The sequence below is a fragment of the Coregonus lavaretus genome (genome assembly GCF_964263955.1).
Source record: "Coregonus lavaretus genome assembly, chromosome: 17".
NCBI classification, from domain to species: Eukaryota; Metazoa; Chordata; class Actinopteri; order Salmoniformes; family Salmonidae; genus Coregonus; species Coregonus lavaretus.
Window position 1 is genome coordinate 42,375,467 of NC_140004.1, and position 72,089 is coordinate 42,447,555.

At 44.3% G+C, this 72,089-nt stretch overlaps 2 protein-coding genes across 2 annotated transcripts; one reads left to right on the forward strand and one right to left on the reverse strand.

Moving 5' to 3' along the window:
- Nucleotides 1-4,996: 4,996 nt before the first annotated feature.
- susd2 (sushi domain containing 2) lies at nt 4,997-52,743 on the reverse strand. Its single transcript, XM_084180611.1, is given in 16 exon segments — nt 4,997-5,234; nt 5,236-5,248; nt 7,381-7,477; nt 25,414-25,590; nt 26,194-26,310; nt 26,743-26,901; nt 30,154-30,408; nt 30,693-30,851; nt 36,482-36,625; nt 37,403-37,671; nt 37,861-37,946; nt 38,078-38,279; nt 39,455-39,824; nt 40,319-40,467; nt 49,701-49,905; nt 51,882-52,743. Coding segments are annotated over 16 exon segments (2,679 nt in total). The 5' UTR covers nt 52,024-52,743; the 3' UTR covers nt 4,997-5,099.
- Nucleotides 52,744-64,955: 12,212 nt separating this feature from the next.
- Nucleotides 64,956-66,389, forward strand: LOC311144403 (E3 ubiquitin-protein ligase TRIM35-like; the record flags this gene model as incomplete). The annotated part of the gene is made up of 1 exon (XM_084180412.1): nt 64,956-66,389. The coding sequence occupies one exon, from the start codon at nt 64,956-64,958 to the stop codon at nt 66,357-66,359; it is 1,404 nt and encodes a 467-aa protein (XP_084036538.1). The 3' UTR covers nt 66,360-66,389.
- Nucleotides 66,390-72,089: the final 5,700 nt, after the last annotated feature.

Sequence of the window (72,089 nt, forward strand, 5' to 3'; positions counted from 1 at the left end):
GATGCGGCATATATCTGGGCAAGGGTATAAAACAATTTCTAGAGTGTTGATAGTTTCCAAGAGCACAGTGGTCTCCATCACTGGGAAATTTGAAAAATATGGAACTACCCAGACTCTGCCTAGAGCTGGCCGTCTGACCAAACTGAGCAACCAGGCAAGAAGGACCTTGGTCAGGGAGGTGACCAAGAACCAAATGACCACTCTGACAGAACTAGAGTTCCTTTGCTGAGATGGGAGAACCTGTCAGAAGGACAACAGTCTCTAGAGCACTTCACCAATCTGGGCTTTATGGGAGAGTGGCCAGATGGAAGCCACTCCTGAGAAAAAGGCACGTGAAAGACTGATGAGACCAATTGAATTATTTGGCCTGAATGCAAAGCGCTATGTCTGGTGGTGGCAGCATCATGCTACGGGGATGATATTCAGAGGCAGGGACTGGGAGACTGGTAAGGATAGAGGGAACAATGAATGGAGCCAAATACAGGCAAATAAGAACCTGCTTCAGAATGCAAACGACATTAGACTGAGGCGAAGATTTACGTTCCAACAGGACAATGACCCCAAGCATACAGCTAAATCAATGCTGGCATGGCTTCAGAACAAGAATGTGAAAGTCCTTGAGTGGCCCAGCCAAATCCCAGACTTAAATCCCATTGAAAATCTGTGGAAAGACTTGAAGATTGTTGTTCACCGTCACTCCACATCTAACTTAAAAGAGCTTGAGAAAATCTGCAAGGAAGAATGGGAGAAGATCCCCAAATCCAGATGTGCAAAGCTGATAGAGACATACCCAAGACAATTCAAAGCTGTAATCGCTGTCAAAGGTGCTTCTACAAAGTATTGACTCAGGGGTGTGAATACTTATGTAAATGAGATATTTCTCTATTTCATTTTCAATACATTTGCAAAAACTACTAAAAACATGTTTTCACTTTGTCATTATTGGGTATTGTGTGTAGATGGGTGAGAAAAAAAAGTATATTTAATTTTGAATTGAGGTGGTAACACAACAAAATGTGGAATAAGTCAAGGGGTATGAATACCTTCTGAAGGTACTGTATCTTAGTGAGAGATGAGTGGTGTGGGACGACTGGGGTCCCTCCGTTTCCTCTTACCTTCCGGGTCTTGTTTTGGAGAAGGAAAAGTTAATCGGGTTCAAAGTCATAAAGGGGACACAGTTGGGTGGGGTTGTTGTTTTGGACAGCACAGTGACAGACACACACTAACCTGGAGCACAGTGACATAGACACACATAACCTGTAACACAGTGACATAGACACAAACTAACCTGTAGCACAGTGACATAGACACAAACTAACCTGTAGCACAGTGACATAGACACACACTAACCTGTAACACAGTGACATAGACACAAACTAACCTGTAGCACAGTGACATAAACACACATAACCTGTAGCACAGTGACATAGACACAAACTAACCTGTAGCACAGTGACATAGAGACACACTAACCTGTAGCACAGTGACATAGAGACACACTAACCTGGAGCACAGTGACATAGACACACACTAACCTGTAGCACAGTGACATAGAGACACACTAACCTGTAGCACAGTATCATAGACACACTAACCTATAGCACAGTGACATAGAGACACACTAACCTGTAGCACAGTATCATAGACACACTAACCTGTAGCACAGTGACATAGAGACACACTAACCTGTAGCACAGTGACATAGAGACACACTAACCTGTAGCACAGTGACATAGAGACACACTAACCTGTAGCACAGTTACATAGAGACACACTAACCTGTAGCACAGTGACATAGAGACACACTAACCTGGAGCACAGTGACATAGAGACACACTAACCTGGAGCACAGTGACATAGACACACACTAACCTGTAGCACAGTGACATAGATACACACTAACCTGTAGCACAGTGACATAGACACACACTAACCTGTAGCACAGTGACATAGAGACACACTAACCTGTAGCACAGTGACATAGACACACACTAACCTGTAGCACAGTGACATAGACACACTAACCTGTAGCACAGTGACATAGAGACACACTAACCTGTAGCACAGTGTCATAGACACACACTAACCTGTAGCACAGTGACATAGACACACACTAACCTGTAGCACAGTGACATAGAGACACACTAACCTGTAGCACAGTGACATAGAGACACACTAACCTGGAGCACAGTGACATAGAGACACACTAACCTGGAGCACAGTGACATAGAGACACACTAACCTGGAGCACAGTGACATAGATACACACTAACCTGTAGCACAGTGACATAGACACACTAACCTGTAGCACAGTGACAGAGACACACTAACCTGTAGCACAGTGACATAGACACACACTAACCTGTAGCACAGTGTCATAGACACACACTAACCTGTAGCACAGTGTCATAGACACACACTAACCTGTAGCACAGTGACATAGAGACACACTAACCTGTAGCAGTGTCATAGACACACACTAACCTGTAGCACAGTATCATAGACACAAACTAACCTGTAGCACAGTGACATAGAGACACACTAACCTGTAGCACAGTGACATAGAGACACACTAACCTGTAGCACAGTGACATAGAGACACACTAACCTGTAACACAGTGACATAGACACACTAACCTGTAGCACAGTGACATAGAGACACACTAACCTGTAGCACAGTGACATAGATACACACTAACCTGTAGCACAGTATCATAGACACACTAACCTGTAGCACAGTGACATAGAGACACACTAACCTGTAGCACAGTATCATAGACACACTAACCTGGAGCACAGTGACATAGAGACACACTAACCTGGAGCACAGTGACAGAGACACACATTAACCTGTAGCACAGTGACATAGATACACACTAACCTGTAGCACAGTGACATAGACACACACTAACCTGTAGCACAGTGACATAGACACACACTAAATTGTAGCACAGTGACATAGACACACTAACCTGTAGCACAGTGACATAGAGACACACTAACCTGTAGCACAGTGACATAGAGACACACTAACCTGTAGCACAGTGACATAGAGACACACTAACCTGGAGCACAGTGACATAGACACAAACTAACCTGTAGCACAGTGACATAGACACAAACTAACCTGTAGCACAGTGACATAGAGACACACTAACCTGTAGCACAGTGACATAGAGACACACTAACCTGGAGCACAGTGACATAGAGACACACTAACCTGGAGCACAGTGACATAGACACACACTAACCTGTAGCACAGTGACATAGACACACACTAACCTGTAGCACAGTGACATAGACACACACTAACCTGTAGCACAGTGACATAGACACACACTAACCTGTAGCACAGTGACAGACACACTAACCTGTAGCACAGTGTCATAGACACACACTAACCTGTAGCACAGTGACATAGAGACACACTAACCTGTAGCACAGTGACATAGAGACACACTAACCTGTAGCACAGTGACATAGACACACACTAACCTGGAGCACAGTGACATAGAGACACACTAACCTGTAGCACAGTGACATAGACACACACTAACCTGTAGCACAGTGACATAGACACACACTAACCTGTAGCACAGTGACATAGACACACTAACCTGTAGCACAGTGACATAGACACACATAACCTGTAGCACAGTGACATAGACACACACTAACCTGTAGCACAGTGACATAGAGACACACTAACCTGTAGCACAGTGACATAGAGACACACTAACCTGGAGCACAGTGACATAGAGACACACTAACCTGGAGCACAGTGACATAGAGACACACTAACCTGGAGCACAGTGACATAGAGACACACTAACCTGGAGCACAGTGACATAGAGACAAACTAACCTGGAGCACAGTGACATAGACACACACTAACCTGTAGCACAGTGACATAGACACACACTAACCTGTAGCACAGTGACATAGACACACTAACCTGGAGCACAGTGACATAGACACACACTAACCTGTAGCACAGTGACATAGAGACACACTAACCTGTAGCACAGTGACATAGACACACTAACCTGTAGCACAGTGACATAGAGACACACTAACCTGGAGCACAGTGACATAGAGACACACTAACCTGGAGCACAGTGACCATTAGCTGGACGCAACAGAACACAAAAACACCCATTATTTTGCAGTAATGCATTGCCACAGCCATAGACAACATTTTCAAAATAACAGAGGAAAAACAATTGACAGCCATTCTTTCACAATTGTATTTATTTTTCTTCATTGAATTACGATCAAAAAATTATTCCACCACAGTATCTATTCTTTATTCAATACTGGTACTTCATTTGAAGATAGAAAAAGCATAAGCTTTGCTTCAGTGCAATTGGCAGCCATTTGGTAGCCATTTGGTGACATGTTATTTCGAATGATTTTTGCTCAACCATTGAATGGAATGAACAAAAGGCAGTGAGCCCACACATGAGCTACATAACTTGTCAAAGTCATTCAACCTTAAAACGATCACGAGATTGACACACCTACGAGAGTATACGTCTGGGACCATTCTAAGTTAATAGGAAAATGGAGTGTTAACATACAGTAGATGGGATCTCAAAGTATTCACATAATATTGTTTCCGGCAAAGGAAATATAACATTTAGTCCTAGAAAATGTAGAGACCGTGAACAAACCAAGCAGGTCTGCTCTGTAAGCCTTAATTTACAGACCGTTATTTAAAGTAATCTGCAGTGCAATGTACACATGTATTACACAATGAGGACAACGCATCATCCCTGATCCACAAAAATTCAACATTGTGTAAAAAACATAATTTGCTACTACATTAGCGCACATCGAGGCCAGCTTAAGGGTGATGCAGTAGTAGGTTCATTTAAAATCACCTGGACAGGGAGAGTTACACTAGAGGACATCAACTATGTTCATATATCACCTTTCCATCCAGTTTCTCTTGTCTTTCTCTGAAATAAAGCAGAAAAAAAAAAATCTGAATCACCTTTACTCTCCACAAGGTAATGCCAGCAATACACAATATATAAAGAGAAGAGATAAATTGGTCAATATAAAGGTAGGAAGCAATACTGGAAGGTTCCGTCCAGTCAGTAGCCTGTTATACACAGACAGAGACACACATAACCCCACCGACCCATCTCCGACCCCCTGGGTGGTTTCTGACAGAGGGCCCTTGTCCTTCTTTGATGTGTCCTGCCGTGGCGGAGGGTGGGGAGGACTAGGGGCCTGTTGGGGCCTGCAGGGTAACCCTAGATGTGTCTGGAGCAAGGGGCTGAGGGCTGGGGCTGCTTCCGTCTCCACACAGCATCAGAGGAAGTAGCAGAGTATCGCGCAGACCAGACCAGACCAGGCACGTGTGTGTCCAAACATCAATGACAAGTGTGTGTTGACCCCAGGGAGGTGTCATGGTGTGTTTAATGGTATGAGTTTACAGGAATGCCTTTGGTGAGCTTTCCCATGTGTCCTTATACCTCAGCACGTAACAACATGTATGTAGACGTGTGTCCTGCTAAAGTGAGTGAGTGAGATCCCCCAGCCACACAGGTGCAGACCTTTGACACTTCTCGTCTCTTCTTACCTTCCCTCGCTCTACAGATGAAAGCAAGGTGATCATCAACCCTCATCAACCCTCTAAAAAACAGGGCAGGTGTGCTCCCTCTCCCCCTTCCCCCTCACGGGTGTAAACCATAGTCGTTCATTTCTCTACCTGCAGAACACAGGCTGAAACGTTTCCAAGTGCAGCTGGGAGCAGGGGCCATGACACACCATCCCTTTTCTCATCCATAGGAGAGTTATGGCGGGGGAAGCCCTCTTGAAGTCTATGAGGCCCATAAAAATAGGCCTGTCATTTGGTTAGCTAGCAAGCCCAGGAGCTACGGTAGCTGGCTTCTGTTCCAGTATAGCGTACTGAGGGATAGGTTTATCCACAGGGTGGATGGGGTTGTGTCCTAAACGGCACCTTATTCCTAGTCAAAAATAGTGCACTACATAGGGAAGAGGGTGCCATTTGGGACATACCTTGGGTCTATCCGCATATGAAGAGATACTGTATCGTTTGATCAGATCAGAAGGGTTTTATGAGCATGTGTGCGTCTGTGGTTTATGAGGTGGGGCTCAGAGACTGGCAGGTGGGATCAATGGTAATCATGAATCATCTTTTTCTTTGTTAATTTGGAATGAAGACAGGGAGATATCTTATCAATTTTATTCCCTATGTCTGTCTATAACATCTGTATCATATACACTGAGTGGACAAAACATTATGAACACCAGCTCTTTCCATGACAGACTGACCAGGTGAAAGCTATGATCCCTTATTGAGGTCACTGGTTAAATCCACTTCAATCAGTGTAGATGAAGGGGAGGAGACAGGTTAAAGAAGGATTTTTAAGCCTTGAGTCTACTGAAACATGGATTGTGTATGTGTGCCAAAAGATTGAAGTGCCTTTGTACAGGGTTTGGCAGTAGGTGCCAGGCGTACTGGTTTGAGTGTGTCAAGAACTGCAACTCTGCTGGGTTTTTCACGCTCAACAGTTTCCCGTGTGTATCAAGAATGGTCCACCACCCAAAGGACATCCAGCCAACTTGACACAACTGCGGGAAGCATTGGAGTCAACATGGGCCAGCATCCCTTTCGACACCTTGTAGAGTCCATGCCCGACGAATTGAGGCTGTTCTCAGGGCAAAAGGGGGTGCAACTCAATATTAGCAGGGTGTTCCTAATGTTTTGTACACGCAGTGTATATTGTCTATATAATACCCTTTGTGGGTTGAAATGAAGACCATTGAAATCCTATCATTTAATTAAATGAAGAAGACATTCAAAGGGATGAACTCTCAGCTAAGAGGGACAGGAAGAGCCTGGTATCATATCAATATCTTATCTATTTTATTCTGTCTGTCTGTCGATAACATCTATATTGTATAACACACGTTCCTATATGACATCCTGCTGAACATGAGATTCAGTATCCGTTATTGAACCGTTCAAGTTCAAAGCTGTGTCACTGTGATTAATGTCTGTTACCATCTGAAGAGACTAACTGCATATATAGTGCAGGTGGTTTGAAGAACGACGTCTGATTGAGTAGCATCGTCTTGAGACCTGAACATTTCTACTGTTTTTGGTAACAACCATCTAGGGATACCATGATGTTGAGAGGCACAGACGGCCCAGGTTTGAGACCCAATATGTTACATAATATGTTACTGTAGATCACTGCTTTGGTTTTTTAGCTAGAACGTGTGTCCATGCTGTGTGTGTGTTTGTGCGAGTGTGTCCGTGCGTGCGTGTGTGTCCGTGCGTGTGTGCGAGTGTGTGTGTGTGTGTGTGCGAGTGTGTGTGTGAGAGAGAAAGAGTGAACCCACCTTTTCTGTTTCCTGAAGTGTAGATTGATCATCACCCCCATGGTTATCAGAGTAGCTATGGAAAACACAGAACCCAGCACCACTCCTAGGACATTATCTGGCAAAGATACACAAACAACACAAACTATAATAATACATAGTGCTTTTCTCAAACTCAAAGACATGTTACACACAACAAACACATGTATCTCTTTGTGTAGAACAACTGTTCATCAATACAGTACAGGCAGAAGGAAACCAACGAACTACACAATATGAAGAGGTCTATAAACACACACACACACACAGAGGCACGCACACACACACACACACACACACACACACACACAGGCACGCACACAGAGGCACGCACACACACACACACACACAGAGGCACGCACACACACACACACAGAGGCACGCACAAACACACACACACACACAGAGGCATGCAAAACACACACACACACACACAGAGGCACGCACAAACACACACACACACACAGAGGCACGCACACACAAAGACAGACAAGCACACACAAAGAAAAATATAAAAATATATGGCAAACAGAAATCCAATATGGATGGTGTTAAGAGATAGATGGGATGTGTTGAATGGAGCTAAAGGATGGGACTAATAACAACTAACAACAACTAATAACAACAAGATAACAAATGTAAAGCATACTGTGTCCACAATAATTAAATAGATTATAGGTTGAGAGCTTTTGTGAAAGAAGACAGTTAGAAGGCATATAGAAGCAAACCGGATGGACATCATGAAAATGATCGGAGAGGTTGAGGGTAGAGGAAGTTGAGGAGTAAAAACATACAAAGTAGAATTATTGTAAAATTGACTGTGTCCATAAAATTTATATAGTATGTATAAGCTGGAAGTAGAGGCCTAAGCATTGTTGTTCACTAGTTTACTCCAATTAGGGGAGGGGTGGTGGGGTTGGAAAGTAATACTTTTTTATATGTATATACAGTGGGGGAAAAAAGTATTTAGTCAGCCACCAATTGTGCAAGTTCTCCCACTTAAAAAGATGAGAGAGGCCTGTAATTTTCATCATAGGTACACGTCAACTATGACAGACAAATTGAGAGAAAAAAATCCAGAATATCACATTGTAGGATTTTTTATGAATTTATTTGCAAATTATGGTGGAAAATAAGTATTTGGTCACCTACAAACAAGCAAGATTTCTGGCTCTCACAGACCTGTAACTTCTTCTTTAAGAGGCTCCTCTGTCCTCCACTCGTTACCTGTATTAATGGCACCTGTTTGAACTTGTTATCAGTATAAAAGACACCTGTCCACAACCTCAAACAGTCACACTCCAAACTCCACTATGGCCAAGACCAAAGAGCTGTCAAAGGACACCAGAAACAAAATTGTAGACCTGCACCAGGCTGGGAAGACTGAATCTGCAATAGGTAAGCAGCTTGGTTTGAAGAAATCAACTGTGGGAGCAATTATTAGGAAATGGAAGACATACAAGACCACTGATAATCTCCCTCGATCTGGGGCTCCATGCAAGATCTCACCCTGTGGGGTTTAAAATTATCACAAGAACAGTGAGCAAAAATCCCAGAACCACACGGGGGGACCTAGTGAATGACCTGCAGAGAGCTGGGACCAAAGTAACAAAGCCTACCATCAGTAACACACTACGCCGCCAGGGACTCAAATCCTGCAGTGCCAGACGTGTCCCCCTGCTTAAGCCAGTACATGTCCAGGCCCGTCTGAAGTTTGCTAGAGTGCATTTGGATGATCCAGAAGAGGATTGGGAGAATGTCATATGGTCAGATGAAACCAAAATAGAACTTTTTGGTAAAAACTCAACTCGTCGTGTTTGGAGGACAAAGAATGCTGAGTTGCATCCAAAGAACACCATACCTACTGTGAAGCATGGGGGTGGAAACATCATGCTTTGGGGCTGTTTTTCTGCAAAGGGACCAGGACGACTGATCTGTGTAAAGGAAAGAATGAATGGGGCCATGTCGTGAGATTTTGAATGAAAACCTCCTTCCATCAGCAAGGGCATTGAAGATGAAACGTGGCTGGGTCTTTCAGCATGACAATGATCCCAAACACACCGCCTGGGCAACGAAGGAGTGGCTTCGTAAGAAGCATTTCGAGGTCCTGGAGTGGCCTAGCCAGTCTCCAGATCTCAACCCCATAGAAAATCTTTGGAGGGAGTTGAAAGTCTGTGTTGCCCAGCGACAGCCCCAAAACATCACTGCTCTAGAGGAGATCTGCATGGAGGAATGGGCCAAAATACCAGCAACAGTGTGTGAAAACCTTGTGAAGACTTACAGAAAACGTTTGACCTGTGTCATTGCCAACAAAGGGTCTATAACAAAGTATTGAGAAACTTTTGTTATTGACCAAATACTTATTTTCCACCATAATTTGCAAATAAATTCATAAAAAATCCTACAATGTGATTTTCTGGATTTTTATTTCTCATTTTGTCTGTCATAGTTGACGTGTACCTATGATGAAAAGTACAGGCCTCTCTCATCTTTTTAAGTGGGAGAACTTGCACAATTGGTGGCTGACTAAATACTTTTTTCCCCCACTGTATATACACTGCTAAAAAAAATAAAGGGAACACTTAAACAACACAATGTAACTCCAAGTCATTCACACTTCTGTGAAATCAAACTGTCCACTTAGGAAGCAACACTGATTGACAATAAATGTCACATGCTGTTGTGCAAATGGAATAGACAACAGGTGGAAATTATAGGCAATTAGCAAGACACCCCCAATAAAGAAATGGTTCTGCAGGTGGTGACCACAGACCACTTCTCAGTTCCTATGCTTCCTGGCTGATGTTTTGGTCACTTTTGAATGATGGCGGTGCTTTCACTCTAGTGTTAGCATGAGACGGAGTCTACAACCCACACAAGTGGCTCAGGTAGTGCAGCTCATCCAGGATGGCACATCAATGCGAGCTGTGGAAAGAAGGTTTGCTGTGTCTGTCAGCGTAGTGTCCAGAGCATGGAGGTGCTACCAGGAGACAGGCCAGTACATCAGGAGACGTGGAGGAGGCCGTAGGAGGGCAACAACCCAGCAGCAGGACCGCTACCTCCGCCTTTGTGCAAAGAGGAGCAGGAGGAGCACTGCTAGAGCCCTGCAAAATGACCTACAACAGGCCACAAATGTGCATGTGTCTGCTCAAACGGTCAGAAACAGACTCCATGAGGGTGGTATGAGGGCCCGACGTCCACAGGTGGGGGTTGTGCTTACAGCCCAACACCGTGCAGGACGTTTGGCATTTGCCAGAGAACACCAAGATTGGCAAATTCGCCACTGGCGCCCTGTGCTCTTCACAGATGAAAGCAGGTTCACACTGAGCACATGTGACAGACGTGACAGAGTCTGGAGACGCCGTGGAGAACGTTCTGCTGCCTGCAACATCCTCCAGCAAGACTGGTTTGGCGGTGGGTCAATCATGGTGTGGGGTGGCATTTCTTTGGGGGGCCGCACAGCCCTCCATGTGCTCGCCAGAGGTAGCCTGACTGCCATTAGGTACCGAGATGAGATCCTCAGACCCCTTGTGAGACCATATGCTGGTGCGGTTGGCCCTGGGTTCCTCCTAATGCAAGACAATGCTAGACCTCATGTGGCTGGAGTGTGTCAGCAGTTCCTGCAAGAGGAAGGCATTGATGCTATGGACTGGCCTGCCCATTCCCCAGACCTGAATCCAATTGAGCACATCTGGGACATCATGTCTCGCTCCATCCACCAACGCCACGTTGCACCACAGACTGTCCAGGAGTTGGCGGATGCTTTAGTCCAGGTCTGGGAGGAGATCCCTCAAGAGACCATCCGCCACCTCATCAGGAGCATGCCCAGGCGTTGTAGGGAGGTCATACAGGCACGTGGAGGCCACACACACTACTGAGCCTAATTTTGACTTGTTTTAAGGACATTACATCAAAGTTGGATCAGCCTGTAGTGTGGTTTTCCACTTAAATTTTGAGGGTGACTCCAAATCCAGACCTCCATGGGTTGATAAATTTGATTTCCATTGACAATTTTTGTGTGATTTTGTTGTCAGCACATTCAACTATGTAAAGAAAAAAGTATTTAATAAGATTATTTAATTCATTCAGATCTAGGATGTGTTGTTTAAGTGTTCCCTTAATTTTTTTGAGCAGTATATATATATATATATATATATATATATATATATATATATTTGCGAGAGAAAAAAACATATGGGGGATTGGAATTGATGCAGACAATTACATTGATGGAAGTTACAATCTATCTGCAATATTAAAGCTGATCTAAACCCTAAAGAAAAGGCAGAAAACAAAAAACAAAAAAAACACACACACAAACACACACACATGCATGAAGACAGACAGGCAGACAGACACAAACACACAGCCATAGCATGCTCCCTGAAGTTTTCCAATTAATCTCTCCATATGGTGTTGAGCTCCACAAACGGAGTACTGGCCCTCAGATGCTGGAGCAGAGGCATCCTGAGTCCCACTGCCAGGCCAGGCCCAAAGCCTGGGGCACAGGTAGACAGGCGGTCCAGATAAAATACCTGCCTGTGGGCCTGGAGGCTAGGGGCCCAGGGAGACTGGTCTAACATTCCTCTGATCCTGGCTCAGTGCCTCAGGCAGATATCATATCACCCATCCTCTATTAGATATCATATCACCCATCCTCTATTAGAGATCATATCACCCATCCTCTATTAGAGATCATATCACCCATCCTCTATTAGAGATCATATCACCCATCCTCTATTAGAGATCATATCACCCATCCTCTATTAGATATCATATCACCCATCCTCTATTAGATATCATATCACCCATCCTCTATTTGATATCATATCACCCATCCTCTATTAGATATCATATCACCCATCCTCTATTAGATATCATATCACCCATCCTCTATTAGAGATCATATCACCCATCCTCTATTAGAGATCATATCACCCATCCTCTATTAGAGATCATATCACCCATCCTCTATTAGAGATCATATCACCCATCCTCTATTAGATATCATATCACCCATCCTCTATTTGATATCATATCACCCATCCTCTATTTGATATCATATCACCCATCCTCTATTAGAGATCATATCACCCATCCTCTATTAGATATCATATCACCCATCCTCTATTAGATATCATATCACCCATCCTCTATTAGATATCATATCACCCATCCTCTATTTGATATCATATCACCCATCCTCTATTAGAGATCATATCACCCATCCTCTATTAGAGATCATATCACCCATCCTCTATTAGAGATCATATCACCCATCCTCTATTTGAGATCATATCACCCATCCTCTATTTGAGATCATATCACCCATCCTCTATTTGAGATCATATCACCCATCCTCTATTAGATATCATATCACCCATACTCTATTAGATATCATATCACCCATACTCTATTAGATATCATATCACCCATCCTCTATTTGAGATCATATCACCCATCCTCTATTTGAAATCATATCACCCATCCTCTATTTGAGATCATATCACCCATCCTCTATTTGAGATCATATCACCCATCCTCTATTAGATATCATATCACCCATCCTCTATTAGATATCATATCACCCATCCTCTATTAGATATCATATCACCCATCTATTTGATATCATATCACCCATCCTCTATTAGAGATCATATCACCCATCCTCTATTAGATATCATATCACCCATCCTCTATTAGAGATCATATCACCCATCCTCTATTAGATATCATATCACCCATCCTCTATTAGATATCATATCACCCATCCTCTATTTGATATCATATCACCCATCCTCTATTAGATATCATATCACCCATCCTCTATTAGAGATCATATCACCCATCCTCTATTAGAGATCATATCACCCATCCTCTATTTGAGATCATATCACCCATCCTCTATTTGAGATCATATCACCCATCCTCTATTAGATATCATATCACCCATCCTCTATTAGATATCATATCACCCATCCTCTATTTGAGATCATATCACCCATCCTCTATTTGAGATCATATCACCCATCCTCTATTAGATATCATATCACCCATCCTCTATTAGAGATCATATCACCCATCCTCTATTAGATATCATATCACCCATCCTCTATTAGAGATCATATCACCCATCCTCTATTAGAGATCATATCACCCATCCTCTATTAGATATCATATCACCCATCCTCTATTTGATATCATATCACCCATCCTCTATTAGATATCATATCACCCATCCTCTATTAGAGATCATATCACCCATCCTCTATTTGAGATCATATCACCCATCCTCTATTTGAGATCATATCACCCATCCTCTATTTGAGATCATATCACCCATCCTCTATTTGAGATCATATCACCCATCCTCTATTAGATATCATATCACCCATCCTCTATTAGATATCATATCACCCATCCTCTATTTGAGATCATATCACCCATCCTCTATTTGAGATCATATCACCCATCCTCTATTTGAGATCATATCACCCATCCTCTATTAGATATCATATCACCCATCCTCTATTAGATATCATATCACCCAACCTCTATTAGAGATCATATCACCCATCCTCTATTTGAGATCATATCACCCATCCTCTATTAGATATCATATCACCCATCCTCTATTAGATATCATATCACCCATCCTCTATTAGAGATCATACCACCCATCCTCTATTTGATTACTTTTACAATTGTGACTTTTGTACTTTACACTTTCTCTTACTTGCTGTCTTTCAAACACATGCGTGTGTTTGGGGTACAGGACATTCAACACACACACACACACACACACACACACACACACACACACAGACACACACAGAAAGTGATAGTGCTATTAAGCCATTGTTTACAGCTAGCTAGTCTGTATGAGGGCTCTTAGAAGGCCAGTACTTGCTGATAAAGGTGGAAGCCTGAGAGGCTGAGAGTTAAACCCACATAACATTACAGTCAACTGAATCAGTGGAACAGAGATCAAAGGAACCTTGTCACAGACAATCTGTGTACATCCCAAATGGCACCCTATTCCCTATATAGTGCACTACGCTTGACCAGAGCCCTATTGGCCCCTCCTTAAAAGTAGTGCACTAAATAGGGAATAGGGTGCCTTTTGGGACGCAACCACAGCCATTCTATTTTTCCATTACGCTGCTTTAAAGTCAAGGAGAGTGACCTTCAAGTGTGCAGCGTCTTTCTACACGCTCCGTTTCCCCACACAGTTTGTGTCAATAAGGAGAAAGGAAAACATAATCACATGGAGGTCAGGGGATTTCAGAAGGTGTTTCTTTAGGATGCTGCAGTACCTCTAGAACTCTTCCTTTACCACCACTGTCCCACCCACACATTCTCTCTCTCTCTCTCTCCTTCTGTCTCTCTCCCTCCTCCACCCTTCTTAGGACACTCTCCCCCTATTCCACACTGTCCCTCTCTCCCTCCCAAGGAGATAAGGAGCACTGTGATTCTATCTTTCACACATTCCCCTGATGGACACATGACCTATGGCAGTGTTTTGCAGAGGTTACCTGTCGAGAATGATAAAGAGGTTACGTGTCGAGGATGATGAACAGAGGTTACGTGTCGAGGATGATGAACAGAGATTACGTGTAGAGGATGATGAACAGAGGTTACGTGTAGAGCAGGGGTGTCAAACTCATTTTAGCTCAGGGGCCACATGGAGGAAAATCTATTCCCAAGTGGGCCGGACCGGTAAAATCATGGTATATATAACTTAAAAACAACAACTTCAGATTGTTTTCTTTGTTTTAATACTATCAACATAAAACATAAAGCTGGAGCCTGAGGACAGTGTGTCCAAAATAGTACAAGCACAACATCTCTATTAATCATAAAACACCTCAAGTTTATTTGAAAATTCTAAAGAAAAAACACAAACACACAATGCCTCAGTGATTCACATAACTGTTTCACAGATCACAGAACTATATCAGGGTGTAATTTCTCAGGCAGAAATGTAGATACAAATAATGAAATCCTGTTCCCCAAACAAGTGCAAGAACCACAGAGTCAAGAATAGGTTAAATATACAAATAAAATAAAATCAATTAAAAACAATAGCACATCAACATAAAAACATATAAACATAAAGCTGGAGCCTGAGGACAGTGTGTCCAAAAGCACAACATCACTATTAATCATAAAACACCTCAAGTTATTTGAAATTCTGAGGACAAACAACACACAATGCCTCATTGATTCACAGAAGTATATCACAGATCACAGAACTATATCAGGGTGTCTCATGCAGCACTTTAAGTGGGGTTGCATAGTTTATTTGACTCCTGATACCTGGCATCTTTTAGCTTTCACCAGCGCATCAATATCAGGCGTCACATCCTGAGTGGCAGCCAACTTCAGGATGTGATTCAAGTGCTTGTGCGTGAGCCTTGAGCGCAGCTTTGTTTTATTTATGCTCATTACAGAGAACTTGCTCACAAAGATATGTGGTTCCAAACATGCACAACCGTTTTGCAGCGAGGGCTGTCAAGTTAGGGTAACCTGGCAAGAGATTCTGATAAAATGTGTCCAAGCCAGCTGCGGCAAATTTGCCCTTCAAATCCGAATCACACTGCAAGTCTATTATTTCAAGTTGGATGCTGACGGGCAGATCAGAGGGATTCACGGTGAATGGCGAACAAAAAACGTTGAAGTCTTTCTCCAGTTCACCAAAAATCTGAAAGCGTTGCTCAAACTCCCTTAACAGTCCCGTTATTTTATCTTTGAACCGCTTCATGTCTGCCACATGTTGGGTCGCGCACACATTTTTCAGACAGGGGAAGTGAGCTGCATCACCACCGGCGAGTTGCGTCTCCCACAATGACAGCTTCAACTTGAAAGAACGTATTTTACATTTACATTTTAGTCATTTAGCAGACGCTCTTATCCAGAGCGACTTACAGTTAGTGAATACATATATATTTTTTTTATACTGGCCCCCCGTGGGAATCAAACCCACAACCCTGGCGTTGCAAACGCCATGCTCTACCAACTGAGCTACATCCCTGCCGGCCATTCCCTCCCCTACCCTGGACGACGCTGGACCAATTGTGCGCCGCCCATGAGTCTCCCGGTCGCGGCCGGCTGCGACAGAGCCTGGATTCGAACCAGGATCTCTAGTGGCACAGTTAGCACTGCGATGCAGTGCCTTAGACCACTGCACCACTCAGGAGTATGCTGTCATAATGCTGTCATAATACTATCATAATACTGCGTGGCAACTTTGTTGCGCCCTTGCAGCTGTTTGTTCAAGTTATTCAGGTGCTCTGTAACATCCACCATAAATGCAAGGTCCTGCATCCATTCTGCGGAATTAAATTCTAACACTGGTTTGCCCTTTTCTTCCATGAACTGTTCAATTTCTTCTCGTAAACGCCTCAGCACAGCACCTCGGCTTAACCATCTTACCTCAGTGTGGTATGGCAGGCCATAGATGTGGTCTTTCTCTCGGAGAAGGCTGTCAAACTGACGGTGATTCAGGCTTCTGGATCGGATGAAATCAACAGTTTGGATGACCACCTTCATGACGTTATCCATCTTTAATGACTTGCAACACAAAGCCTCCTGGTGCAAAATACAGTGAAAAGTCCAAAAATCACGTCCTCCATTTGCAGATTGCACTTTCTCTCTGAACTTTGTCACAACGCCTGCTTTTTTCCCGATAATTGAGGGCGCACCATCTGTAGCCAGGCTGACAGCGCGGGACCAGTCCACTCCGACCTTGTCCAGCGCGCCGACGAGTGCAGTGAAAATATCAGCTGCTGTCGTTGTATCTGTCATCGGCACCAACTCCACGAACTCCTCGGTGATGGTCAATGTGTCATCAACTCCGCGGATGAAAATGGCCAGTTGTGCAACATCTGTAATGTCCGTGCTTTCATCAATTGCAACCGAAAACGCAATTTACTTTTTGCTTCAACTTGCTGTCCAAATCCACTGAAAGATCGGAAATCCTGTCTGCAACTGTGTTTCTTGTCAGGCTGATATTTGCAAAAGCCTGGTGCTTTTCAGGGCACACAGTCTCTGCTGCCTTCATCATGCATGTTTTTACAAATTCACCCTCACTAAATGGTTTTGAAGCCACTGCGATTTCATTAGCAATGAGGTAGCTAGCTTTCACTGCAGCGTCACTGATGTCTCGGCTGTGAGTAAACACAGACTGCTGTTTCTTCAGACCCACCAACAGTTCATTCACCTTCTCTCTTCTCCGCTGTCCTTGAAAGTTGTCATATTTGTCGGCATGAAGACTCACATAGTGGCGACGAAGGTTATATTCTTTCAGCACTGCAACATGCTGTGAACACACCAAACATACAGCTTTCCCATTCAATTCCGTGAATAAATAGAAGGATGACAATTTTTCTTGGAACACTCTGCACTCTGCGTCCACTTTTCTCTTTTTTGACAGAGAAATATTGGGGCAATGAGGGTGCCAACGCACATAATGTTAAAAGTAGAAGCCGTAATAAATATCGCGGGCAAAACAAAGTAGCTCATCCGGACTGGCTGCACTTGCTTGACCTATTTGCTCTGCCCCGGTATAAACAGTTTGCTTGCTTAACACAATTGCTATTGCACCATCCAGTGGACACAATTGGAACAGCAGTTTATTTTATTGAAAAATTGCAGCTCATTTTTATACTTTACAAAATCATCTCGCGGGCCGGATTAAACCTGTTTGCGGGCCTGATCCGGCCCGCGGGCCGGACGTTTGACACCCCTGGTGTAGAGGATGATGAACAGAGGTTACGTGTCGAGGATGATGAACAGAGGTTACGTGTCGAGGATGATGAACTGCCATTTTAGCTAAAGCTCAGGGAATGTCCTTTGGGTCACCGTGTGCCTGACAAATATCTAATGTGAAAAGCACAGTACGCAGTTTGTGTTGTTTACAAGCTATCACAAGCACACCACGTCTTCACTGTTTCATACTGTATATATAGAAGGGATTGCTCTTGTATCTAAACTGCATCTCTAAATAGGAGATTGTTTCTGTAGCTGTGACTGAGTTCATGAGCTTCCTCCATTGTGGGATTATTATGAGTTCAGAGCACTTTAGATATGGGAGGAGGACTTGACTGTCAAAATCTGAGGAGGAATACTGGAAATAAATATGACTAAGTATAAATAATACCTCCCCCTGTAATATGGAAATGGTGTGTGTGTGTGTGTGTGTGTGTGTGTGTGTGTGTGTGTGTGTGTACACACAGGCTGATTTCTCGTCTCTGCTCTGATCCAGCACACAAGCTTCCTCCCTCAGGTCTGTGTGACCGAGAGAGAATGAGAGATGCAGTTGAGAAATAATATGAAAAAAAATAGAAAATAAGTGAAGATAGAGAGCCTGTTTTTAATCACGATAGATTGTTTACTCTGAAGTCCCAGATAGGGACCTTGTTCATTCAGGAAGGCTCCCTCACAGAGACAGTGGTGCACAGGGATATGACAGGTTTAAATGTCTCGGACAGGATGGCATTTCAAGTTCTCCCCCTCTATACAACCTGCTTCTTCAATTCTCTCTCTCTCTCCTACTCTCCCTCCCCATTTTAGTCATTTAGCAGACGTTCTTATCCAGAGAGAGTTACAGGAGCAGTTAAGGTGCCTTGCTCATTTGTAACCGGCTCTGGGATTCGAAGCAGCGACCTTTCGGTTACTGGCCCAGCGCTCTTAACCACTAAGCTACCTGCCGCCTGTCTCGCACTTTGTGCACTGTGCCCTTTTCCCAAAGGGAAATAAACAGAGCGACACTTTAATTCATTGTTTTATCTCCTCTGCCACCTTCTCTCTCTCTCTCTCTTTTCCTCTGCTGCTGTCATTTCGCCTTTAATCATTTTCTCCTCCTTTCCTCCTCTGAGCGTGACTCGACCCAGCCCAATTCTACAACTTGAACTTCATTCTTTCTCCCGAGTCATTTTGAAGTTAAGAAAATCAAAACACATCCAAGGACTTTCTCTTTCTTTCTTTTCAAAACTTTCTCCACCCTTCCACTGCGTGACTCTCGTCTCCCACGCCGAAGAACATTAAAATGGATTATCATAATACATTAGGCCCTGATAAAGGTACATTCTCATACACTGAACCGGGTTCAAATACTATTTCCAATCATATCAAATACTTTATCTGTGGTTTATTGAGTTTGCCTGTGGCTATGAAACTAATAGAATTCCCAAAACGGCAAACCCCGCCCATCTGGCACTCCAGGCAGGCTAGAGCAAACGCTCAAAATAAACTAACGGTCAAAAGTTTTAGAACACCTACTCATTCAAGGGTTTTTCTTTATTTTTACTATTTTCTACATTGTAGAATAATAGTGAAGACATCAAAACTATGAAATAACACATATGGAATCATGTAGTAACCAAAAAAGTGTTAAACAAATCAAAATATATGTTATATTTGAGATTCTTCAAATAGCCACCCTTTACCTTGATGACAGCTTTGCACACTCTTGGCATTCTCTCAACCAGCTTTATGAGGTAGTCACCTGGAATTCATTTCAATTAACAGGTGTGCCTTGTTAAAACTTAATTTGTGGAATTTCTTTCCTTCTTAATGCGTTTGAGCCAATCAGTTGTGTTGTGACAAGGTTGGGGGGGGGGGGGGGTATACAGAAGATAGCCCTATTTGGCAAAAGACCAAGTCCATATTATGGTAAGAACAGCTCAAATAAGCAAAGAGAAATGACCATCATTACTTTAAGACATGAAGGTCAGTCAATACGGAACGTTTTAAGAACTTTGAAAGTTTCTTCAAGTGCAGTCGCAAAAGCCATCAAGCGCTATGATGAAACGGGTTCTCATGAGGACCGCCACAGGAATGGAAGACCCAGAGTTACCTCTGCCGCAGAGGATACGTTCATTAGAGTTACCAGCCTCAGAAATTGCAGCCCAAATAAATGCTTCACAGAGTTCAAGTAACAGACACATCTCAACATCAACTGTTCAGAGGAGACTGTGTGAATCAGGCCTTCATGGTTGAATTGCTGCAAAGAAACCACTACTAAAGGACACCAATAATAATAAGAGACTTGCTTGGGCCAAGAAACATGAGCAATGGACATTAGACTGGTGGAAATTTGTCCTTTGGTCTGGAGTCCAAATTGGAGATTTTTGGTTCCAACCGCTATGTTTTTGTGAAACGCGGTGTGGGTGAACGGATGATCTCTGCATGTGTATTTCCCACCGTAAAGCATGGAGGAGGAGGAGGTGTTATGGTGTGGGGGTGCTTTGCTGGTGACACTGTCTGTGATATATTTAGAATTCAAGGCACACTTAACCTGCATGGCTACCACAGCATTCTGCAGCGATACGCCATCAAATCAGGTTTGGGCTTAGTCGGACTATCATTTGTTTTTCAACAGGACAATGACCCAACACACCTCCAGGCTGTGTAAGGGCTATTTTACCAAGAAGGAGCGTGATGGAGTGCTGCATCAGATGACCTGGCCTCCACAATCCCCCGACCTCAACTAAATTGAGATGGTTTGGGATGAATCGGACCGCAGAGTGAAGGAAAAGCAGCCAACAAGTGCTCAGCATATGTGGGAACTCCTTCAAGACTGTTGGAAAATCATTTCAGGTGAAGCTGGTTGAGAGAATGCCAAGAGTGTGCAAAGGGTGGCTATTTGAAGATTCTCAAATATAAAATATATTTTGATTTGTTTAACACTTTTTTGGTTACTACAAGATGTGTTATTTCATAGTTTTGAAGTCTTCACTATTATTCTACGATGTAGAAAATAGTAAAAAATAAACCGGTAGTGTATATGAAAGATTGTGCATATTTTTTTAAATGTTATTTTCTGTTTTCTTTTCTCCCCAATTTCGTGATCATGATCTTGTCTCATCGCTGCAACTCCCCAACGGGCTCGGGAAACACCCACTCGCTTAACCCGGAAGCCAGCTGCACCAATGTGTCGGAGGAAACACCATTCAACTGACGACCGAAGTCAGCCTGCAGGCCCGCCACAAGGAGTCACCAGATGAGCCAAACCCTCCCCTAACCCTGATGACGCTGGGCCAATTGTGCGTCACCCTATGGGACTCCTGGTCAACGGAGCCCCAGGCTGTAGTGACGCCGCAACACTGTGATGCAGTGCCTTAGACCGCTGTGCCACTCGGGAGGCCATATATATATGAAAGATATCAAACAGTATCTGCTCCAGTGGAGGCTGGTGGGAGGAGCTGTAGGAGGATGGGCTCATTGTAATGGCTGGAATAGAATACATGGAACGGTATCAAACACATCAAACATATGGAAACCACACGTTTGACTACGTTCCATTTATTCCATCTCAACCATTACAATGAGCCCGTCCTCCTATAGCTCCTCCCACCAGCCTCCACTGATCTGCTCATACAGCATGTGTACATGACGAGGTTCATGTACACATAGGGACAGGCAGAGCTCCAGTTCTGGTGACAAGAAATGTTAATCTATAATCTCCTTTGACAGAGAGAACTGTGTGTCACCTCTCCTGTCACATCAAATCAAAATGTTTATTGTCACGTGCTTCGTAAACAACAGGTGCTTGAACTGCTTCTCCTCGAGTGCATCGCACCTGTGCTTTGGCTGAGAGTTTCCTTTTGCGAGGGTGGAGACTTAAGTTTTTGCCGGAACTCTCAATGTCTAACACGTATGAACCCAGACGTTAAATCACGCAGCTGACCAAATTACGCAAGATTTTACCCTGGGTTAACAGAGATGAGTGTTTATTGTACACGGATAGGGGTCCTATAGGATGGGACATGAATAAATGATTGTGTCCCAAATGGCACCCTACCTATTCCCTAAATAAGTGGAAGACATTTCAGTAGGCTGTTTGGAGTGTGTGTGTGTTAGTGATGCACGGGTCAGCTGTTTGTTCACCCGCACCCAGCCAAAATTGCTTAGAACCCATCGGAAACCGCCCGACTATCTGTGACAAAGTGAAAATCTGAGGCCCTCACCCGACCCTTACCTGCAAATATAAGAAATGTGCTGTACAGTCAGAGACAGCGTACGATTTTTTGACAGGCCTTTTAGATAGGCCTATGTTTCTGCTTATAATTTCCAACATTTTGGTAGGATATTTGTTAGTCCACTTGTCTATAATTAGATACATGCAGCTTCTCTTCTGTCATTATGTTGCCCTAGAAGACTAAATAAACCCTCGCTCAACAGAATAATAACATACATCGATAGAATGAATGCTTCAATATAGTTGACATTGGTAAAGTCTGTTTTCATTCCTCTTTCATATCTACTTCTCTCGCAGAAAATATGTTAAGGGACCGGAGAGAAAATGCAATAACTCTTAATGACATCAGTTTGACCGGTTTTAAGGAAATTAAAAGCTGTTAAAACGACCCAACATGTTTCTGATAGGATTTCAGTTTGGCTTGGATGCATATTTTATGTGGTTGAAATACTATCCGCTTTTATGATGCTGATAAAGATAGCACCTTTACAGATGCTGAAATAAAGAAATCGTATTTCTCCACTCCTTTTCCCGAGTCAAAATGTACATTTGGTGTATCATTCTACTGCAAGAAATGCTAAAATTTTGCCTCAGTGGATCGACATTAACTTTTTCTGCCAAAGTTCCCAAAAGCATTTGGCAATTGGCGTGTATTTGGCACCCTACAGGGACTGCGGATTATGAATCAACCCACGCATCACTAGTGTGTGTGTGTGTGTGTGTGTGTGTGTGTGTGTGTGTGTGTGTGTGTGTGTGTTAGAGCATGTAAGTGTTAAAGTTATAATGGTCCTCTCTCACCACCAGCCAGCGTATTGGGACCCAGTGTGTTTCAGTGTCACTGTCAGCAACAAGTGCGAATGATAAGACTACTGACTGATTACCAAGAGTTCTCTGCCATTTATTGTGTACTGGTAGACCACAGCGAAGTTTATCTTGACTTATGGTTATGTACTAAGGCCTGGAGTTTTTCCCTGACTATGTAGCATGACCAGGAAAAACTCAAGGCCCCAGTTACTGCAACTCAGGAAAAACTACTGGCCCTAGTAAAAACATCACCAACGTATACTGTTACTGTATACTTCACTAGTTGATGACAACACCGGTTGTTGTATTATGTTTGTGTAATATAATAATACATCTAAATGAAGACAGAGAAATGTCATTGTAAGACTAATAGGACCACATTGACCAGGGGAGGAGGTGAAGTCAGTTTCTGTTCTATTCTATCCAGCTGTGACGCAGTGAGCCAAAGTAGTGAACTACAGAGGGAATAGGGTGCCAAAGTAGTGAACTACAGAGGAAATAGGGTGCCAAAGTAGTGCACTACAGAGGGAATAGGGTGCCAAAGTAGTCAACTACAGAGGGAATAGGGTGCCAAAGTAGTGAACTACAGAGGGAATAGGGTGCCAAAGTAGTGAACTACAGAGGAAATAGGGTGCCAAAGTAGTGCACTACAGAGGAAATAGGGTGCCAAAGTAGTGCACTACAGAGGGAATAGGGTGCCAAAGTAGTGAACTACAGAGGGAATAGGGCACCAAAGTAGTGAACTACAGTGGGAATAGAGTGCCAAAGTAGTGAACTACAGAGGGAATAGGGCGCCAAAGTAGTGCACTACAGAGGGAATAGGGTGCCAAAGTAGTGCACTACAGAGGGAATAGGGTGCCAAAGTAGTGCACTACAGAGGAAATAGGGTGCCAAAGTAGTGCACTACAGAGGGAATAGGGTGCCAAAGTAGTGAACTACAGAGGGAATAGGGCACCAAAGTAGTGAACTACAGTGGGAATAGAGTGCCAAAGTAGTGAACTACAGAGGGAATAGGGCGCCAAAGTAGTGCACTACAGAGGGAATAGGGTGCCAAAGTAGTGCACTACAGAGGGAATAGGGTGCCAAAGTAGTGCACTACAGAGGGAATAGGGTGCCAAAGTAGTGAACTACAGAGGGAATAGGGTGCCAAAGTAGTGAACTACAGAGGGAATAGGGTGCCAAAGTAGTGAACTACAGAGGGAATAGGGTGCCAAAGTAGTGCACTACATAGGAAATAGGGTGCCATTTCGGACGCACACACTACAGCCACAAGAACAGGGAAGGGGTTGAAGTCAGGTTGGTTTCTATTCTATCCAGCTGTGACCCAGTCAGGGAGTCAGTTTTTCCTCGTCCAGATCTGATATGAAATCCGTCAACATCCAGCATGATCAGATAGCTATCAGAAGGAAGTCTCTGCTAGCGGACTAATGAAAAGAGGATGAGAGGACTTAGGCTGAGTAGGGAGCAGATGGAGGGACTGGGCTTTGTGTGACCTTCGGTGGGTGAGACTGAGACAAGTGGACAACTTGCTTCTCCACCAGACAGAGAATGGGATTCCTCCAGGAAGACACTGCCATCTGCCAGCAACGATAGAGCACTACAACAAAACTCTCAGTCAGTGGAACTGCTCTCAGCCAAGGCACTCTTTCTGTTACTGGCTGCAACAAGCCATTCTGTAAACACAGGTGGTTCCCATTCACAAACAGAGAGAGAGGGGGACGAGGGGAGAGAGGCCAAGCCAAAGCCTCTATTGCTCCAGCTCTAATGGACTAATGGTATAATGTTTTTATTTTATTTTTATAATGTCTGGGCAACTTGCTCAGAGCACAAACCACGGTTGCTGGAATCTCTGCTTCTAATGAGTCACGCTAAATGGGATTTTCAAAGTCGCTCTGTTTCTCATTTGAGGACAATCACTGCACAAAACCAAGTTAGGCCAGATAACTAAGATAGGCCATTGAGAGGTAGGTTAAAATTAATGTTACCCTCCTTTGGGGTGGCTGTAGGGCATATTTAGTAGCTGGCAGATAGGTTAGGCTTGGTAGTTAGAACATGTGTATGGTTAGAAAGCATTAGACTTCTATCCTGCTGTCTAGTATGGCCAGACAGTGATATAACCTATGACTATGGACCTACGAGTACCACATATTAGAAGTGTGCCAAATTTCATGCTTCTAAATGAAAAATGAAACATTTTCAAACTTATCTACTGGACTATAGGGACCTACCAGAGACACAGGAGGTTTCCTCTCCAGTCCACTCTCCGCTGGGTAGACAGGTGCGTTCTCGGGATCCATACAGGACGTGGCCACTGTTACAGGTGAAGCTCACTGTCGCCCCCTCTAGGTAGCGTGTACCTATCTTCGCACCGTACCTCGGCGTGGCCAGCCACCCACAGGACACCACTAAGAAACAAAAGGATGTTATCTACTAATAAAAGTATTGATTACCGTTGACAAATCAATCATTTGTATGTGTCAAACCATTCAAAACAACTTCCTAATATGTAAAGGGTCATTATCTAGAACATTGTTTCCCAGCTCCGATCCAACAGTACACATTTTTTGTTGTAGCCTGGGACAAAAACACCTGATTCAACTTGTCAAGGGCTCAATGATTGGTTGCCAACTCAAGGACCGGAGTCGGGAAACACTGATCTGGAATATAAACCCATGTAGAAAGTAATGAAACAGAACCATACTATCCACTGTGGTTAAGTACAGAAAGGGCTGTAGCAGCACAGTATACATCGTGAGGAGCTACTGTATCTTACTCTGCACTTCTTTTATGCTTTGGGGAAAATGTGTTGTAACTTGCATTAGTCAACACACACATATAAAGTTCCGGTTACACATGGCATTCAAGAAGTAGGTTAACAATTAAGAACATATGGTTATGTTCACTTCACTGTGGTCTAAGGTGTTGGGGTTAATGAGTAGACAAACCAACTCCATAAACGTCCATTTCACAGTTCATTTCAACGACAGAGGCGACTACTGTATACATACCAGACTCCAGGTCTTGCATGAGTGTCTCGTGACTTCTGAAGGACAGGAGGGTGGCGTTACCCACAACCAGACTACGGGTGCTCATGGTGTCGTACTTGCAGAACTGGGCCCCCTCACCTATATAAATGATTGCGTAAATAATGTACAATTGTATTTAATTGTGTTATTGTATGTTATTGCTGGATTGAATGTTGTCGAATGTCATATCATTAAAACTTTGGTTGCATCCCACATGTCACCATATAGATGGAACCCAAAAGGGTTTTACTTGGAACCAAAAGGGTTCTACCTGGAACCAAAAGGGTTCTACCTGGAACCAAAAGGGTTCTTCAAAGGGTTCTCCTATGCGGACAGCCGAATAACCATTTTAGGTTCTAGATAGCACCTTTTTTTCTAAGAGTGCAGAGTCGGTATGGGTTCGAATCCGACCCATGCCCTTCTGACTGGCAATTTCTCCTACCGTTCCGGTCTCCTCTTCACTGTCCTATCTCAATAAAATACATAAACACTCCTAACATATATATTTAGAGAAATAGAGAACCCCCTCACCGAAGCACATCTTCAGCATGTCCTCCACCAGAGGGTCAGCTGGGTCACTGGACACAGAAAAGGCTGGGATGAAGGTTGGGTCGTGTTTCACGTAGTAGTACGTGTCCAACAGGTACTTAGTGTCGTAGGTGAACAGAGACGTCTCGTTGGAGGTTTTCCCTGTGGACAAGACAACACAACATCACCTGTGCCCATATTCACAAAGAGAGCTGATCCAGGATCAGTTTTAACTTTAAGATTATACTGATTAAGACAAGGGGGACGTGGGTCCATATTTATCAAGTGTCTCAGAGTAGGAGTACTGATCTAGGATCAGGTCCCTCCTGTCCATGTCATCGTATTTATTATGATCTAAAAGTCCAAACGGCTCCTAGATGAGCACTCCTACTCTAAGACTCTTTGTGAATACAGGCCCAGAACATGTTTTTTATTTGACCAGGTTATTTGATTAAGAACACATTCTCATTTACAGCAACGACCTGGGGAATAGTTACAGGGGAAGAAGGAAGGAAATGAATGAGCCAATTGGAAGATGATTAGGTGGCCATGATGGTATGCGGGTCAGTTTGGAAATTCACCTGGTGTTTACTTGGTTTTAACTACAAAGGAGTCTTGTTTTGAACAACATAGTACACAGGTGCAGGGTCATTCACTCTTATTCAATCACAGACGTACTGTAGTTCACCAACAGTTTTACTAACATACTTTCACTAACATAGTTTCACTAACATTATTTTACTAACTGAAATCTTATCAGAAACATGTTGGGTCGTTTTTACAGCTTTTTATTTCCTTACAAACTGATACCATTGGAAATTTTGCACAGATTTGTTTATTTTTTTTTCTCTCCCCGGTAACCTAAATGTATTTGCTCCACGAAAGAAGCATAGATGACAGAGAAAACTTTACCACCAATGTCAACTATATTGAAACATTCATTCTATTGATGTATGTTATTATTCTGGTGAGCAAGGGTTTATTTAGTCTTCTAGGACAACATAATGACAGAAGAGAAGCTGCATGTATCTAATTATAGACAAGTGGACTAACAAATATCCTACCAAAATGTTGGAAACATATGTAAATAAGTTTAAAAAATCCCAAAAAACTTTCAGCCGTCTCTGACTGTAGCCTACAGCGCATTTTCTATATTAACGGTTTGGGTCGGTTGCGGGCCTCAGATTTTCACTTCATCACATATAGTCAGACAGTTGCGGATGGGTTATATGCAGTTGCAGGTGGGTGTGGGTGAACAAACAGCTGACCCGCGCACCACTATCACAGGAGTAAAATTAAAGCCATCAATCCAGCAAGATTTAAGTGACAACAAGTGGATGTTGCACACCTCGAACACAGGAAATAGATGGCTGAAAATGACAGATCCTCAGGTGGGCAGGGCAAGCCAAATGCACAGTAATGCTATATTATACTATATATTAGATATCAATATATTATTATAACACAGATGGCTCATTGAGTGTGTTATCAGGGACACTGAAACAAGAGATTCTGATCCAAGGGCAAGTGCATGAGAAGTGCATCTGAGCAGCTGAGAGTTGGAGGAAAACTCAGTTCATTTCTCCTTATCTCTGTTGGTTGTGTGTAATGTTATCATGGTGCGTGCCTGTGGGTCAGGCTGGCCAGGCCAGGACACCACTGGTCTCCTGCCATGAGGTCTGCTCTCTGGTCTCACACCATGTTGTCATGGCTCGGCCAAGATCTCTCTCCGTTTTCGTCCCAAATGGCACCCTATTCCCCTACATAGTGCACTACTTTTACCAAGAACCCCGTAAGGCTCTAGTCAAAAGTAGTACACTATATAGGGAATAGAGTGCCATTTGAGACACACACCTGTCATCTATTAAAGCCCTTTAGAAGCCCTTTAACTCTAAACAGCTGGTTGGCTGGCTGGGTTGCGGGAGGGAGGGGGGGGGGGGGTAGTACACAACACAACACACACTATTCTCTTCCTTGTGAATGTCTCATTCAAAGAGAGTGAAAAGTGAAATTGAGGAATTGTTGTTTAGAATTCCAGATGTACCAAAAGGTTAAGTGCACCGGTTGTAGTTTTTTTTCAGTATGAAACACACAAAAACAAAAGCCAAAACGTGTTATATCCCTTTTCCTAACACTGCATATGTTTCATTATTTAGGGAGGAATTAACATTTGTAAATCTGTTCAGTAAATCTGGCCCCTCAACCCCTGCTGTCAATACAGAAGACCAGGTATTTCATGGACTTACAGCTCCTAAGGTGAAGGACAGAAAGAACATTGTTTACTTGTTTTTTCCAGATGTACCAAAGGTTAAGGGGCACATGTTTTTCAGTCAATTTACATGTTACCTTCATGTTACCTTCATGTTACCTTCATGGTACCTTCATGGTACCTTCATGGTACCTTCATGGTACCTTCATGTTACCTTCATGTTACCTTCATGTTACCTTTTTGTTCCTGTCTGTCCAATGAAGGAGAGGAAGCGAGGAGAGGACAGATTTTTAAGACAATTTTAAAAAGCCTTAGATTATTGAGAAGTAATAGGATCCAAAATTTCGATAAGTTTATAGTGCTGAGCGATTAGTGCTTTTTGAAGTCGGTTCGGTTTAGGTTTGATTCTGAAAAAAATTATCCTGGTTTTTGATTTTGGCTTCGATCATACCATTTTTAAATTAAATACACTATGCATTATGTGGGTTGAATGCTGTAACAACACAGAATAAAACAATTAACAAAAGTCCCATGATGGCAGTGACTGCCCATTACTGCTTATCACTTATTAACTATCATTTATTCACATTACTTTAATAAAATATTTCAGTTGTTGTGTATATTAAGTTGATTTAATTTGATTACTTTATTATTTCATTCCAAGTCATCATCTCATCTCTATAGAGCTGCTGCCTATGCTGTCTGACTAAATCACTATTTTAGTAGTTCTTCAAAGTAAATAAGGCATACTTTTATGACTTTGAATATCAACTATCAATCACTTAGATCATGTATTTTCATGTAGATACCTCGCGAAGCAACTGCTCTCTATCTTTCTCGATCGCGCGTCTTCTATCGCTTCTCTACTTCTCCGTGTCTGCCAGTGGTCATTGTAGATAATGACCTCATTTTCTGTGCTAAGCTAATGTCGAATATTGGCCTGTTGGAAACTACAACTCCCTATCACGTCGCACAGTTTGGGCTTGATCTGATTTATCTCTGGAAACTGCGCATTGAGCTCACAGAACAAATCGGAAAGAAATGGAATTTAAATAATTGAACCGACGTCGGTCAATTACTTATTTAAAAAACAACCGACATTTCGGTTAATCACTCAACACTATAAGTTTATAAAAATTTACCAGCATTTTGGAACCCTAAGATGAACTTTATGTATCAATGCAGACAGAGGCCCAGGGACTCACAGCCAGCTCCGAAGGTGAAGATTTCCTCAGGGCTGGGGTTGTCAGGGAAGACGACATCTCCCAGGCTGGTCAGGAGGTCATCTAAGGGGTCAGAGTTCATCTGTCCCAGCAAGCCCTGGGTGAGGTTGGTGTAGTCTGAGGGGAGCAGCACGGTAAGGGCCATGGTACCCCCCTCTCGCCCCCGTACCTCCACCCCCACCCCAGAGGAGAACATGACGGTCACGTTCTGGGGTGTTGGGGAGTACAGGAACACACCTGAAGGGAGGAGAAACGCAGAACGCATCTTCAGAGGGAGAGATACATGCACATAACATCACTCAATGGTGGGAGATTTGTGTAGAAGTTTTAGGCAATGTGCTCATTCCTCAAGTAAGGATTTGTCTCCAAATTAACTTGATATCTGTTTGTTGAGATGTAATCTTGGCACCCACTGGCCAGTAACAAGAGACTAGTTGAGATTAACTTTAATTCATATTTTAAACAATATAAGCACGGCACACAAACCAGATTATATTGAGGCCTGATATTCTATCTCTTACCATGTAGGTCCATCCATCTCTGCTCTGTGAAGGAGAGGACCTGCTGGTTCCTCAACACCTCCAGCTGGTCCTGCTGCTCTGCCTGGCGCACCTCTATGACATCAGAGCTCCTCTCCTTCATAGCCACCGCCGATAGTCTGGTAGCTTTGGATAATGTACCTGAGGGATTATACAAATAACATACTCTCAGGTAAAACCTATATAGGTTAAGGTACCTAAGAGATTAACATGTGTAACAGATTCTCAGAAAATTATTGGCTAAGCAGGGCTATTCATCTGGCGGCCCACGGGCCTCGTTTATAAATTTAGACTGGCCCTTTGATCAATTCTGAACATGAATAAAAGATCAGCAAAAAAAATCTACGGCAAAATCCGACGTTCAGTGCCAAAATGACAAGCGTTGTTTCTAGCGCCTATGTAGCGTTTGAATGGTTTAAGCTACAAAATATTATGACCCCATTCCTGAAAGCTACGACTCTCAGGAACACCTACTTGACTTCTGTTTCCCTCTCTGGCAAGGACTCGTTAGAAGAGAGTGTGACAACAAAAAAAATCCTAATTCCTTCAGACAGGAATTTGGCATTACCTGATTTGACATATCTTTGTCTTATTTATTGAGAAGCTTAGTTTTCAGATGATTTCGAAATGCTTTTCACGAGCTTTAAATAGTTGAAATGGTGAGTGAGCATTGTGTCTTTTCCTTTTTGGTTGCACCTCAACTCACATTGGTTTTAGCAACATTTCATTTTAAGAAAAGTGCTTTATTGGTTTGTGTGCGTTGCTTTTTTTTTTATACAGTTCTTCCGAAGAATAATCATGTGGAAAATGTATTATTTTTTTGATCTGGCCCCCGTAAGAATATAGTTGAATAACCCTGGGCTAAGGTTTCAGTGCCAACTTGACACTTGTTTGAATGCTTAATTACTGTAGGCCTAAAGTGCGGACACACTTTAACATAAGCTGTAATTAATGTAGAGGATTCGACTTCATACGCATAGCATAACCTCAAATATACATAAGATACACTGAGTGTACAAAACATTAGGAATGCTCTTTCCATGACATAGACTGCAGAGGTGAATCCAGATGAAAACTATGATCCCTTATTGATGTCACTTCTTAAAATCCACTTCAATCAGTGTAGATGAAGGGGAGGAGACAGGTTAAAGAAGGATTTTTAAGCCTTGAGACAATGGATTGTGTATGTGTTCCATTCAGAGGGTCGAATGGGCAAGACAAAAGATTTAAGTGACTGAACGGGTTATGGTAGTAGGTGCCAGGTGCACCGGTTTGAGTGTGTCAAGAACTGCAACGCTGCTGGGTTTTTCACGCTCAACAGTTTCCCGTGTGTATCAAGAATGGTCCACCACCCAAAGGACATCCAGCCAACTTGACACAACTGTGGAAAGCATTGGAGTCAACATGGGCCAGCATCCCTGTGGAACGCTTTCAACACCTTGTAGAGTCCATGCCCCGACAAATTGAGGCTGTTCTGAGGGCAAAAGGTGGTGCAACTCAATATTAGGAAGGTGTTCCTAATGTTTTGTACACTCAGTGTATAATATAATCTTAAATTGAAAGCTCTTGGCAACATCAGCCCGTATCCAGACGTTCTATTGATCCGTCAGAAATGATGAGCTGAATACCACTGACATCTGAAAAGATAAACAACGTGGTCGACTCCATCTTTTAGAAAACTTAAAAATCGGGTGCTGGATCCTGGTAAATAATCCAATGACCAGAAATAGGGCAGCACTCCGGTAAATACATTTACATTGACATATTTGTATTGCCTCACACACGTTTTGGGTATGAGCCCTACCACTGACATTTGGCCATCTTCACTGATTTGGCTTCAGATCTGCTTTATGTAAAGTAATGGGTTTGGAGGAGCTCCTAACCACTGTTCTCTTCATAACAGCTGTTCTAGAGTCAGATTGACCCAGAGAGATTGGGAGAGAACAAGAGGAAACAAGTTGTTGAAATAAGATGTCTTTTTACAGCTCCAAAATGTTTTCACTCCCACAAGTATCTCAAGACCAGACCGCTTCGCTCTGCAAACCGCCTAACTATTACAGAATCGAGACGAGCCTGAATCCCTGAGCAGCCAAACAAATAGAAGCTGACACAGAGGCAGAGAGGTAGAGAGAGAGAGGCAGAGACCGAGGCATAGAGTTAGAGGCAGAGAGGTAGAGACAGAGAGACAGAGAGGTAGAGAGGTAGAGACAGAGAGACAGAGAGGTAGAGACAGAGAGACAGAGACCGAGGCATAGAGGCAGAGAGGTAGAGGCAGAGACAGAGAAACAGAGACAGGGGCAGAGAGGTAGAGCCAGAGACCGAGAGGCAGAGACTGAGGCATAGAGTTAGAGGCAGAGAGGTAGAGCCAGAGAGGCAGAGACCGAGGCATAGAGTTAGAGGCAGAGAGGTAGAGCCAGAGAGGCAGAGACCGAGAGGCATAGAGTTAGAGGCAGAGAGGTAGAGACAGAGGCAGAAACAGAGAGGCAGAGACAGAGAGGTAGAGACTGAGGCAGAGAGGTAGAGACAGAGACAGAGGTAGAGACAGAGACAGAGAGGCAGAGACAGAGAGACAGAGACCGAGGCATAGAGGTAGAGACAGAGTGGCAGAGAGGTAGAGACAGAGAGGTAGAGACAGAGGGACAGAGACCGAGGCATAGAGGTAGAGGCAGAGACAGAGAAACAGAGACAGGGGCAGAGAGGTAGCGCCAGAGAGGCAGAGACCGAGGCATAGAGTTAGAGGCAGAGAGGTAGACCCAGAGAGGCAGAGACAGAGGCATAGAGTTAGAGGCAGAGAGGTAGAGACAGAGAGAGAGGCATAGAGATAGAGGCAGAGAGGTAGAGACAGAGAGGCAGAGAGGTAGAGGCAGAGCGGCAGAGAGGCAGAGAGGCAGAGGCAGAGAGGTAGAGGCAGAGAGGCAGAGAGGTAGAGGCAGAGGTCTCTGCCTCACTAAGCTAAGGATCCTGGGACTAAACACCTCCCTCTGCAACTGGATCCTGGACTTCCTGACGGGCCGCCCCCAGGTGGTAAGGGTAGGTAACAACACATCTGCCACACTGATCCTCAACACGGGGGCCCCTCAGGGGTGCGTGCTCAGTCCCCTCCTGTACTCTCTGTTCACCCATGACTGCATGGCCAAGCACGACTCCAACACCATCATTAAGTTTGCCGACGACACAACAGTGGTAGGCCTGATCACCGACAACGATGAGACAGCCTATAGGGAGGAGGTCAGAGATCTGGCCGTGTGGTGCCAGGACAACAACCTCTCCCTCAACGTGACCAAGACAAAGGAGATGATTGTGGACTACAGGAAAAAAAAGAGGACTGAGCACGCCCCCATTCTCATCGACGGGGCTGTAGTGGAACAGGTTGAGAGCTTCAAGTTCCTTGGTGTCCACATCACCAACGAACTATCATGGTCCAAACACACCAAGACAGTCGTGAAGAGGGCACGACAAAGCCTATTCCCCCTCAGGAGACTAAAAAGATTTGGCATGGGTCCTCCTCCATCGAGAGCATCCTGACTGGTTGCATCACCGCCTGGTATGGCAACTGCTTGGCCTCTGACCGCAAGGCACTACAGAGGGTAGTGCGTACGGCCCAGTACATCACTGGGGCAAAGCTCCCTGCCATCCAGGACCTCTATACCAGGCGGTGTCAGAGGAAGGCCCTCAAAATTGTCAAAGACTCCAGCCACCCGAGTCATAGACTGTTCTCTCTGCTACCGCACGGCAAGCGGTACCGGAGTGCCAAGTCTAGGTCCAAAAGAATTCTCAACAGCTTCTACCCCCAAGCCATAAGACTCCTGAACAGCTAATCATGGCTACCCGGACTATTTGCACTGCCCCCCCACCCCATCCTTTTTACGCTGCTGCTACTCTGTTAAGTATTTATGCATAGTCACTTTAACTCTACCCACATGTACATATTACCTCAACTACATCAACTAGCCGGTGCCCCCGCACATTGACTCTGCAACGGTACCCCCCTGTATATATAGCCTCCCTACTGTCACTTTATTTTACTTCTGCTCTTTTTTTCTCAACACTTTTTTTGTTGTTGTTTTATTCTTACTTTTTTTGTTTAAAATAAATGCACTGTTGGTTAAGGGCTGTAAGTAAGCATTTCACTGTAATGTCTGCACCTGTTGTATTCGGCGCATGTGACCAATAACATTTGATTTGATTTGATTTGATTTGATTTGACAGAGAGGTAGAGGCAGAGAGGGAGAGGCAGAGAGGTAGAGGCAGAGAGGTAGAGGCAGAGAGGCAGAGGCAGAGAGGCAGAGAGGTAGAGGCAGAGAGGCAGAGAGGTAGAGGCAGAGAGGTAGAGGCAGAGAGGTAGAGGCAGAGAGGTAGAGACAGAGAGGTAGAGACAGAGAGGTAGAGGCAGAGAGGTAGAGGCAGAGAGGTAGAGGCAGAGAGGCAGAGAGGTAGAGGCAGAGAGGTAGAGGCAGAGAGGTAGAGGCAGAGAGGTAGAGGCAGAGAGGCAGAGAGGTAGAGGCAGAGAGGTAGAGGCAGAGAGGCAGAGAGGCAGAGAGGCAGAGAGGTAGAGGCAGACAGACAGATGCAGAGAAGGAGGTAGAGACAGAGAGAGGTAGAGACAGAGAGAGGTAGAGACAGAGAGGTAGAGAGAGAGAGGTATAGAGAGAGAGGTTGAGACAGAGGCAGAGACAGAGAGAGGTAGAGACAGAGAGGTAGAGACAGAGGCAGAGACAGAGGCAGAGACAGAGAGGTAGAGAGACAGAGACAGAGAGAGAGAGAGAGAGAGAGACAGAGACAGAGAGGTAGAGACTGAGAGACAGAGACAGAGAGGTAGAGACAGAGAGGTAGAGACAGAGAGACAGAGAGGTAGAGACAGAGAGGTAGAGACAGAGACAGAGAGGTAGAGACAGAGAGACAGAGAGGTAGAGAGGTAGAGACAGAGAGGTAGAGACAGAGAGGTAGAGACAGAGAGGTAGAGACAGAGAGGTAGAGACAGAGGCAGAGAGGTAGAGACAGAGAGGCAGAGACAGAGAGGTAGAGACAGAGAGGTAGAGAGAGAGGCAGAGAGGTAGAGACAGAGAGGCAGAGAGGTAGAGACAGAGAGACAGAGAGGTAGAGGCAGAGAGGTAGAGACAGAGACAGAGAGGTAGAGACAGAGAGACAGAGAGACAGAGAGGTAGAGACAGAGAGGTAGAGAGAGAGGCAGAGAGGTAGAGACAGAGAGGCAGAGGTAGAGACAGAGAGGCAGAGAGGTAGAGAGAGAGGCAGAGAGGTAGAGACAGAGAGGCAGAGAGGTAGAGACAGAGAGGCAGAGAGGTAGAGACAGAGAGGCAGAGAGGTAGAGAGGCAGAGAGGTAGAGGCAGAGAGGTAGAGACAGAGAGGTAGAGACAGAGAGGCAGAGAGGTAGAGACAGAGAGGCAGAGAGGTAGAGACAGAGAGGCAGAGAGGTAGAGAGGCAGAGAGGTAGAGGCAGAGAGGTAGAGACAGAGAGGTAGAGACAGAGAGGTAGAGACAGAGAGGTAGATACCGAGGGGCAGAGACAGAGAGGTAGAGACAGAGAGGTAGATACCGAGGGGCAGAGACAGAGAGGTAGAGACAGAGAGGTAGAGACAGAGAGGTAGAGACAGAGAGGTAGAGACCGAGACAGAAGGGTAGAGATAGAGAGACAGAGAGGCAGAGACAGAGGTAGAAACAGCCTAGAGAGAGGAGGCCAGGGTGGTAGGCCTCTCTGTCTCTGTACACTACAAAACAGACAGGCCCTTTTCCCAGTGGAGAACAAACTCACCATTCTCTAGTTTAACCTGCTCTGTCCGGCCCTGAACACTGAGCCCTCTGTCTGGCGAGAGAACCAGGTAGTACTCTCCTTTCCCATTGAAGGTGTAGCTCACACCGTCAAACGTTATAAAATGAGGGTCCCCTAGGACTGCACCTAGGAGGTGGAGAAAGAGAAAAAATAGGAGAAGAATCTTTACAGGGAGAAATAGCAGTTTGGCACTTGTTTGTGTTGTAGAGACAACACAGCATTACAAGAGAAGAGGCTCAGGGAGAGACCAAACTATGATAAGTACCGTATTTTCCGCACTATAAGGCGCACCGGAGTATAAGCCGCAGCAGCTAAATTGAATGATATTGAATAATGTGTACATATATAAGCCGCACTGGACTATAATCCGCAGGTGTTTTAATGTTTAATTACCATATGTAAGGGTTCGTGCACAGAGGGGATTGTCGGGAAAGAGACAAACTGTCTCGCTCTCGTAATGTCTGTCTGTCTTGCTCTCGTTCTGTCTCTCGTTCTGTCTCTCGTACCACTCTCGGTTCCACTTTTACGCGCTACCTGTCTCACTCTTTTCCCGGCCTCCAGCTTTTCCTGCTGGAGCCCGCCGCTTAAAGGTGGAGGGCGCGGACCGGTCATAGAGCCCATAGAGTTAAAGTTGGTGGACTGTAACCTGTAAAATCCATAGATTTAGGAGGTCTTCTAGTGGCCGTTAGCTGTAAAAATCCATAGATTAGCCGCACCGTTATATAAGCCGCAGGGTCGAAAAATGGGAAAAAAGGCGCGGCTTGTAGTCCGAAAATTACGGTACTCAAAACTTTCCCCCAAGTCTTACCACTTTTTAGCACAACTACATTATATATACAGTAGATGGCTCTGTAACAGCCCAACAGCATTCTATTCTACTGTAAACACCCATGAGTTCCTCACCAGCTCTAGGTGGTGTGTATTGTCTACATCCGCTGGAGGGTCTGTGTGTAAAGTAGATCCGGCAGTGGTCAGACCACAGACAGCAGTAGTAGAATGTCAGGACGTCGTACATCCAGTGGGAGAGGCTGGGGATCCGAGGGGGGTCTCTGTAGGGAGGGGAGCCCCAGTCGTGGGCCCGATCTGGGGTGCTGCCTCCAATCGAGTCCCCTGTCAGAACCTGGGCCCCCGTGCTGTCATAGCAACACTGCTGTCCTGCTCTGTACATAGGGCTGGGGATGGGAGAATCGGCTGTTATTGATACAGCTGGTGTTTGTTACTGTTTGTTTGGTATACCAATTGTTGACTTAGGAAAGTTATATATTTTTATGATAAAATATAACTTCTTGTCAGTAGGTGTCAAATAAATACTTCTTCTGAATCCTCCCACACTTAAGAGATACGGTGGCCGTGTCGCCTACCTTGCCTGTATAGCTCGGACACAGTGTACAGAGCCAGGGTGGTACGTACACACACTCCCCTTCTCCATGTCACAGCCGTAGTCAGTCTGAAACATCAGACAAAGTCACTTTTAAAGGGGAGTGCTACAAGGATACACTATCAGATCATCTAAAACCTAGCTTGAAGGTGCTCTTTGGTTGAGGGGTTATTGGTCCTCAAAGAACAAGGAGTTCTTACATGGAACCTGCCGGTGTCTGCGCGGGCCTGGGCCAGGGTACAGGGACAGTCCATCACCTCCTCCAGGAAGTTAGGGAGGCTCTTCTCCAGGACATCCCAGGTCAGACACCTGTCCAGGGCCCAGGCTGCGGAGTCCTGCCTGAAGGCTTCCTCCAGGTGCCAGGCCAAGGCATGGGCCCCACTCCACACAGCTCTGACGTTCCTGGACACAGTTACAAGGTTTATACACAGGGACGGTATATCTATGCACAATTACAGGTATATAGTTAGTGAGAGAGGACTCTGAAGTCTGGGTCCTGATTGAGTAAGGTATCAGGCCAGGGCATGGACCCCACAACACACAGCCCTAATGTTTCTGGACAGGTCGAGAGGCATACTTTGCATTTTTAAAGGGATAGTTCACTAAAGCAGGGGTATTCAACCATTGAAAGAAGATATTCTCCTCTTTTCTAATGATGTCAACTTTATTTATAAACTCTTAATATTGAGCAAATTGCACTCATTTGAGATTATTACACTCACTGGAGTATCTGACATAGGCTTTGAAAAAGCACCCGCAAATTGGATATCAGTGCGGCAAGTGCCACTGGCTGCTGGTTAGCTGACTAAACTCAACTCCATGGTGAAGGACATTTCTGATGAACTCCACCAACGGAGTTGAGCAGAGACCAGGCTTTGTGTAATGCAGCTTCGACTACATCGATTCGCCCAAGGTCAATACTTCAAAACATTTACATTATGAAACGCTTACCTTGTCCCTATGTTTGTCCTCTCTAGTTGCGTGCCAGGACTGCACATTTTTGCTCTAGCCCAGTTTTAACTCATCAAGGACTTTTGGGATAATTAGTTAATTAGTTGAATCAGGTGCAAGTACTCTGCCATGTACAGTACATGCACATATTCCATACCCGTCTCTCCATGTACAGTACAGTACATGCACATATTCCATACCTGTCTCTCCATGTACAGTACATATTCCATACCTGTCTCTCCATGTACAGTACAGTACATGCACATATTCCATACCTGTCTCTCCATGTACAGTACATGCACATATTCCATACCTGTCTCTCCATGTACAGTACATGCACATATTCCATACCTGTCTCTCCATGTACAGTACATGCACATATTCCATACCTGTCTCCATGTACAGTACAGTACATGCACATATTCCATACCTGTCTCTCCATGTACAGTACAGTACATGCACATATTCCATACCTGTCTCCATGTACAGTACAGTACATGCACATATTCCATACCTGTCTCTCCATGTACAGTACATATTCCATACCTGTCTCTCCATGTACAGTACATGCACATATTCCATACCTGTCTCTCCATGTACAGTACAGTACAGTACATATTCCATACCTGGCTCCATCGGAGTAGATACTGGAGCTCACTCTGACACTCCCCATCTCCCAGTCAGAGTAGGGCTTCTCGGAAGACTTGGGGGTGAAGCTGAAACTGCCGCTGTTGGCCAGGCCTCTACCGAGAGAGTACAGGTAGGTCCATTCTGCCCTCAGGGGGGACAACTCTTCCTCCCGTGTAGTATTAGCAGTAGTGGTATTGACCTCTCTGTAGCCCCATAGTTCTATGTTGACGCTGTCCTTGTCTCCAATCAGAGAAGGGTTCCATGTCATCCTCAGTGTTCCAGATGTGTTGGGGGTGCCATAGTATTGCCACTGTGTTGAATTCACCAGTGTCACTTTAAATGCAGCGTCCATTTTACTTGGGTGGACTGATAGAGAGAGCAGAATAGAGAATGTGTGAGAAAATGATTCAATTGCAACTGTGTGAGGAAATCATATTATGTTGCAACAGTATGAAAAATGTATGCACTCACTAACTGTAAGTCGCTCTGGATAAGAGCGTCTGCTAAATGACGTAAATGTAACTCTGTAGCTACAAGAGAAATATGCATCTTTGGAAATGTAGGAAACACAACACAACTTGCACATGGGAGTAGCAGATAATGTGAAATAACATCGTTTCAAAGCTCTCTGGAGTTATTTACATCTTATCTTAATATCTTATCCTATCTTTAATCTTATCTTGATAAAGCTTCAGGCAAGTGCAATGAACTTTGGTTTACGGTGTACATCTCATCCTCAACAGTGAGGCCATCTTTTTAGACAGCATTTACTAAACATTAACGAGAGTTATAAAAAATAAATAAAAAACTGTGTATACACATATACTGTAACTGTAGTGTTCTCAAACTGGAACTCTCACCTGACAGGTATTCTCCAGAACTGTTGAAGTTCCGGCCATCTGTAGAGACGTCAAAGGGAACCCATCCACTCTGGAGCAGTAAGGGGGAGACACAGTAAGCCCTGCCTTCTCCGTCAGTGTAACCCACTACCTCTATCTCACCCCTGAACCTGCAACACAACAACATGGTTACCGTTAGCATTCAACAACATAACAACACATATAGAGATACAGTAAGGAAGGGATGAAGTTTCCCCTGGAAGAAACTGATTTACAGTAAGGAAGGTGAGGTTGCCCCTGGTAGAAACTGATTTACAGTAAGGAAGGATGAGGTTGTGATAGATTAATTATTAATGACTAATTATTACACCCTGAAACTGTGTATAATGTGTGAGTGTAGGACCAGTAAAGGCTATGGCATTGAGCCATTATTTAGCAATGTGAGTAAGAGTCAGGCCAGACAACAAAGACAACTGAGAAACTAAGATAAAGAGGCCTCCCAATTTAGGGAGGGGAGAAACTTATGAAAACATGGTGCAGAATATTGTGAGAACGGCAATAACTGAGTAAAGCAGGGAGTAGGATATGTGTGTGTGTGTGTGTGTATGTATGTGTGTATGCATGTGTGTATATGTGTGTGTGTGTGAACTGAAGGTCAGTAGAGCAGTTTTAGAGTGGAAAACTACAGCCCGCCTACAGAGGGAAGGGATTTCTTTTTGTATGACGTATGAGTATAAAAGATGGACTCTGAAATTGTGATGGCAGAATTCTCAATGAATAAATATCTCTGACCATGCAGACCGGGACTCTGGGCGTTACTTAAATCCCAAAAGACTTACAACCTTTTGGGAGACGCACAGAGACACTAAAATAGTTTGTTAAATAATTCACTTAACAGCTTGGTCCTTCTGAGCCGGACTCCAATACCCTGTTTCTGTCATTCCAGGTAACTCTGAAAACCGTCGACGGGCGAATGATACATTCGTAAATAGAAAGTCCTGCCCTTTGACATTAAGGGTTAAAACAGGCCAGAGGACACCTGATTAATGACAGAGACGGTGACGGAATCCAAACCTACATTGAATCTCGGCTGCAAGGATAAGGTCAGTAGTCTTTATTCATTACTTGGTGAAATTGATTTGAGAACTTGCTAAAATATTGAAAAGTAGCAAATTGATCAATGCGTAGCCATTTTAAGTGGGGTTGACTGTCAGGAATTATCAAGATTACACATTGTGAGGATAGACTCCTCCGTAAAGTATGAGATAATTCTGGGGGACTAGTCAACCTGGTGGTGGGTCCGTAATGATTCACGGTAATAGGCCATTACCAAAAGAAACTACCCGGTGTTGAAATAGAAGGAACTATTAAAAGTACACCTATGGGATGTAACCTGTAAGAGATTATTGCGCAGTCAACAAATAATCCGGGTTAAACAAATACAAAAAGTACACCAGAAGGAATTAAAATAGCATGTGTGAGAAATAGAATATTAGTTAAGTCAAAAGTCACAAACAACTGTAGATTTTGCTGTAACTCTATCCGTTCTGGAGCCTTATAAACTCCAGGTTACCGATACAACACCAATAATCATGTAAGGTTGTATACGTGTGAGACCTAATGTTTGCTCAAAAGTCACATGAATAATTCCAGGTGGTTGTATAGAGGAGGGAGAACCCATTCCTGTTGTATGAGACTGTCAGGAATTATCAAGATTACATTGTGGGGATCAATCCCTCTGTAAAAGTATGAGATAATTCTGGGGGACTAGTCAAGACTACATATACAGGGAGAGGTGGTTGTATAGAGGAGGGAGAACCCATTCCTGTTGTATGAGACTGTCAGGAATTATCAAGATTACATTGTGGGGATCAATCCCTCTGTAAAAGTATGAGATAATTCTGGGGGACTAGTCAAGATTACATATACAGGAAGGGGTGATTCAAGGTGTTGTTGTGTGAAGCTATTTTGAATTACTTGTTAAATTGACTTGTTATATAGAAGAGGTGGCTAAGGGATTTTTAACAGTACCAACCATGGGGGGGGGGCAAATCCTCACAAGAGGTCCCAGAATTTACTGGGGACGAGAAATACTTGATGTAATTAAAATGGAATCCAGGGATAGAAGAAATGTCCATTATGTAACCAGGTGGAGGGAGAGGTATGGTTTTGAGGGACGTCTAGACGCAGATAAACTCGAATCCATGCTTAAACAGATACATAAGGTGTGTAAAGGAGAAATAAGCAGTGAGAGAGAGAGAGAGTAGGAGGGGGGCCAGTACCCACTGATAGCCTTACCTAATCTATTGGCGGGGAATGAAAGGGGCCCCAGCAACCTTAGATGTATACAGTAATAATAATAATATGCCATTTAGCAGACAGGCCATGAACACAGAGGACGTGGCCAGAGCGGTAGAAGGAATGACCCACCCCGAAACAGGAATAGTAAGGTTTGGGCTGCCGTTAGAGGGCAGTGGGTTTCAGGGGATGCCCAGAGGACACTTTTGCCATGGGCCGATTACGGAGAGTATGTTGGGAAAATAACTGAATTGTGTAATAGCCTCAGAGAGACATGCAATCCATCATGAGCAGAATAACAGACAGGACAGAGCCAAGAAAGAAGAGGAAGATGCAGAGTAACTAATTGCCACTCTGGGAGAGATGGCGGGTAGAACTAGAAACTTAGGAGAGAGAGGAGATAAGGCAGGAAGAAAAGAGAAGTGAAGGTTGAGGTCTCCGTGCCTCCCCCAGAGCAGAGGGCAGAAAGGTTATATCCAAACTTGGCAGACCAGGCATGGAGAGAAAATCCAGATGATGAATACGTAGGGAGGAGAAGGAGAGTGCAGGGGAATAATGTTGCCCCCAACCGGCCCCACCTCCCTATGAGGAAGAAGGGGCTGGAGGAGGAAGGGAAGATGAAGGTGAGGAAGAGCCAGAGATAGAGGAAGTACAGGACAAGGGCAGAGAAAGTCAGACAGGAGAGAAAAGGAGAAGCAGGAGAGAGAACTGGAGGTGTTTGATCTGTCTCTTGTAGATTTGGCATTACAACAGGAACAGAAACCATACCTAACATTGACAGTAATGGGTAAAAAGATAACATTTCTCTGTGATACTGGGGCAGACCGAACCTGTATTTGTAAAGATAATGCACCAGAGGGAATTGACATTAATGGAGAAAAAATTATAGTGCGATCAGCCTCTGGTCATAAAGGTATTGAACAGCTGTCTGCACCAGTAACACTGAAACATGTAAAGACAGGGAGTGAAGCTACTCTGCCTGTACTGATTTCAGTACAATGTCCTGTTAATCTATTGGGAAGAGATGAGATGACGCAGTTAAACATAGAAGTAAGACCGACAGTGAGGGGAATGCAGGCTCATGTGATAAAGGATAATATGGTTGTAAGTGGTGAAGGGGAACCATGTTATTGGTATAGCCAGGACCTGTTGAGGGGAGGTAACTCAGACATACCAAAGACCTTAGTAGACTTGACTAAAACCCTAGTACCTGACTCACCTAAAATGACTGAGGATGACTTACATTGTACTCTGTGGTATAATACACACTCTGTCCCTAGTAAAGAATATGAGGAAGCTCTGTTTAAAACCACAGAAAGGACTATAGCCTTGAAATGGTTTTACTATGACAACACCCACGCAGTAGTGGAGGTGGAAATAGGGCCCCAAAGTCAGAGACTGTTCAGGGAAATATGGAGCCCACATGTGTCCCTAGCAAAGGAGCCAGCAGAGGACTGGAAAGACATGGGCCAGTGGGTATCCAAGGGCAAGAGGATCACTGATTGGGTCAATATTGTGAGTGGCGATCAACACAGCCCATCCACAGATAGTACATTTAGATGAGAATAGCAGATGCTGAGGAGAGGAATACCTGTTGACAGAACAACAGGAGTCAGACTTAAAAGAAGTTCCAGAGCATTTGTGGTCCCAGGGTCCAGCAGACGTAGGATTAATAAAAGGGGTAATTCCAGTACAGGTGATACCCAAATCTAATCATAGGCTATATCAGAAGCAATACCCTATGAAACCAGAAGCAATAAAAGGTTTGCAGTTTACCAAGAGCAGATTGGGAGGGACCTTGAGGGAGGGCCAATTCCCGGGGAGATAGTGAGGCCAGAAACAAAGGTGCAGTGTCCTGGAAATCACAGTCTGTTTTGTTTTTTTTCCAGTTCTGCTGGGAGTACATTGGATGATGGGGTTTTGTGTTGAATTAGAGACAGTGAGACTATTAGTCAATAGCTAGGAGAGAAGAGAGGTTACGGTAGCAAAGACAGACAAGAAGGAAATGGTAATAGTGGAGACAGGAGTGAGTGGAAGTGTTACAATTGTGACAAAACGGGACATTTTGCTAGAGAATGTGAGGAACCGTGTAGTTACTGTGCAAGGAAAGGGCACCAGTTAAGAAACTGTAGGCAGAAGGGGAAGAGAGAAATCAGGAGTCCTCATGACCTGGCTGTTTGGTTGTTGTTTTTTAATTGGGGTTTTCAAATAAAAAACAACACACCTAGTATGATGTTTATAAAGCCTTGTTGTTTCAATTTTGGGGGGTTTTCAGCAGGTCAAGGGTGATAGGTCTTAGAGGAGCACACAGTGAATTTTATGGAGTTTTTTAGGTTTTTGCTGAGTTTGGGGTATATATGATTTCTTATGAGAATGAATGTCATGAGGATTAATGAACACTTGGGATAAGTAACATTTATTAAATATTTAGAATAATGGTAATGTTTGGTATACTATGGGATGGAATTTCAATTGCCTCTGAACTCTGTTTTAACTTTCTGGTGTTAATTAATCATCCACACTGGTAAATTCTAAAGGCATGAGAGGAGGACTTTAAGATAGTTTATTTTACCAATAAATAAAAATAAGGGATGGCAATTGGATGATAAATTACCAATATTACCTAAGTGATTGTTAGGTAGGTGATAATATTGACACATGGGCAGTGACATGTGTCAAAAGGAGGGATGGATGGTAGAACAGATTAGACAACACTTTGTTGCACATGGGATTACTAATTATTTTTTTTTAAAAATATGTGTTATCTGTGCTCAAACTAATCACCAGGGCAGACAAAGGGCACCTCAGGGTGAGTATCCTCCGGCTAAGTACCCTTTCCAGCAATTGGAAATGGATTTTATAGTGTTATCACGGAGTGAAGGGAAGAAATTTAGAGTAACCCCAGATAAAATGGGTTATCCCCCTTTGAGAAAGTGTTTGGAAGACCTTACAGAATGCCACAGTTGGCAGAACCAGACAGGCAGACATAGAACTAGAGAGCACCCTAGCAGAACACGTGAGAAGGTCGTTTATTAACCACACCTGTATGTCAGAGGTTTTGTGCCCCCACAGGTGAATTAAAGGAGAAGGTGACCCACTCTATCTAACCAGGAGACTGAAGCAGGCCTGGCGGGAAGGGCCCTACCAAGTACTGCCTTTGCCAGCAGAACAGCTGAGAGATCCATCTGGGTGCATGTCACACACTGTAAAAAGGCAAAACCAGCTACACCTGACGAACAAACACAGAGTTAGGAGAAAGATCCGATAACCACAAGGGTCCGGGGGTTGGCTCCTTAACGAAGATTCCCTTACCCTGTCTGATCATCCCTGTGTGAGTTCGGTAGAAGGTGAAGCAATGGGTTGGCCTCTGGCATCTGACATGTTCTCAGGGCAAGGGTGGGGATTCACAGGTCTCCCGACGGTAGGTAGCTGTCTGATTGTGGGGGCCATATTCCTAACACACATGGACCCTCCTGTTTCAGCCAGAAGTGGTAGTTAACCTAACACAAGTTGAAAAGGCATAGGAGACAGCTAGACGTAGGGAAAGGGGAAATACTAGGGACTTTAGGGAAGGACATCACCATATGTATGTCACCATGTACATCCTGGGACTATGTAGTTGCTTATACCAAGCGGGGGGGGGGATATGTCAATCTCCATACACAGTTTAGGGACAGGTGTAGTATTGTGAAAGTAGGGAATTATCAGAAATGGCAGTGCGACCCATATGAGGGTAGGTACTGTCTGAAAGTCTGAATTATGCTAAAACAGATTACAGACCTGACAAGTGAGATATCTTCTTCAACTGGGGCACCCTATAGAGTAAACCTCTCTGAGGGAGGTAGTGAGACAGTGCAAACTATAGACCTGAAGGAAGTAGTACAGATGGAGACGGAGTAAATAGATTTTAACCTGTGGTTGGAATGGATTCAGTATACAGTCTAAAGAGGACTGTTATGCCTGTAGGACAGCCAAACCAAGGTTAACAACTACTCCGTTCCCCTTGACAGGCTTTAACTCTCTGTCAGGTTCCATGCAAGCCACCTGGGAATGTGGTGAAAGAGTCTTGTAGTAACTTGCACTATCTGTACCCCCCATAACAAAGTCATCCCGACCTGGGTTGCCTCAGTTTGAAGTCACAGGGGATTCTTATTGTTTTTCTATGACTAATAAGATAGGATACAGGGTAAGGCATCTTAGCTCCTGCTCCCACACAGAGAATGTCACACCTAAAGAGACCATGACTAATCTCTCCTCTTTGTTGCAGCCAGAGGATTTTAGGAACCAAAACCAGGCCCGTATTGACATCTGATGGTTGTGTGGTGATAACTGATTGTGAACTCACCTACATACGCAAACAATCAAACGTGTCAGAGACTGGTGAGTTGTCACGTAGAAAGTAGAACCTCCTCCCGGGATCCTTTGATGAAAGGATATATATATATTGATGGGATAGGAGTACCTCGAGGGGTTCCAGAACAATTCAAAGCTAGGAATCAGATCGCAGCTGGGTTTGAATCAAGTATTTTCTGGTGGTCAACAATTAATAAAAACGTAGATTGGATGAATTATGTTTACTATAACCAGCAAAGATTTATAAACCACACTTGTGATGCAATAAAGGGATTAGCTGAGCAGACAGCGGCAACTAGCTTAATGACATGGCAGAATAGAACAGCTTTAGATATGCTTTTGGCTGAGCGGGACGGGGTTTGTGTTCTGTTTGGATCTATGTGCTGTACTTTCATCCCCAAACAATACAGCACCGGACGGGTCCGTGACCAAAGCGCTTCAGGGACTCACCACGCTGGCGAACGAACTGGCTGAGAACTCTGGTATTGATAGCTCCCTAAACGGTTAGTTTGATAACATATTTGGTAAATGGAAAACTATTGTTGTAACTATTCTGGGTGAAGTTATAGCTTCTATGAGTATACTTGTTCTTTGTGGATGTTGTCTTATTCCCTGTGTCTGAGGGTTGGTGAGCAAGGCAGTTTCCCAACAGATGGTGAGATACGGCCCAATCCCGGACTCCGACTGAAGGATATGACCTACCAGGCTTGGTGGAGGACGACGACGATCCAGATAATTTGAGACTGGATGTTTTCCTAGAACTATAAATCTCTAGTTTAAAAGTTATTGTAATGATCTTTTGTGTATTAAAGTCTCGTTTTAAGTATGATGTACTAGTTACCATTGCTAAAAAGTAACGTTATGCTTTTAATCATGGGGTAACCCTGATGAACCTGTAATGTTTTAATATGCAAACCAACTTATATACTTCAATGAGTGTGATTCATTTCTATAACAACATATATTTTGTATGTGTGTAATATTTAGTCAAAGGGTGGAATTGATAGATTAATTATTAATGACTAATTATTACACCCTGAAACTGTGTATAATGTGTGAGTGTAGGACCAGTAAAGGCTATGGCATTGAGCCATTATTTAGCAATGTGAGTAAGAGTCAGGCCAGACAACAAAGACAACTGAGAAACTAAGATAAAGAGGCCTCCCAATTTAGGGAGGGGAGAAACTTATGAAAACATGGTGCAGAATATTGTGAGAACGGCAATAACTGAGTAAAGCAGGGAGTAGGATATGTGTGTGTGTGTGTGTGTATGTATGTGTGTATGCATGTGTGTATATGTGTGTGTGTGTGAACTGAAGGTCAGTAGAGCAGTTTTAGAGTGGAAAACTACAGCCCGCCTACAGAGGGAAGGGATTTCTTTTTGTATGACGTATGAGTATAAAAGATGGACTCTGAAATTGTGATGGCAGAATTCTCAATGAATAAATATCTCTGACCATGCAGACCGGGACTCTGGGCGTTACTTAAATCCCAAAAAACTTACAACCTTTTGGGAGACGCACAGAGACACTAAAATAGTTTGTTAAATAATTCACTTAACAGGTTGCCCATGGTAGAAACTGATTTACAGTAAGGAAGGTGAGGTTGCCCCTGGAAAGAAACTGATTTACAGTAAGGAAGGATGAAGTTGCCCCTGGTAGAAACTGATTTACAGTAAAGAAGGATGAGGTTGCCCATGGTAGAAACTGATTTACAGTAAAGAAGGATGAGGTTGCCCATGGTAGAAACTGATTTACAGTAAGGAAAGATGAGGTTGCTCCTGGTAGAAACTGATTTACAGTAAGGAAGGGATGAAGTTTCCCATGGTAGAAACTGATTTACAGTAAGGAAGGGATGAAGTTGCCCCTGGAAGAAACTGATTTACAGTAAGGAAGGTGAGGTTGCCCCTGGTAGAAACTGATTTACAGTAAGGAAGGATGAGGTTGCCCCTGGAAAGAAACTGATTTACAGTAAGGAAGGATGAAGTTGCCCCTGGTAGAAACTGATTTACAGTAAGGAAGGATGAGGTTGCCCCTGGTAGAAACTGATTTACAGTAAAGAAGGATGAGGTTGCCCATGGTAGAAACTGATTTACAGTAAAGGAGGATGAGGTTGCCCATGGTAGAAACTGATTTACAGTAAGGAAAGATGAGGTTGCTCCTGGTAGAAACTGATTTACAGTAAGGAAGGATGATGTTGCCCCTGGTAGAAACTGATTTACAGTAAGGAAGGATGAGGTTCCCCCTGGTAGAAACTGATTTACAGTAAGGAAAGATGAGGTTGCTCCTGGTAGAAACTGATTTACAGTAAGGAAGGATGATGTTGCCCCTGGTAGAAACTGATTTACAGTAAGGAAGGATGAGGTTCCCCCTGGTAGAAACTGATTTAAAGTAAGGTCAGTTGTCACTTCATACTAACGGTTACAGTTAGGAGTTGGGTAGGATAAGCTGTTTACACACTAAACTAATTGGTATCTTTCAAGATATTGACTTTATAGGGTCCAACCACAGAGTTGAGTTAAGGATTTAAGAGCCCAGGGTTAACCCATGATAGTCCAGGGTTAACCCATGACATATCTCAAACGTGTCAATATGTGTTACAAAGGTCACTACAGCTAGACGCTACATAGATGTTTACCTCCCACAGTTATCTCATGACCAGACCGCTCTGTTGTTGTGTAAGAGAGAATGTGTGTGTGTGTGTGTGTGTGTGTGTGTGTGTGTGTGTGTGTGTGTGCGTGACCCACACCTACCTGCAGGTGAGCTGCTCTTGCTTGCTTGGATAGAAGGTGGCATTGAGAATAGAGAAGACACTTCCACCCATCATGGTCCCTGAGTACGGGGAGATCTGGAGACAGTACTGCCTGTAATCTCCACAGCAGCTCAGTAGGGACACACATGTAGCATGGCATGAACACGTCTCCCATGTTTCACCACACTGTCCCTCACATGATTGACCTGAAGAAAGATACATCTTCTTATCTTACTCAAAAGATAACTATTTTGTTTTAACTTGTTTGTTTTTTTAACATACAATACTATGGTAACAATTACAGTAGTTGGTATCTGAATCGTATTAATCTCGGTTAACACAGAACTAAAATTTCACGTAATTTGGTCAGCTGCGTGATTTCTTATAAGCAAATGAAATGTATAAACTACACTGAACAAAAATATAAACACAACATGTAAAGTGTTTCATGAGCTGAAATAAAAGATCCCAGAAATTTTCCGGACGCACAAAAAGCTTATTTCTATAAAATGTTGTGCATTAATTTGTTTACATCCCTGTTAGTGAGCAGTTCTCCTTTGCCAAGATAATCCATCCACCTGACAGGTGTGGCATATCAAGAAGCTGATTTGGTATTTTATTAGGATCCCCATTAGCTGTTGCAAAAGCAGCAGCTACTCTTCCTGGGGTCCACACAAAACATGAAAAATGACATAATAGAGAACATGAATAGACAAGAACAGCTCAAGGAAAGAAACTACATACATTTTAAAGGCACACGTAGCCTACATATCAATACATACACACAAACTACCTAGGTCAAATAGGGGAGAGGCGTTGTGACGTGAGGTGTTGCTTTACCTGCTTTTTGAAACCAGGTTTGCTCTTTATTTGAGCAATATGAGATGGAACGGAGTTCCATGCAATAATGGCTCTATATAATACTGTACGCTTTCTTGAATTTGTTCTGGATTTGGGGACTGTGAAAAGACCCCTGGTGGCATGTCTGGTGGGGTAAGTGGGTGTGTCAGAGCTGTGTGTAAGTTGACTATGCAAACAATTTGGGATTTTCAACACATTAATGTTTCTTATAAAATGAAGAAGTGATGCAGTCAGTCTCTCCTCAACTTAAACAGCATGATCATTAAAACAGGTGCACCTTGTGCTGGGGACAATAAAAGGCCACTCTAAAATGTGCAGTTTTGTCACACAACAATGCCACAGATGTCTCAAATAGAGGGAGCGTGCAATTGGAATGTCCACCAGAGCTGTTGCCAGAGAATTTAATGTTAATTTCTCTACCATAAGCCGCCTCCAACGTCATTTTAGAGAATTTGGCAGTAGGTCCAACTGGCCTCACAACCGCAGAACACGTGTATGGAGTTGTGTGGGAGAGGGGTTTGCTGATGTCAACGTTGTGAACAGAGTGTGCCATGGTGGCGGTGGAGTTATGGTATGGGCAGGCATAAGCTATGGAGAACGAACACAATTGCATTTTATCGGTGGCAATTTGAATGCACAGAAATATTGTGACGAGATCCTGAGGCCCATTGTGAGGGCCATTTTTTAAAAGGTATCTGTGATCAACAGATGCATATCTGTATTCCCAGTCATGTGAAATCCATAGATTAGGGCCTAATGAATTTATTTCAACTGACTGAGTTCCTCATATGAACTTTAACTCAGCAAATTCTTTGAAATTGTTGCATGTTGCGTTTATTTACAGTTGCGTTTATCCTTCCTTGCGTATATTTTTGTTCAGTATATTTTCAGGTCATTATAAATAATATGTTTGTGTACTAGTTAATTATATGCAGTAGCCTACAGTATGTAAAAAAATTAATAAAAGGGATTTTAATGGAAAATAAACACTAGGCCAAGTAAATATTTATAAGCAGTTTTCATATGCAAAATAATACAATAGTAGGACAATCAAATCGATTAGCCCTATCTGATACTGTTCAAGAAGTAGTTATGTTATCTCCTGAACATTAATACGTATAGTTCTCTGGTAATGAATCTACTGTTTAGAAATACATTCGTCAATCTCACGTTCACAACTGTTATTGACAATCAAGTTTTGTTGGGACTCTGTACTTGCGTGTTAAGAGCTTTTAACCCAGTAATAATGTATCTACTTGACAGAATTAAATTTCTTCTTAAACTTTTATATACATATTTAACTTGAAGAATGGTAACTTACCAGTTATTTCGGAAATGCATCCAAGTATCACTGCTAAGAGCAAGACGCTCTGTCTCCACTTGAACCTCATAGTAGACAGCTGTTCTACATTCTTTCCCTGTCTATTCATTTTTATCAGCACACTGTTATGACGATGTGGCATTCAGAAAGACCTGCATTTGCGGTGTTCTAAAAGTAACAAAGGTCTTTCCGATAATTAATATTTGGCTCCAGGCAAGTGTGTCACGCACTGTTATTCTTTAACAGAATATGGCACTGACACATGTTTACTTCTAGTAGAGAAGTGTATCGCGCTGCAGTGTAACTTGTTGCTATTTTAGAGAATAAAAGGTTGCAAAAAAGGTAAATATAAGTCATATTTAAATAGATTAAATAGCCTTCGAATTACAGTTCGATAACTTTATACGTTTTTCCTGCAACATTGTAGCGCTTTCAACGGTCTCGTGCTAATAAGCGAAAAGGCACGGTTTCCACGCATGCGCAATTGCACATTTTACAGCCCCTGTAAGCTAGCAGGTTAGCCTGTTGGCTCTCAAGATATATTGAAATAAGTTATTTTAGCCGTTTTCTATTATTATTTGGTTGGGATTTCGTTATTGGCTGTCGCTAAGACGAGTCATGGATTTCTCGTCGTGCATGATGATGTCTCCGAACAGAATGCTAGAGCTTGCTAGACCGTTTTCAGTCCATTTATGTCGCTAACCAGCTACTGTAGTTTACGGAAATGTATCTTTGGTAGACGATTATCGCTTCATTAGTTTCCTTTTTGTTTTTGAAATGGATGAAAAAGAGGAGGTATTGCACGGACTTGAAAAGACTGGATGGCAAAACAGTTCTCATCACTGGTAAGGCAGCTACACAAGCGAATATAAGAAATTCAAATTAGCCTTCTTCTTCTTCTATGATGTCATAACGGTCCGCAAACAATCGTTTAAGTGCATGCCGCCACCTACTGTGCTGGAATGTACGATCGATCAGGTTTCTCCCAATTCTGTACTACCATGAAAATAAAATAAAAACCTAATAAATCCCTACCAACTTCTACCACACCCTCCCCCAAAACCCACCTCCCCCGTTAAACTTGATCTATGTAATGCTGAAACACTCCACCCTTAGGATTGTTTAGCATGTCAACAACCATTTCAACAGTAAAATCTGTTACCCCCAATATCTCTTTTGCAGTCTCCACAATAACCTTCAACCTGGCATTTCTGCTTTCCACAACCCGAGTCGTGTTGATAACCTTACCAATAAAAACTATGAAGTCAACTTTATTTATTATCAAAGATTTGTGAACAGGCCTCCAAACCATGCCAGGACCAGCAGAAACACCAGCCCCGACATTAGGTCCCCTTACTACAGGACCAGCAGAAACACCAGCCCCGACATTAGGTCCCCTTACTACAGGACCAGCAGAAACACCAGCCCCGACATTAGGTCCCCTTACTACAGGACCAGCAGAAACACCAGCCCTGACATTAGGTCCCCTTACTACAGGAGCAGCAGAAACACCAGCCCCGACATTAGGTCCCCTTACTACAGGACCAGCAGAAACACCAGCCCCGACATTAGGTCCCCTTACTACAGGAGCAGCAGAAACACCAGCTCCGACATTAGGTCCCCTTACTACAGGACCAGCAGAAACACCAGCCCCGACATTAGGTCCCCTTACTACAGGAGCAGCAGAAACACCAGCCCCGACATTAGGTCCCCTTACTACAGGACCAGCAGAAACACCAGCCCCGACATTAGGTCCCCTTACTACAGGAGCAGCAGAAACACCAGCCCCGACATTAGGTCCCCTTACTACAGGACCAGCAGAAACACCAGCCCCGACATTAGGTCCACTTACTACAGGACCAGCAGAAACACCAGCCCCGACATTAGGTCCCCTTACTACAGGACCAGCAGAAACACCAGCCCCGACATTAGGTCCCCTTACTACAGGAGCAGCAGAAACACCAGCCCCGACAAATTTTGTTTAAAATTAGGGATTCCCCTTCTCCCTGTTGACGTCCCCTTCCCCGTTCATGCCCTAGATAGCCGTCCGTTGGGTGCGGGCTTGATCAGGGAGGTCACGGCGCCACTTAGGATGTGTGCGCAGGGGGGTCATCAGGAGATGATCCAGCTATTTCTGATTGACTCGCCTGCGTATCTGGTGGTGCTGGGCATGCCCTGGTTGAGTACCCATAACCCATCTATTTCGTGGCAGGAGAGGGCTCTGATGGAGTGGTCTGCCCAGTGTGTGGGTCGATGTTTAGGCGTTTCCGTAGGGGCTACCTCGGTGGAGAGTCCAAACCAGGTGCCCGCATTGCACGTTCCCCCTGAGTATGGGGATTTGGCTATTGTGTTCAGTAAGTCGAGGGCGACACAGTTGCCTCCCCATAGGCAGGGAGATTGTGCGATAGACCTCCAGGCAGGAGCTGCGCTCCCACGGAGCCATGTGTATCCTCTGTCTCAGGAGGAGAAGAGAGCTATGGAGACTTACATAGACGAATCTCTGAGACAAGGATACATACGGCCCTCCACTTCCCCTGCGTCCTCTAGTTTCTTTTTTGTGAAGAAAAAGGATGGTGGGTTACGCCCGTGCATTGATTACCGTGGTCTCAATCAGATTACGGTGAAGTACAGTTATCCACTCCCGCTGATTGCGACCATGACGGAGTCATTGCACGGGGCGCGTTTCTTCACTAAATTAGATCTCAGGAGCGCGTACAACTTGGTGCGCATTAGGGAGGGCGATGAATGGAAGACAGCCTTTAGTACCACCTCGGGCCATTACGAGTATCTTGTCATGCCATACGGGTTGATGAACGCTCCTTCAGTTTTCCAATCATTCGTGGATGAGATCTTCAGGGACATGCAGGGGCAGGGGGTGGTCGTGTACATAGATGACATTCTCGTGTACTCGCCTACCCGAGTCGAGCATGTGGCCCTGGTGCGCCGAGTGTTGCGGAGGCTGTTGGAGCACGACCTGTATGTCAAGGCAGAGAAGTGTCTGTTTTTCCAGGAGTCAGTCTCCTTTTTGGGGTATCAGTTGTCTGCGTCAGGGGTGAAGATGGAGGTAGACCGGGTGTCAGCCGTGCGTAATTGGCAAACGCCAACCACTGTGAAGGAGGTGCAGCAGTTTTTGGGGTTTGCGAATTACTACCGGAGGTTTATTCGGGGTTTTGGACAGGTGGCAGCTCCCATAACGTCTCTTTTGAAGGGGGGTCCGGTGCGTCTGCAGTGGTCAGCCGAGGCGGACAGGGCGTTTGGGAGGCTGAAGGACCTGTTTACCTCGGCCCCGGTGCTGGCGCATCCGGATCCCTCTTTACCATTTCAGGTAGAGGTGGACGCGTCAGAGGCCGGTATAGGAGCCGTGCTTTCGCAACGGTCCGGCGCGCCACCTAAACTCCGCCCCTGTGCTTTTTATTCCAAGAAGCTCAGTCCGGCGGAGCGAAATTATGACGTAGGGGACAGGGAGCTGTTAGCCGTGGTACAGGCCCTAAAGGTGTGGAGGCACTGGCTTGAGGGGGCTCAACACCCTTTCCTCATTTTGACGGACCACCGTAACCTGGAGTACATCCGGGCAGCGAGGAGGCTGAACCCTCGCCAGGCGAGGTGGAATATGTTTTTGACCCGGTTCACATTTAAGATCACGTACATCCCAGGGTCACAGAACGGTAAGGCAGATGCACTGTCTCGGCGGTATGACACGGAGGAGAGGTCCGTGGAGCCCACGCCCATACTGCCGGAGTCGTGTCTGGTGGTACCGGTAGTGTGGGAGGTCGATGCTGAACTCGAGCGGGCGTTACGCACCGACCCTAGTCCACCTCAATGCCCGGAGGGTCAGAAGTACGTTCCGCTCGAGGTTCGGGATCGATTGATCTATTGGGCTCACACGTCACCCTCCTCCGGACACCCTGGTATCGGCCGGACAGTGCACTGTCTTAGTGCCAAGTACTGGTGGCCCACGTTGGCCAGGGATGTGAGGGTTTATGTTTCCTCCTGCTCGGTGTGCGCCCAGTGTAAGGCGCCTAGACATCTGCCTAGGGGTAAGTTACTACCCCTGCCCGTTCCACAACGACCATGGTCTCACCTCTCGGTGGATTTCCTCACTGACCTTCCTCCTTCACAGGGGAATACCACTATACTGGTCGTTGTGGACCGGTTTTCTAAGGCCTGTCGTTTGCTCCCTATGCCGGGCCTTCCTACTGCCCTGCAAACGGCCGAAGCACTATTCACCCATGTGTTCCGGCACTACGGGGTACCCGAGGATATCGTGTCTGATCGAGGTCCCCAATTTACCTCCAGAGTCTGGAGAGCTTTTATGGAGCGGTTGGGGGTCTCGGTGAGCCTCACCTCGGGTTACCACCCGGAGAGTAATGGGCAGGTGGAACGTGTGAACCAGGATGTGGGTAGGTTTCTCAGAACATACTGCCAGGACCGGCCGGAGGAGTGGGCAAGGTACGTTCCCTGGGCCGAAATGGCCCAGAATTCCCTACGCCATTCCTCCACTAACCTAACCCCTTTTCAATGTGTGTTAGGTTACCAGCCGGTTCTGGCACCTTGGCAGCAGAGCCAGATCGAGGCTCCTGCGGTGGATGAGTGGGTGCGGCGCTCGGAGGAAACATGGAACGCTGCACACGTCCACCTGCAGCGGGCCCTCCGTCGTCATAAGGCGAGCGCCGATCTCCACCGCAGTGAGGGACCGGTGTACGCACCTGGTGATCGAGTCTGGCTCTCTACCAGAAACCTACCCCTCCGCCTGCCCTGCCGGAAACTGGGTCGGCGGTTTGTAGGGCCATTTAAAGTCCTGAGAAGATTGAACAAGGTGTGTTACAAATTACAACTGCCTGTTGAGTATAAAAGTATTAACCCCTCGTTCCATGTGTCTCTTCTCAGGCCGGTGGTAGCTGGCCCACTCCAAGAAAGTGAGATCTTGGAGACTCCTCCGCCCCCATTGGACATCGAGGGGGCACCGGCGTACTCCGTGCGGTCCATCTTGGATTCGAGACGTCGGATGGGGGGTCTCCAATATCTAGTGGAGTGGGAGGGGTACGGCCCGGAGGAACGGTGCTGGGTGCCGAGGAGAGACATTTTAGACCCGTCTCTCCTGACGGAATTCCATCGTGGGCACCCGACGCACCCTGCTCCGCGTCCTCCTGGTCGTCCCCGAGGCCGGAGTCGGCGCACGTCTGGAGCCGCGCGTCAAGGGGGGGGTACTGTCACGGTTTCGGCCGAGGCTGCCTCTCTTCCTTGCTCGGGCAGGCTTCGGCGTTCGTCGTCTCCGGAATACTAGCTGCCACCGTTGCATGTTTCTATGTTCGTTTGCTTTTGTCTGATTGTTGTTACACCTGTTATCGTTTAGTGTAATTAGTGTCCTATAAGTTCTCGTTGTGTTTGTCAATTGTTGTGTGTGATTGTTTTCTCTGTCGTGCGTTGCTGGACGTAATTATTGTATTGCTCGGTTGAGCTGTTCTCCACTGTGTTGGAGCGTTTTGGCGCACCTGTGTAGTGCGCCCGTTTTGTTTCTCGCCTGCGTGCGGAGTTTCGCCTTCGGGCTAGTTGGTGCGTTTCCCTTGTGATTTTCACTAAAGTCTTTGGACTGTGCTTCTGCGTCCTGCGCCTGATTCCACCACCACACCCACCTACAGCCACACTGACAATTTGTCACAAAGTACTTTACAGATACCCAGCCTAAAACCCCAGAGAGCAAGCAATGCAAATGTAGAAGCACAGTGGCTAGGAAAAACTCCCTAGAAAGGCTGGAACCTAGGAAGAAACGTAGAGAGGAACCAGGCTCTGAGGGGTGGCCAGTCCAGACATGATACTCCACAGCTGTATTCTACACGCCACGCTCTACACTCATTATTCATTCTCTCTTTCTCTTTCTTTCTAACTCTTTCTCGCTCCCTCCTTCCTGCCTCTCTCAGGTGGCAATGCTGGCATCGGCAAAGAGACAGCTGTTGCCTTGGCGATGCCAGGTGCCCGTGTCATCATAGCGTGCCGTGACGTGGACAAGGCTTAGAAGGCAGTTAGGAAGATCAGGGTTCACAACATGAATGTCCTTCACATGGAGCTGGACCTGGCCAACATGCGCTCCATGAGGGACTTCTGTAAGACCTTCCTACAGAGGGAGAAGAGACTGGACATCCTCATCAATAATGCAGGTGAGAGAGAGAGCGGGAGGGAGGGAGGGAGTATGTCTTGTCAGCCATTTGTCCAAGGATTCCTAAATACCATGTAAGGGTCCGTTCACACTGCTCGCAGTAAAACAAACTATGCCAGAAACAAGCCATTACGTTGGTCCTAGCTGACAGAATAATTGATTAGAACCAATAAAATGACTTTTCGGAGTCGTGAACAGACCCTCCAGCCACCCAAGCCATAGACTGTTCTGTCTGCTTCTGCACGGCATGCGGTACCGGAGCAACAAGTCTGACACAAACAAGCTCCTTAACAGCTTCTATCCCCAAGCCATAAGACTGCTAAAAAGCTAACAAAATTACATTTTATTTTGCACTGACTCTATGCACACTCACTCACTCACTCTATGCACACACTCACACAGACACTCCAACACACACACACACACACACACACACACACACACACACACACTTCATTTGTTCACACACACACACACACACACACACACACACACACACACACACACACACACACATTCATACTGTCTCTTAACACACTCACATACAATCATCATATACGCTGCTGCTACTCTGTTTATCATACATCCTGATGCCTAGTCACCTTACCCCTATACATATCTAACCCTCCCACTCCAGTATCCCTGCACATAGTAAATATGGTATTGGCACTGACCCTGGAGCTGACCCTGTATATAGCTACTGACCCTGGAGCTGACCCTGAAACGGACCCTGTATATAGCTACTGACCCTGGTGCTGACCCTGGAGCTGACCCTGAAACTGACCCTGTATGTAGCTACTGACCCTGGAGCTGACCCTGGATCTGTCCCTGTATATAGCTACTGACCCTGGATCTGTCTCTGTATATAGCTACTGACCCTGAAACTGATCCTGTATATAGCTACTGACCCTGGATCTGTCTCTGTATATAGCTACTGACCCTGAAACTGATCCTGTATATAGCTACTGACCCTGGATCTGTCCCTGTATATAGCTACTGACCCTGGATCTGTCCCTGTATATAGCTACTGACCCTGGATCTGTCCCTGTATATAGCTACTGACCCTGAAACTGACCCTGTATATAGCTACTGACCCTGGATCTGTCCCTGTATATAGCTACTGACCCTGGATCTGTCTCTGTATATAGCTACTGACCCTGGATCTGTCTCTGTATATAGCTACTGACCCTGGATCTGTCCCTGTATATAGCTACTGACCCTGGATCTGTCTCTGACCCTGGATAGCTACTTACTTTCTCGTGTTCTTCTTATTTCTATTTCCTGTGTGTTTTTGTTCTACTTGACTTTTTGATTGATTTGTTTATAGTCCAACTGATATTAATTACTGTTGGGAAAGAGCAGGAAGGCATTTCAATGTACTTGTGCACGTGACAATAAAAACGTCAAACTTGAAACCCTCAGGTCTTGTTTCTAGGTTTTCTGGCGGTGCGTTTGAGTGCATTCATGAGGAGGTACAGACTCACTATGTTCAGCGTTCTGCAGGCACAGTGTTCCCTAATACCCTGTCACAGAACCATCTAACCTTGATGGGTAAATGGGATATATTTTCTTCTCCCGCTCTCTCCACCCAGGCATTTTTTTTTTATATCGAGGTATATTTCACTTTCTCTGTTCATAGGAGTAACAACATGAATTTGTGCATGAGGCAGAAATAATGCGGTGCGACTCGAGTTTCGCCATCAGCTGGAAGACGGTGTCCCTATTTGGTCAGTGTCAGTGGAGGAAAGGGAGAGCGGAGGGGTGTTGAGAGGCGGACCCTCAGTCTGGTGCTCTCTCCCTCCGCTGAGACTGACCATCAGATGCAGGCACCATCAGCCCAGTAAAATAAAAATAAAAAGCAAATTATTTAAATATATGCTCACTCAGCTGTGCCCCACAAGTAAAACAACAACTGATCTATTACCAGTGTGATCAAATAGCCTACCTCAAATTTGGAAATATAATTTAACAAATGGTCTGAACAACAATGCATTGGCAAGCTTCTACCCCCAAGCCATAAGACTCTTGAACAGCTAATCATGGCTACCCGGACTGACGTCTGTAGCCATGAAGTGCTTTGAAAGACTGGTCATGGCTCACATCAACAGCATAATCCCAGAAACCCTAGACCCACTCCAATTTGCATACCGCCCCAACAGATCCACAGATGATGCAATCTCTATCGCACTCCACACTGCCCTTTCCCACCTGGACAAGAGGAACACCTACGTGAGAATGCTATTCATTGACTACAGCTCAGCATTCAACACCATAGTGCCCTCAAAGCTCATCACTAAGCTAAGGATCCTGGGACTAAACACCTCCCTTTGCAACTGGATCCTGGACTTCCTGACGGGCCGCCCCCAGGTGGTAAGGGTAGGTAACAACACATCTGCCACACTGATCCTCAACACGGGGGCCCCTCAGGGGTGCGTGCTCAGTCCCCTCCTGTACTCTCTGTTCACCCATGACTGCATGGCCAGGCACGACTCCAACACCATCATTAAGTTTGCCGACGACACAACAGTGGTAGGCCTGATCACCGACAACGATGAGACAGCCTATAGGGAGGAGGTCAGAGATCTGGCCGTGTGGTGCCAGGACAACAACCTCTCCCTCAACGTGACCAAGACAAAGGAGATGATTGTGGACTACAGGAAAAAAAAGAGGACTGAGCACGCCCCCATTCTCATCGACGGGGCTGTAGTGGAACAGGTTGAGAGCTTCAAGTTCCTTGGTGTCCACATCACCAACGAACTATCATGGTCCAAACACACCAAGACAGTCGTGAAGAGGGCACGACAAAGCCTATTCCCCCTCAGGAGACTAAAAAGATTTGGCATGGGTCCTCAGATCCTCAAAAAATTCTACAGCTGCACCATCGAGAGCATCCTGACTGGTTGCATCACCGCCTGGTATGGCAACTGCTTGGCCTCTGACCGCAAGGCACTACAGAGGGTAGTGCGTACGGCCCAGTACATCACTGGGGCAAAGCTCCCTGCCATCCAGGACCTCTATACCAGGCGGTGTCAGAGGAAGGCCCTCAAAATTGTCAAAGACTCCAGTCACCCTAGTCATAGACTGTTCTCTCTGCTACCGCACGGCAAGCGGTACCGGAGTGCCAAGTCTAGGTCCAAAAGACTTCTCAACAGCTTCTACCCCCAAGCCATAAGACTCCTGAACAGCTAATCATGGCTACCCGGACTATTTGCACTGCCCCCCCACCCCATCCTTTTTACGCTGCTGCTACTCTGTTAAGTATTTATGCATAGTCACTTTAACTCTACCCACATGTACATATTACCTCAACTAGCCGGTGCCCCCGCACATTGACTATGCAACGGTACCCCCCTGTATATATAGCCTCCCTACTGTCACTTTATTCTATTGTATATATAGCCTCCCTACTGTCACTTTATTTTTTACTTCTGCTCTTTTTTTTCTCAACACTTTTTTGTTGTTGTTTTATTCTTACTTTTTTTTGTTTAAAATAAATGCACTGTTGGTTAAGGGCTGTAAGTAAGCATTTCACTGTAATGTCTGCACCTGTTGTATTCGGCGCATGTGACCAATAAAATTTGATTTGATTTGATTTGATATTTGCATTGTTCCCCCCACCCCACCCCACCCCACCCCCACCCTCTCTTTTAAGCTGCTGCTACTCTGTTTATTATCTATGCATAGTCACTTTAACTCTACCCTCATCTACATATTACCTCGACTAACCTGTGCCCCTGCACATTGACTCTGTACCGGTACCCCCCTGTATATAGCCTCGTTACTGTTATTTTATTTTACTGCTGCTCTTTAATTATTTGTTATTTTTATATTTTACTTATACATTTTTTACTTAACACTTTTTTTCTTAAAACTGCATTGTTGGTTAAGGGCTTGTAAGTAAGCATTTCACTGTAAGGTCTACACCTGTTGTATTCGGCGCATGTGGCAAATCAAATTTGATTTGAAGGGAAGGGAATTCAAGCAAAGCCAATATGTAGTGATAATGTATTGGGCCTATAGCCTACTGCACAAACCTCATTGCTACAGTACTGTTTCTAATTGGTTAATGTTGCATAAGCTTACGTTTTTTAAGGTCATGTTAAAAAAACTTCTGAGCGGTAGATCTCTGTTTGCATTTTGACTCAAAGTGATCTGGACTCAATGAAGGTTGGTGACCACTGCTGTAGATTATAGTGATTATACATCCCATAATCTAATGGTCAGGATGAGGTCTGATACACGTATACGGGTACAGTCATAGTTCAAGATCAGAGTATATGCCAATTAGCAGATGCTTTTATGCAAAGCGACTTAGTCATGCGTGCATACATTTTAACGCTTGGCGTTACAAGCAAACAGTGATGTTATGTTATGGTCAGGATGATCGAGGGGAAAGGAGAGCAGACAGTGATGTTATGTTATGGTCAGGATGATCGAGGGGAAAGGAGAGCAGACAGTGATGTTATGTTATGGTCAGGATGATCGAGGGGAAAGGAGAGCAGACAGTGATGTTATGTTATGGTCAGGATGATCGAGGGGAAAGGAGAGCAGACAGTGATGTTATGTTATGGTCAGGATGATCGAGGGGAAAGGAGAGCAAACAGTGATGTTATGTTATGGTCAGGATGATCGAGGGGAAAGGAGAGCAGACAGTGATGTTATGTTATGGTCAGGATGATCGAGGGGAAAGGAGAGCAGACAGTGATGTTATGTTATGGTCAGGATGATAGAGGAGAAAGGAGAGCAGACAGTGATGTTATGTTATGGTCAGGATGATCGAGGGGAAAGGAGAGCAAACAGTGATGTTATGTTATGGTCAGGATGATCGAGGGGAAAGGAGAGCAGACAGTGATGTTATGTTATGGTCAGGATGATCGAGGGGAAAGGAGAGCAGACAGTGATGTTATGTTATGGTCAGGATGATCGAGGGGAAAGGAGAGCAGACAGTGATGTTATGTTATGGTCAGGATGATAGAGGAGAAAGGAGATCAGACAGTGATGTTATGTTATGGTCAGGATGATCGAGGGGAAAGGAGAGCAGACAGTGATGTTATGTTATGGTCAGGATGATCGAGGGGAAAGGAGAGCAGACAGTGATGTTATGTTATGGTCAGGATGATCGAGGGGAAAGGAGTAACCCCCCCCCCCCCCCACCTACGATCCTGGTGTGGCTTGATGCGCTAGTACTTAAAACCAGTCATTGTGTTTAAACAGAGAGGATTTACTCAGCCCAAAATCTGTCCGTGTGAGATAAGCCCTATAAGATATATGTGAGAGTGTGGAATTACGGGAGGCTTATTTGATCGAATAGAAGTTTCTTAATGTTTAGGCTGTTAAAAATGTACTAATATAAGTGGATGCATGTGGCATTCCAGCAACTTTGAGAAAAACGACTTAGTTGTGCCGGTTTTTCAATGTGTATCTGCCATCTCATTGGCTAGAATGGTCTCACCTGACCTCACTTGCCTTCACTCATTGAGAACATGCATTTCCATTGTTAGAGTGGTCATTTCGCTATCTTGTCAATATAATAGATCATCTTTGGTATAAATGAAAGAAAATGTTTGCACAACTCTCTCTTGTCGATTGAAATGTAATTGTTTGTTTTACTAAGTCATTAAGAAAAAACATTAATCATTAATCTCTTTCCCATCTCTCTCTCCTCCCTCCCTCCCTCCCTCCCTCCCTCCCTCCCTCCCTCCCTCCCTCCCTCCCTCCCACCCACCCACCCTCCCTCCCTCCCTCCCACCCACCCACCCACCCACCCTCCCTCCCTCCCTCCCTCCCTCCCTCCCTCCCTCCCTCCCTCCCTCCCTCCCTCCCTCCCTCCCTCCCTCTCTCCCTCCCTCCCTCCCTCCCTCCCTCCCTCCCTCCCTCCCTCCCTCTCTCCTCCCTCCCTCTCTCCCATGTTGTTCAGAGCAGCTGGACATATCACTACTCCATCATTTTCCGTATGCTGATGCAGGCCATCATGTTTATGTTCTTCGTGCCGTGTGAGACGGGCGCTCAGACCGTGTCGGACGAGGCTGCCAAGCTCAGCGGGGGATACTTCACTGACTGAAGGCCCGCCACGCTGAGGCCTTTCGCCAGGGACGCCGATGTGGCCAAGAAACTGTGGGAGGCCAGCGAGAGGCTGGTCAAACTGGCCTGAGAAACTGGAATGATTAAATGAAACTGAAGCTTTCCAAGCAAGCAATGTGTGGGAATCTCATATTTTGGTCAAACAAGCCAAAAATGTATTTTGTTTTTGTTTTGTTCTTAATGATTTCTTGTTGTTTTTTAATAACTATTTGTTTTCGGGGGACCTTATAGTGAATTATGTAAGTTTTTTTTATTTTTATAGTGAATTATGTACGTTTAATTTTTTTTTATAGATGGAGAATGGATTGTTGAACATTTATGGTTTGCCCTTGTATTGCTGACCTCAAACACTTGAATGAATGAATCTGTGGCAATACAGTGCTGTGTGATGTCTTGTTATTAGGACAGTGGTATGGTTTACTTCCATAAGTATTCAGAGGGTGGGGGTTTATTTTGTACAACGCTAGACAACACAGACAACCAGGGGTTTAAAACATCTGACACTTGAAGGTTTATGAATACAACCCTCAACACAATGCCACAATCTAACAGCACCATCTACAGGAAAAAAGCAGGTGCTGGAATTTAGATTTTGTTGACCTGTGATAGCAATAAGTGGAACTGAAAGTAAATGTTTGACATTGCTTATAAGAGTCGAGTCGCCATTTCAGGGTGTGATCATTACAGAGACGTCTCCGGATCAACTGGAATAATCACATTTCTTATTTAATTTTACTTGATATTTTAGTCATATAAAGTGGTGGTTGTTCTAGTGACGCTTGCATTTTAAGTTTTTTGTTTGTTTTGAAAATCAAAGTATACTAGGATACTGAAAGAAGATGGCAGATAGTTACCTGGATAGTTACCTGTGCTGCCATATTTGTTCAGAGACTTTCAGAGAGCCTGTTTCTCTGGGCTGTCACCACAACTTCTGTTCCAGCTGCCTGGACAAATTCTGGGTTGAGACCAAAAACAAGAACTGTCCGGTATGTAAGAGGAAATCTTCTAAGGATCATCCAAAAGTTAACTTTCAGTTGAAGGAACTGTCTGACAAATATGCCGGGAGAGAGAAAGCAGGGGATAAAGAGTGCATTCCAGATGAAGACAGAGAGGTGGTTTGTACTAAACACACAGATGAACCTAAATGGTTCTGTGAGGTGGAACAGAGAGCTGTGTGTCACGTCTGTGAGTTTCCTACACATCACGGACACACTGTCATTCCTTTAAAACAGGCAGTGAAAGACCTGAAGGAAAAACTAACATCAGACTTAGACTCACTGCAGAGCAAACAGGTTAAATGCAAAGACATTGAGAAGAAATACAGCGAAGTGGTGCAATACTCCAAGAAGCAGCTGGTATCCACAGAGAGACAGATCAGAGGGGAGTTTATGAAGCTTCATCAGTTCCTGAAAGAGGAAGAGGAGGCCAGACTGGCTGCACTGAGGGAGGAAGAGGAGGAGAAGGGAAAGATGATTGCCAGAGAGATTAAGAACATTCAGGACCAGATCTCTTCTCTCACAGAAAGCATCACTGCTTTGAAACAAGAACTCCAGAAAAGAGAGGTGCCATTTCTCAAGAGCTACAAACACATCCAGAGAAGTTCCAGAGCCCAGTACACACTGCCGGATCCACAGCTGGTCTCAGGAGCGCTGATAGATGTGTCCAAACACTTGGGCAACCTGCAGTTCAGAGTCTGGGAGAAGATACAGGGGATTGTCAAATACACTCCTGTGATTCTGGACGCCAACACTGCTGCCTACTCGCTCTCTCTGTCTGATGATCTGACCAGTGTGAAGCATTTAGGCAAAAGGCAGCAGCTCCCTGACAACCCAGAGAGGAGCACAAAGTATAGCAGAGTTCTGGGCTCTGAGGGGTTCAGCTCAGGAAAACACAGCTGGGAGGTGGAGGTGGGGGACCACCCTTACTGGTATATAGGCGTATCAACTTCAAACCCAGACTATGGATTGTTCAATATTAATCTTGTTAATGGTACATATAGTGTTGGAGGTAGGACCATCACTCTGAAGGGGAGACCCCAGAAGATCAGAGTACAGCTGGACTATGACAGGGGAGAGGTGTCCTTCTACGATACCAAAGACATGACACACATCTATACTTTGAAAGAAACATTTACTGAGAGAATGTACCCATTCTTCTCTATTGGATCGGCTGGTGATGCCAACCACCCCGATATACAGATCTGCCAATCAGAGGTGTCTCTTTCAGTGATGTCATCCCAGTGAGGTGTGTGTGTGTGTGTTTGTGAGAGAGAGAGAGATTAGGGAAAGGGGGATACCTAGTCAGTTGTACAACTGAATGCATTCAACTGAAATGTGTCTTCCCCATATAACCCAACCCCTCTGGATCAGAGAGGTGCGGGGGGCTGCCTTAATAGACATCCACGTCATCAGCGCCCGGGGAACAGTGGGTTAACTGCCTTGCTCAGGGGCAGAACGACAGATCTTTTACCTTGTCAGCTCGGGGATTCAATCCAGCAACCTTTCGGTTACTGGCCCAATGCTCCTACCCAACCAGTGCTTTGGTTTCTAATGGTTTCTAATGAATATGCATCACTTTGAGGAGGTGACTGTTGATTGGTTTTGGGTAATATACACTGTTCTCAGAGAGATTCAACTGCCCATCTATACCCAGAGAATCAGAGTGATGTCGTTAGGTTGTGACTCAGCTGTCATGCTGGGTTTATGTAATCAGTAAACTGTTTTCTATCGGGATTCATACAGTGATAAAGGTCTGTTCAGAGACGTGGCATGTCTCTGTCATCTGTAAATTGTTTTCTATGGGGATTCAGGCAGTTATAAAGGTCTGTTTAATAATTATACTGAATTATGCACTTTTTTAAAGTTTAATTATCAGAGAGTAATATAATACAGTACGTGTGTTTATAGTCAGATGATGTCATACGTATCTGAGAGAGGAGCCGAGAGATCTGTGTTTGTAAAAGTTCTCTCTCCTGTTCTGGGCATATGATTTTCTTTCATACATAAAAGTTATCTCTCCTGTTCTGGGCATATGATATTCTCTCATTCACTTTTGTTTGTTATTTCAATGACCTTTCTGTTGAATACATCTTATATCATCCTCTGATTATACAGTATCAGCTGTTAAGATATTGGTTTTTTATATTGGTTTTTAAATATTGAATCAATACTCTGTATTTGCTATGCTAATCAATATGAAATGTGACCTGTTCTGATTTGAAAAATATTCAGACATTATTCAACATGAATCATTTACTGTAACATCAAACTACAGTATGTATGAGTCTAATGTATGCGCTGTTAGCCCAGTTACAATGTGACATGAAAAAATAAAAATAAGAAATATAATAATAATAAAAAGTGAAATATTTAATGTCAATATTATTAGCTAATCTCTGTATCAGCTTAACCGTTCTGATTTGAATGAAACACATTTTTCCTCTGGTCAATACAAAGCCCAGGAGGATGTATTTGATCAATAAAGATTAAGAATAGAAGAGAAAAAGAAGTGTAACTTTATTTAAATTCTCATTTTATTGGTAACACCTTAACACATTTCCTTAAGTTAGAGAAACACACGTAGCATGTTGAAGTACAGAACAATAATCAGAAGAATCAGAGAAATATAGGATAAATATATTCTACAGAAGAAACCCAAACTGATAAAAGGAGAACAAGCCAGGGAAAATATAAAGAGCCAACTGTAGAGAAATGATTGAATAAGGTTTTTAAACAGAGGGACTAGGAAAAGAGTTAAAGAAACACTACACAGAGATACTAGCTCAGTGTTGTCAGTGCAGGTGGTCTAGTCACTGGATGGATGGATGGATGGATGGATGGATGGATGGATGGATGGATGGATGGATGGATGGATGGATGGATGGATGGATGGATGGATGGATGGATGGATGGATGGATGGATGGATGGATGGATGGATGGATGGATGGATGGATGGATGGATGGATGGATGGATGGATGGATGGATGGATGGATGGATGGATGGATGGATGGATGGATGGATGGATGGATGGATGGATGGATGGATGGATGGATGGATGGATGGATGGATGGATGGATGGATGGATGGATGGATGGATGGATGGATGGATGGATGGATGGATGGATGGATGGATGGATGGATGGATGGATGGATGGATGGATGGATGGATGGATGGATGGATGGATGGATGGATGGATGGATGGATGGATGGATGGATGGATGGATGGATGGATGGATGGATGGATGGATGGATGGATGGATGGATGGATGGATGGATGGATGGATGGATGGATGGATGGATGGATGGATGGATGGATGGATGGATGGATGGATGGATGGATGGATGGATGGATGGATGGATGGATGGATGGATGGATGGATGGATGGATGGATGGATGGATGGATGGATGGATGGATGGATGGATGGATGGATGGATGGATGGATGGATGGATGGATGGATGGATGGATGGATGGATGGATGGATGGATGGATGGATGGATGGATGGATGGATGGATGGATGGATGGATGGATGGATGGATGGATGGATGGATGGATGGATGGATGGATGGATGGATGGATGGATGGATGGATGGATGGATGGATGGATGGATGGATGGATGGATGGATGGATGGATGGATGGATGGATGGATGGATGGATGGATGGATGGATGGATGGATGGATGGATGGATGGATGGATGGATGGATGGATGGATGGATGGATGGATGGATGGATGGATGGATGGATGGATGGATGGATGGGGATAAAATCGTTTTATAAAGACCAAAACACATCCTCTCTCTTATTCTGCACTCCATACTAACACATATTTATATTACATCATATTTATCAACTGATTAGCACACTGGAAGAAGCTTGAAGTCGCTTAAAAAGTTGGACATCAAAATGCAGTGATTGTTCTTTTCGTTTGGGTTAAAAGTAATGGAAAAGTCGAAGCTATATTAATGTGTGGTAATATATGACTTAGGGAAGTTGTAGGTAGCTTAGTGGTTAGAGCGCTGGGCCAGTAACTGAAAGGTTGCTAGTTTGAATCCTGGAGCCGAGAAGGTGAAAAATATGTCGATTTACCCTTGGGCAATGCACTTAACCCCAATTGCTCCGGGTCGCCATTGATAATGGCTGACCCTGGCTGTGATCCCACTCTCAGGGGGAGTTAGGATATACCAAAAACTCATTTCCAATTTCACGAATATAAGCACCTACTTATGTAGACAATGCACTTTGTATTTATATGTTTGAAAGTTTCTAGTGTGTTCTTCCCTCTGAAGTCTATTGGAACGGATAACTATCAGTTTGCTTATTGGGTAGTTACTTCGGCAGCCGCGGTGATTTACAATCTTATACCAATCTAGCCCCTGATCAGCTAGATGTGCTACATTACATTTGAGAGTGACCTCTAGTGGGATTACAATGGAACTGCAGGCATTCTTTATGCCTCCTGTTGAGTAAGTATTGTGTACTGTTTCTCTCAGTTGAATCCTAACTTCCACTTAGGTCAAATGTTCACTTAGTCTCCCATTGACATCAATGCATGATGCACTCTCTCCCATATAAAAGCATGCTATAGAGTCTTCATTACATGTTCTTCATCATAACCATCATCACCGTCAGTCATCACCATCATCATTATCGCCTTATCATAATCATCTATCTTTGATATATATAATCTCGAGACAATAGTTGTATGGTCTTAAAAAGCTCAGAGAATAAATAAGGGTTTAGTATACCAACATTCAGTAGAACATTAGAAAGAGAAGAAGATAAACGATAAACACCTAAACTAGTCCTCCCATGCAAAGAAACGCCAGCTAAGATACTAGTTAATAGTGGTTTTGTAATACTATATACTTCCCCTAAGATACTAGCTAATAGTGGTTCTGTAATACTATATACTTCCCCTAAGATACTAGTTAACAGTGGTTCTGTAATACTGTATACTCCCCACTAAGATACTAGTTAATAGTAGTTTTGTAATACTGTATACTCCCCACTAAGATACTAGTTAATAGTAGTTTTGTAATACTGTATACTCCCCACTAAGATACTAGTTAACAGTGGTTCTGTAATACTGTATACTCCCCACTAAGATACTAGTTAATAGTAGTTTTGTAATACTGTATACTCCCCACTAAGATACTAGTTAATAGTTGTTCTGTAATACTGTATACTCCCCACTAAGATACTAGTTAACAGTGGTTTTGTAATACTGTATACTCCCCACTAAGATACTAGTTAACAGTGGTTTTGTAATACTGTAAACTCCCCCCTTTAAATATGCATCTTCTTTTTATATTGATTTTCAGTGCTAGTAAAGACACAAAGAAGAACACAACAACAACCTTTGTACATGCTGCTTTCTCTTCTTTCTCTTGGAGGGGGGAGGAGGAGGGGTCACATGTTTGGTTAGCTCGCTTACTCAGGAACACTTTTAGGGACGTACAAAATGAAGCCCTCGTCTTTCAACTAGGGAACCTACCTTTAAAACATAAAGCAACAGAGAGTAATCCAACAGTAAATGCACTTTAAACTGTCAGACAAAATAAATAAATATAAACTTGAGGACTAACCAACCGGCTGACCGCCTGACAGTCCAATGAGATGGCTTTGCTAAAAATGGCCTGCCCAATAGCGACAAGAAACCTCCTTAGGCAGCCAATCACAGGCAGATGGTGGGACGGCGTCAGGAGAAAACCTCACACCTATTCGTTAGAGAGAAACAGCCCTGTGCTGATGATGTCTCTTCTGGGAACGACACATCCTCACTGCTAAAGTACATGTGTGTTTAAATCCATCTGTCCATCTCTGTTAACCCTGGCACAAACACAGTGAGTAGTAGTAACACAAGTCAATAACACTAGATAGTACCAAGTCAACGAGTGTGATTTTACAAATGTGAAAATATACATAAAAAGATAATTAAATCATAAGAAAAGTAAGTCCACGACTGAAGGCAGAGGCCTGATAGGACCCCTGAAATAAAGCCTTCATCTCCTAATTTACCTCTCTTTCATGTGGAATTTCATGTTCTTTATTGTAGAATAATAGTGAAGATATCAAAACTATGAAATAACACATATGGAATCATGTAGCAACCAAAAAAGTGTAAAACAAATCAAAATATATTTTACATTTGAGATTCTTCAAAGTAGCCACCCTTTGCCTTGATGACAGCTTTGCACACTCTTGGCATTCTCTCAACCAGCTTCATGAGGTAGTCACCTAGAACACATTTCAATTAACAGGTGTGCCTTGTTAAAAGTTAATTTGTGGAATTTCTTTCTTTCTTAATGCGTTTGAGCCAATCAGTTGTGTTGTGACAAGGTAGGGGTGGTATACAGAAGATAGCCCTAGTTGGTAAAAGACCAAGTCCATATTATGCCAAGAACAGCTCAAATAAGCAAAGAGAAACAACATTCCATCATTACTTTAAGACATGAAGGTCAGTCAATACGGAACATTTCAAGATCTTTGAAAGTTTCTTCAAGTGCAGTCGCAAAAACCATCAAGCGCTATGATGAAACTGGCTCTCATGAGGACTGCCACAGGAAAGGAAGACCCTGAGTTACCTCTGCTGCAGAGGATAAGTTCATTAGAGTTACCAGCCTCAGAAATTGCAGCCCAAATAAATGCTTCACAGAGTTCAAGTAACAGACACATCTCAACATCAACTGTTCAGAGGAGACTATGTGAATCAGGCCTTCATGGTCGAATTGCTGCAAAGAAACCACTACTAAAGGACACCAATAATAAGAAGAGACTTGCTTGGACCAAGAATCACGAGCAATGGACATTAGACCAATGGAAATCTGTCCTTTGGTCTGATAAGTCCAAATTTGCGATTTTTGGTTCCAACCGCCGTGTCTTTGTGAGACGCAGAGTAGGTGAACGGATTATCTCTGCATGTGTGGTTCCCACCGTGAAACATGGAGGAGGTATGATGGTGTGGGGGT